General features: G+C 42.5%; 2 protein-coding genes across 4 annotated transcripts in view; both read left to right on the top strand.

Moving 5' to 3' along the window:
• The window catches only part of fgf8a (fibroblast growth factor 8a), a 6,586-nt gene extending 1,197 nt beyond the window's left edge, over nt 1-5,389 (top strand). Inside the window, exons 3-5 of one of the 2 annotated variants that reach the window (XM_071481660.1) lie at nt 199-346; nt 2,343-2,449; nt 4,189-5,389. In XM_071481660.1, coding sequence (XP_071337761.1) covers nt 199-346; nt 2,343-2,449; nt 4,189-4,473 — 540 coding nt within the window. In that variant the 3' untranslated portion in view covers nt 4,474-5,389. Of the gene's footprint in view, nt 1-165; nt 347-2,342; nt 2,450-4,188 lie in introns of both variants that reach the window. The other variant, XM_071481659.1, reaches the window with a different exon arrangement.
• Nucleotides 5,390-17,810: 12,421 nt separating this feature from the next.
• fbxw4 (F-box and WD repeat domain containing 4) lies at nt 17,811-69,210 on the top strand. Of its 2 annotated transcripts, XM_071481657.1 has the most exons (9): nt 17,811-18,169; nt 19,927-20,022; nt 20,207-20,392; nt 21,742-21,874; nt 21,996-22,081; nt 44,261-44,326; nt 61,676-61,816; nt 67,417-67,558; nt 67,672-69,210. In XM_071481657.1, the coding sequence occupies exons 1-9, from the start codon at nt 17,985-17,987 to the stop codon at nt 67,804-67,806; spliced, it is 1,170 nt and encodes a 389-aa protein (XP_071337758.1). In that variant the 5' UTR covers nt 17,811-17,984; the 3' UTR covers nt 67,807-69,210. The 2 variants fall into 2 exon arrangements, with proteins under 2 accessions (XP_071337758.1, XP_071337759.1); XM_071481658.1 differs by lacking the exon at nt 44,261-44,326 and having other exon boundaries at nt 17,827-18,169; nt 67,672-69,179.
• Nucleotides 69,211-72,089: the final 2,879 nt, after the last annotated feature.

The following is a 72,089-nucleotide window of genomic DNA, read 5'->3' as shown; positions in this document are numbered from 1 at the left end:
ATCTTTCCCTCTTCGGTGTTTAGGTGCTTCAGTCGTTTCCTACACAAACCTGAAGACACACAGTCGGCCTCTCTCTCACTATCTGAAGTTTAATAGAAAAAAAATCACACAAACAAAAAGACAAATGTACACGCACTGATGATGATGACATCTAATTTCTGACAGGTAACCAATCAGTCCCCGCCTAATTTCACGCAGCATGTAAGCGAGCAGAGCAAAGTGACGGACAGTGTGAGCCGCAGGTTGATCCGGGTCTACCAGCTGTACAGCCGGACCAGCGGCAAGCACGTCCAGGTCCTGCCCAGCAAGAAGATCAACGCCATGGCCGACGACGGAGACGTGCACGGTAAGAGAAGCCCCGCACTTCACACTCCCTCTGTAAATGTCCTCCTGGAAAGTTTGATTCTTTTTTTTAAAATTCATTTTTAGTTTTCAAATATTTCAGCGCAGAGTGACCTGGATTTATTTCACCACATGTTCATTTACCTGAGGAGAAACACTGCGCCTCGATGTTCCTGCAGCTTCAGTTTAAATTTCGCTGTGCAATTAAAAAAAAATCTGTCCCGGTTGATCTGAAAATGTATATTATCCCATTTTTATATATTTTAAAATATCCTATTATTCTATTAATTTTTACCATTTAGTTTCCTGGATTCATTTCTAGTCGACTGCGAGTTTTATTTTTTGTTCTCTAATTCGCGGCAATTTTTTTATTCTATGGCTTAAGGCCAATATTTTAATGCCGTTAAAATAGTAAAATAGGGGCCTGGAGTATTTAAAGAGCACAAATAAAAGGGGCGTGTTAAATCTGAATGCCTTCATTTCTTGTCTAAATCAGCTGGTGTAATCAGAGACGGGTTATTTCTAAAGCAGAGCAGCTTCTGCAGAATTTGTTGAATGAAGTCTTGTTCATTTCCGCGGTTTCAAAATGCTGGAATCTCCGGATAGAAGTGGAGTTGGAGCTTTGTTTTTTTCCTCTTCACGGGCAGCTGACGGGTGGAGAGAGTCGTCCTCTGCACCGTCTGTAGCTGTAGTTAGTGGTGGAGGGAAAGAAAGAGGCTCGAATCTCAGAGAAAGCGTCCGGCGGGTTGTAGATGGTGCTGGGGTGATCCTCCAGAGATCCCCGCCGGTCTGGAAGAGCCATTAGAAGTCATCTTACTTCTGCCTGCCGAACATTTCCTGCATAGCTCCTAATTCTCTCCCCTCCACCCCCACCTCCAACCCCACTCCGTCCAGCCTCAGAACCATCAGCGAGGCCTCGTCCGCAGCTCCTCTGCTCTGCAGTCTTTGTTGAATTCAGACCAAACTGAACATCATCCAAAATATGTGGAGACAACCAGTGTTTGCTGCAGTGTGGTTGTTGCAGGTTGTAATTATTATGTGCACGTGTCAACCCAAGTGTGCAAGATATTCACCTGAAGTCATTTTGTGTGAAATTCTGAGAAAGTGTGTGTGTGTGTGACTCAGCCCCTTATTTTATAACTGCTGATTTCTGAACCACAACTGCAGCTTTCAGTTGTGTGGTGGTTAGTCAGTGGGTGGGTGGAGAAGGTCCCGGCCATCATCAGTGACCCCACTGACCCTGCGGCCATCGCCATGGAACCATTTTTATGAGACAATGTGGAGTTAAATGGAATTTATAGAGCGTCATCTGCTATTGGCTTCTAATGCTCTGAATCAGTATCAATGAGGATCTAAAGAAAATCACTGCAGCGCAAACACACAGTATGCAGCAGACTGGAGGTGACCTTCAACATACAGCTACCGTCTGTCGTTGAGCAGAAGTTCTGACATAATTAAATCCACCCTCATCGACTTGTTTTTCATCTTGTTGTAAAACCCAAAAAATGCACAAAGCTCCATAAAGCTGCGCTCAGTGAACGGTGCGTGTTTCCTGTGTCTCTCACTACTTCTCGGGGTACGGAGATGAATGTGGAGCTTTATGTGTGAGGTCAATGCAGATTTATTTGAAAAGGAATTCTTGATGGGCCTGCCAGGATCGCCTCTTTAGCTTTCAAAGAATCAAGAGACACGTGGTTTTATCATTTTGCAAGAATTTCAGCGAGCATGAATCCCCAGGAATGGTCCCACAGGTTTTAGTGTGTGTGCGTGTGTGTGTGAGAGAGAGAGAATGAGAGAGGAGAGTATGCATGCTTGGAAACACACTCAAGCATTTGCGTGTGTTGTTGATGCTTTTATGTCCATGTGTGCCCTGTTAAGTCATTCGTTTAGACACACTAAAAAAGACATCTCTTACTAAAATCCCATCAAGTATTTTTTTTCCAGCCGTCCTGCTCTCAGCTGTGGTGGCTAACAAAACCATTTCTGTTTGTTTTCTTCAGCCAAGCTCATTGTGGAGACGGACACATTCGGGAGCCGAGTGCGTATCAAGGGGGCCGAGACGGGCTTCTACATCTGCATGAACAAGAGGGGGAAGCTCATCGGCAAGGTGAGAAGAAAAAATTTGTTTGTTAATTCATTTGTGAAAAGTGAAAAAAAAGTAAAGTAATGTGGAATGATTTGCAGCTAGGGCAGGTCAAACTAGCTGGGACTACTTTCCCTAAGACTATATGAATCATAGAAGTGGTGGATGATGAGACTGTGTACAGCTAAATATCACCGCACCACACATGGATACATGACTCCTCATCTAAAACAGTTTCAGGAAGAACCCAAGGTACAAACATTATTATTATCTGATGTCAACAAATTCCATAAAAAGACCAAAACCTACAGTGAACTGACCCCACAAACACGTGTCTGCAAACCCTGATGTAGCTCATTCCTCTTAGCAAATGTGTATTAGTCCATAGCTGAAAATAGTCCCCAACAAATTCACTGTTTCCTCCTGTTTGTGTAACATATGATAAAAACATTTTTAAAAAACCTACAGTTTGAATTAGTGAGCCTTCATTAGATTGAAACAATATATTTGTGAGGTGTTTTTAAAGATTAAGTCTTCAATAGGAACTAATGGGCTCGGAGCTGCAGAGCATGTTTTCAGATCCACTAGTGGCTCTGATTGTGCAGGATAGTTGTAGCCTATTATACTATAATCTATTAGCATTAGCAAGTTGCACCGGTTTACCCTCGCAGGTGTGTGTGTGTGTGTGTGAAAGAAGATGACCAGCTGGATAATATGAGGTGATTTCTCACAGTGTTTGTGTGAATTATAGCTACAGTGTATATAAGCTAATAAATGACTGTGTAGGTGAGTGTATCAGGCTGAGGCTATGTCAGTGCCCCTCTCTCACTATGATGGCTAATAAAAAGCTGGTACACCCCCCACCCCTCCACATACACACATGTACCAAACAGACACACATACACACTCCACTCCACCCACCCAGCACCCTGCCTCGTACACCATCTGCCCTGAGCTACCGGCCCAGTTACAGCCTGCCCCAGCCCCAGTGTCTGTGTGTGTGTGTGTGTGTGTTGAAAGGAGAGAGAGAATGAACAGAAAGTGTGTCTTTTGGATGTATGTGAGCACTTGGGTGTATCATGACTATTTTTAACACCCTCTTTTGTTGTCCAAGAAGGTGGCAGCGTGTTACAGTAGGCTGGCACTGAGTGTCCAGGTCCAGTCACTGCTGTTTCAGCTGACCTTACTGTACATCTCCTCACTCATGGAAACTGTTTCTTACTTGATGATATCACAGACCAGGGGTCACATTTCACCCACCTTGTTATTTAGCGTCTCGTCCCTGAGCTGCTTTGTTGTCTGAAGTCAAACTGATCTGACGGGGCCTCACCTGAACACAGCAGTGGACTAGTGACCTGTTTTCAGGCATCTATCGACTGTTATTCACTTCACTCAGACCTGGTTGGTTAAATTTAGGCACAAATGCAACAGGAAATCAAAGCAGGGGTGAAAGTGACCCTCGGGGGTTGATTAAGGCTTTATGGCTGGAGGATCCGTCCTGCAGCTACTGACCCACGAGGGCTGCTGGATGTTTGCTGAAGGGGGATAAGAGTCATCGCTTACTGTCATCCCCCTCTCTCTGATCTGTAATGACTGTAGCATATGCTGCATGTATGTGGGGAGGGCTGTTTGAGTGTGTGTGCGTGCAGGGGACAGGCTGCTCAGGGAAGCCTTTATACATCTGATATTTCCCATCTGTAAATCTTCATCGAGGACTCTTCTCTGAACCTTCCCACTGACTGTTTTTCTCCGTGCTTCTGCAGAAAAACGGACAAGGCCGCGACTGCATCTTCACTGAGATTGTCCTGGAGAACAACTACACCGCGCTGAGGAACGCCCGCTACGAGGGCTGGTACATGGCCTTCACCCGTCGTGGGCGGCCACGGAAAGGCTCGCGGACTCGCCAGCACCAGCGAGAAGTTCATTTCATGAAGAGGTTGCCGAAGGGACAGCAGCCCGCCCACGCGAGCCACCACCGGCCTTTCGACTTCATCCACTACCCCTTCAGTCAAAGGACTAAACGCACACGATACTCGTCGGAGCGCTGAGGAGAAGGAGGATAGAAAAGACAGAGAGAAAGAGGAGAAACTGACAGACTGACCGAACAGCAGCTGACACTCTCCTCTGCTCTCCACACAAAACCTCTAGAGACATTTTTTATACTGAGCATTACTATATCTTAATATGTAGTTTGTTTTCTATTTTTCCCAAAGTAAAAAAAAAAAAGCTGTACATAGACAAAAAGTGACAAATCTATTTTTGTACTCCAGACTTTTAGTACTGACCTGTGTTTAAAAAAAAAAAGGGAAAAAAAAGTAAAGTTTGTTTTTAGATGCACATAACTCATTGTCTGACTTATCGGGGATATCTTAGTAGAGTGCGTTGTGTTGTTTTGTTTTTTATGTCATTTTGACCAGTGGAGTCATTTTTTTGGACTCTCGCCTGCTGCTCAAGGAGACTTGAAGGGCCCTGATTAACCGCACTGCCAGGGAACGCTGCGTTCAGAGACACACACTGTCACACACTGCGTTGGAGAGCGCCAGGGTCAGTAAACGTTGCACAAGCGTGCGGTGATGGCACTGCAGTGTTGAAGCTTTGTGCGATGTGCTGCGTCCTGTCTGGCCTCGTTCTGTATTTTTCTCACACAGTTGAAGCCAACAGAGCTTTAACGACGTCCGATGGAACAATGTGGCAGCTACATTTGATAATCACAGGTTTCCTGTTCTGTTCTGACTGTAATGTTGACGTGTACAAAATGCATTGAAGTGTAAGGAACCCCCTCGACACACCCGCGACCCCCCTGTCCACTTGTGTTCTTGTTGTCCCCTGAATGTCTGTTTTTATACATATATAAATATATTTTTATTTGAGGATGTGTAAAATAATTTTAAGGATGGAATATTTATTTAAAATGTGTAATAAATGTACATTAGAATACTGATATTAAACTCTTGTTTGGTACATGTTTGCTTTGGATCCGTCTGTGAACACCTCTCTACGCGTACGTACTCAGTTGTGTGTAGATACGTTTTAGCTCAGTGTCAGTCTGATAGACGTCGTAGAGGAAATGAGAAACTCATTTGTGCACACAGTTTATATATATATATATATATATATATATATGTATGTGCAAAACACTGCATGAACTAACACTGTTGTGATTTTATCAACATATCTAAGGGATGTCAAAGATAACACAACATTTGTATCAGTAAAATTTGACATGAACACTGACAGTTGTTGAACAATCTCATCTGAATGAGCTGTTTTTTAAAATGTTTTTAATACAGGTGTAATTTTCTATTCATTTGTGTGCACATGAGTGATTCACAGGTACAAATCAGACATCTATGCACACTAATTATTAAATGGAGAGAAATTTTGTGTGCACACATTATTATTATTATTATTATTAGTAGTAGTAGTAGCAGTAGTAGTTTTCTAGTGGTTTTTATGGCTTTTCAGAAAATTTACTTTTAATGTAAAATGTGTCAATGGGCTTTTTCTGAAACAGAGACTCATGACTGTTCACAACATTCACAACAACTGTTGAGTAAAGTTGGAAAGTACATATTATATCACATGTATGTTCCAGTTACTTTACCATTCCTCGACCAACAACATCCATCCACACACATGCAGCGTCTCCAGCTCGGTGGAAGCAGCTGCAACAGTTTTCATTAACGTTTTCAGGACCACAGCCTTTAACTGAATTAAAAGTGGAAACTGAGGCCAATCATCAGAATTTCATTTAACTTGACTTACAGCAGGGACTCGACTTGATTGTCACCACAGTAACTTGAGACTTGAAGGCCAAGACTTGCTTGTGATTTGCACATGTGTGACTCACTCCCACCTCTGGCTGTTAGTAATGTTAACTAGGTTTGGCTGGTAACACCTGCAAATCTGACAGAACTCTGGTTGCTGTCATTTTGTCAAATGTGTATCATTAATTTAGTGTTTCTGTACTGTCAGTGTGTCTGTATGTGATCAGTCCTTCTCTGTCCTCCACTGAAGCTGTGATGGAGGACGGTGGCACTGGCTGTATGTGCTGATAATTACAGGGCATTTGTCCTCAGCCTATAACTGTTGTAGCTGGAAGTGAAGTAGACACAGCCGACCAGCAACAAGTGCAGCCAAACAGACCCACAGTGACCCACGAGCAGAAACTGTGGTTGTTCACACTCTTCCTCCAGTTCGACTGAAGACAGAGTCGAACACTTGCTCTGTGCTTGTTCACTTGGAAAACCTTTAATTAAAGGTTGGCTCCACATTTGTTCCCTCCTCCCTCTGGTGATATCGCTCTGTGCAGATGGTTCAAGTTTTGTTTGTCCAGGTTTGGTGATATCTGTTAGTACAGTGGAGGTGAACAGAATCTCATCTTCAGTGCTCATATTGAAGTATTTATAAAATTCAACAGTGACAGTTCCCATTAATCTGGATCAGTGTGCAAGGTCTTGGTGGATCTGACCCCCTGATAAACACTGAACACCCCAGAACCCTCAAAATCAAATTCAGTGGGAGTCTGATAAACGAAGCTTTAATTCCCACGGCTATTGTGTGTCTGTATAACATGGCACAACAGGCTGTGAGCTTGTTTCATTACAGACTGGGCTGTGGCTGTTACATTATCCAATCAGGTCTTAAACACTGACTCAGACAGAAGCCTAATTTAATCCAGTGGCTCGTTTCTAGTGCTGAGCTCTGGGGGTTTCAGGGCTGAAGGTTCCAGGACTCTGGTTGGGCTTTAAATTAGTTTTCAGTGCCATTTCCTACTTTTTTCTACTTTTTCATCGCTTATGGATTTTAATGATAGGGTGTTGTTGTACTGCTACTTGACGTGTGAGTGCATCCACATTAAGACATTCATAAACACACTGTTCACTAAAACAGCATTTTCCTCCTCTCAAAACTAAGCATTTCTGAAACAGCCTCCAGAGGTTTTTCAAAATGATGACATAAGCTGCTCAGTGAGGCAGTGGAGCTCACAAAACCACCTTTAATCATTTCTACCTGTCTCTGTGATCCATCTCTTTAAATGTTGATATACCTGAACACACGGCACAGCTGTTGCCATTAACCTGGATTTATGTTGATTTTGTCAGACAACACCACAACATCTGAAAATACAGATGTTTACTAGCCAGCTGTCTGTCTCAGTCCTCACCAGATGTTGGTTGTGATGCAGTTTTGAAGAGGAGATGAACTGTTCTTCTGTTGTTCAGGTGTTTTACTGGGGAAGGAGGCCTCGACTAAAACCACCTGGAGAATCTGTCAGAGTGGACCGATCCTCTGAGAGGCTCATAGAAGCTTTGGTGATCCTTTCCACGTCCCTGTGGCCACATGTGGGTCCACATGTAGCCATGTGGACTGTACACAGTGAAGAGCACGAGTTAGCATGTCTACTCATGGGACCTACTCTGCAGCATGGAACCCGGCTGTCATACGGTATTAAACTACTTCTACAGTAGGAAGTAGATCCAATAAAATGTTGACTACAGGTCTGAGGAATATTTCTCAGATATATTTTTTTTCAATTCTGAGAGGACTACAAACCAAACTCCATTCACCTCCAATGCACCGGGTGGAGGCTGAAATCTCAGACAAATATTTCCAAACCTGCTTTTTTGCTACATTTCCACCTGCTGTCCACACACCACTCTGGTGTTTTCGAGCCCCAAAACAGAGAATTTCAGAAACACTGCTGGACTCATTTTAGTTTTTAACTCCAGGGTTGTGTTGTAGTCTGGATCTTTGGAAACGACCCACAGTCGCTCTCTGATTGGGTCTCATCAGCCTCGACTACCTATGGTGAAAGCAACATGGATAACGAATTACAAGCGTTACTGACTTTGATGTCTTTGTTCGCAGCTGCAGTTAAATTCTGCATTTTAACTCTACAACTGTTCATCATTTATGTATGTGAATGGTCATGTGATATGTGTTTTCAGGTGTGTTTGGATGGACACAGATAGTTTTAGATACGGAGCTTTTTCATTCGTTTTCATTTTAAAATGGAAAACGTAGTAGTGTGGACGCAGCCCAACACGAGGTTGTTGGGGTTTTATGGTTAAGAACTCAGTACTTGGAAACAAACCATTGTGTTTGTGAACATTTGTAACTTGCCAAATACATAAGTTAGTAACACAATTTCATTATGTTCACAGAAACCATAATCCTGTCATAGTTCAGTTTACTTTAAAACTTATTTGCTGTTGCAGATTAGTTGTATATAAGCACAACTTCCAGGAGACAGGGCTGGCCTTTACAGGTGAATTCATGGCTCTGCAATGCAACAGCATCATTTAGGTACTTATGTTCGTAAAGACATAAAAAGGGACCATAACTGTTCATAAAAAGGTCTGTAGTGAAATAGTCTGGAGCTGCCTCATTCAGGGAAGAGCTGAGTAGCTGCCTCCATTTCAAACCAGTCACTAATTTGTTGTGTTTAGCCTGAGGACGGAGCAGGTGCTGCTCATGTCAGACATATCTCCAACCAAAACTTGTGCACAGACTCAGAACAGTAGAAGTTCAAGTCTGAACCTGACCCACCTTACTGATACCACGACCCAATGTCTCATTTGCCGAGTGCATTGCTGAAAAGATCTTTTTGACTTTTCTCTTATTTCTTTTCTTGGAGGTTTGTTGAGAGAAAAACTTTCTTCTTCTCTTCTCGTGTTGGCTTTAACCTTCTTACACCAGCAGCTCTTAACTGAACAGAAAGGAAACGCTGTGGCCGCTGTGGTTTCTCCCCACATGAAACCTGACCAGGGAAAGCTAACAGGGAGGGTATTCTTAGACAGATCCCAACAGGGATAACAAGGTCATTTGAAGTCATGAAGATCCCCCCCACCCCTCCTTCCTTTTTAGCAGATAGCAGCATGTCAGTGTCGGAGAGCTGATGATACCGCTGTGTTTGTTTTTAGGCTTTAGCTTCCTTCAGGTTCTGTAACTCTCAGTATCTCCACTGTTATTCTTTCATCTCCCGCCTTTTAACACCCCAACATTTCATATGATTAGACAATTCCAACATGCACCAGTGTGTGTGTGTGTGTGTGTGTGTGTGTGTGTGTGCGTGTGTGTGCCTTTGCAGGTATGTTTGTGTGAAAGAGAGTTGGATCTCTATGTTGGTTTGTCCACCTCCAGCATGACAGTACGATACAGTTTGGTACAGTCATACTTGAACCTGAGCTAAATAATAGTCAATCCAAGAAATGCCAGCTCTGTTGAGGAAAACCTCTGCTGAATCTCTGTGTATATGTGTTTGTCACTTGTGTATGAGTGGGTCAGTTTCTCTGTTTTAGTTTGTGTGTTTGTTTGCCAGCAGGAGAGCAAATAGTTCCAGCACTGCTGACTGAAAGTTGGCCATAAAGCTCCTTCCACAGGACATTTGTTCTGAGGAGCTGGAGCCTGGAAACTCATGCTATCAACTGCACGAAGATGTTCCCATTGAATGACAACCTTTCAAAACTTTTAAAACTATTAGTTGAGTTAAGGTTTGTTTAGATCAGTGCATCAGTTTTCAGTAAACTGATTTTACTGCAGTGAAGGTTCACAGATCTACACTGACTAGTCTGTTGAGTTGAATCAAGATTTTGATAAGGTGTTATTATACACTACTTGTTTGTGTTCACGTTGTAACTACCTCGATAATACTGCATTGGTCGGAACCATTGGTTGTGCATGTTTCCAGTAATGATGGCTACATTCAGTGGCAGCATTTAACTTTTTTTTTTTTATTGTATTAAAATTTTTGTTTTATGAATCTGTGCATGGCAGCTACGTAAAGATCATTTTAATGCAAATAAACTATTGTTAAGTGTGAAGTTTAGTTTTAAGTTGGTTGGTTGGATACACTTGGTTATGGATGAAGTGGTTAAAGATACGCTTTTCTGGTCTCCTTCAGCTTCACTGAATGAAAGTCACTCTTCTTCCGGACAGCAAATGTTAGCCAAGTGGCAGCCTCCAGGTACCAAGAGCTGCAGTTCCTCTAATGACCACTAGAGTCTGGCTCCAACAGTGAGTCAGTCCCCATAGACTCCCATGTTTAAATGTCCAACTTTACAGTAGAAATAAACATGTTTAGAGCCTAGTATAAAAACTGTTTTGGTCTCTAGAGCTAATTTCCTCCTTCAGGACAACTGTACGGGCTGAATTTGTATATAACTCACCTGTTCATATTTTATTAAGGCTTAAAGTTCTGCATAATTGCGGGCATGGCCCATTGGAGTGACAACTGAGTGAGCGTATGATTGCCACAAACCATCACGAGGTCTCAGCTCCAAACACACCCCACCTCTTTGCTTATTTTTGGATTAGCCTCGAGTGAGGTAGAGTCATGCGCTGCCAAGATGGCAAAGGCGGAGCAGCTTCAAAACTGCTTTTCAGAAACCTATGGGCAACGTCACGGCGGCTTCGTTCATCTTTATTTACAGTTGATGATGTTAGCACTGGGCATAAACGGCAAACTGCAGAGTCAAAATGAATTGAATATTTTTCTGCAGCAGACTCTGAACAATCAACAATAAAAATGGTGGAAAGTTACATGGGGAATCTATAGATTTTTTTTCTGCCATAATTGCATTAACAACATATTAACCAGGTCCAGTGTTGTAATGTATTTTATGCAAAACTGGACGTTCGTGATGAAGATGTTTTTACTATTCTTAATGTGAACCCTGAAAGCAAATTTTTCATCCAATAAATTTGTCTGTGAGAGCAATTTTGTTGTCTGTGGTTGGGTATTGAAGTGCAAACATTTGATGACCCACAAACAAGCTGCTGCACATCAGCACTAGTTTTAAAACCAGTCTCAGTGATCCTGGGAGCTGTGTTGTTGGGGGCATTAACCTCTGATTCCAGTAGAGGCCAGACAGACTGAGTGATTCTTGATATATCATGATACTCACAAGCCCCCGGCTGAGTGCGACTGGAAGTCGCTAAGGAGAAGGCTCTGACTGCTGTCTGTGCACCTAACAGCAGTTCAGAGTATCCAGATGTCCAGTAACTCCAGAGAAAGAAAACTTCCACCCACATGAATATTAACGAATGATGTTTCATCATGATAAAAAAAATACAAAACAGGTTTTCTGGGAATGTGTGTCACACAGGAGGCATGCAGAAGAGTAATGAGTTGAACGTCACCCATGTTTCAGGAACATTCAGATCTCAAATACACATATTACATAAACAGAGGAAAATAGACTTGAAGTGCTGCTGAAATGTTTTCACACCCTGAGAAGACGCAGCTGAAAAACTGAGTTCTTTCACTAATTAATCCTGACCTAGGAAAGGTTGTCTGACCTATAGCACTGAATTAAATGCTCTTGACAATACTTGACATTAATCTGTTTAACTCCTTCCACATTGGATTAACAGAGGGATTTGTCCCTGAGGACTTCCCATAGAAGCTCACAGACACCAGATCAATCAATTAAAGTCAGTGCTTTGTGTTAACTCAGTGATGTAACCTGACAGCAAGAGAAAAATATGATGAAATGCAGTTGTGATCGGTGTTGCTTCTCAGATCCAGGATTTGCAGACACTGTGGAGCACCAGCAGACTATGTGAAGGAATTAGGGTCCTAGTTTGCCCTCTCCATTACAGCCCCCACCACTGCCTCTAGTGTCTGCAAAGGGAACCCCAGAGAAGAACTGGCTTGTGGGAAAAGTCACACCTTCTGTGTCGCCAATGCTGCCATGCAAATGTGGAGCAATTCCAGTGCAGAAAAAACGGGGGGGAACATCACTTTCATCCATTTTATTGAGCCACAACCATCATCCTTAACCCAAGATAAACAAACAGAGCTACCATCTTCATTTGCTTAGGGAGCAATTTAACCCCTGCCTCCACCCCCCCGTGGAGGCTGTAGAATAGCAGGGGTGACCAGAGAACGCGACCCTTCCTCCCTAAGCAGCCCAGAATGCCACAAGCCGACACAGAAGCTGCCCCCATCAAAAAGCACTTACAACCTCCAGCCACTTGTATTTGCTCTGAAGCACTGTGTAAGATGAGGGCTGACATCCATGTGGTGCAGGCTGGGAGGAAAGTGGAAGATGGTGGGACACTCGTATAACTTCAGTTATCTGAAGGTTCTCTCCGAACTTTTGTCAAAAATATAATTTGCCAGTTCATCAGGTAGATACCTAGACATCAGCTGTTTTTAGTATATTTGGAATTAATGTATATTATATTCTTTCTGCAAATATTTGTAGATGAAAAAATGACCCACTGAATTGGAGTATTTTGAACATTTTTTGAATGTTGGGGGAAAAAATCTGAATTATTGAAGTATAAACATACTTTAAATTTCAAAAGAGAGAATTCAAACCACACAAATTCATACATATGGTTTTGAAAGTAAAATATGGGCAAGTTTCAAAATGAGGTATGTTTCCTTTCTCTTTTTCTTTTCTCCTTCTTATTTTTTCTGTTCTTATTAGTGAGTTGGTCTTAGTGTGTGTGAGTCTTCTATACGTCTGGTTTTCTGCCATTGACTGTGCTGTATGACTTCTTATCATATACACTTATAGTGTGTGTAAAATGTAAAGATGTATGTGTGTAGCCATTGTTGGTCATTTGCAAATCAAGCATTTGATCATAACAAAGTAATAAATAAATATCTGTATATGTTCTCAGCTGTGTTCAGAGGTTTCCTCATGCAGCACAGTGTTATCTTGCTGGCATGTGAATAATGTGGGTGTTGATAACAACACAACCCCTGAGTTTCAGTCCAGTACTTTTTTTGATACATTATATTTACTCATTTAGCAGAAACTTTTATTCACACTTCAGACCTACAGAGCCCAACATCACTTTTAAAACTCCTCTTAAAAGACATTTTTTTCTCTTAGCCTTTGTAATGTTTGATACATGTTTTATTTATATTTTTTTAGCCCCAATTATTGTTTTCACATATTCTATTGCCTCTTTTCACTTACTCTGTTTTAGCATAATGTTAATAGATGAGATGTTTTTATTAATGCTGTTCTACTCTTTTTATTATGCTCAGGTTCTCCGGCCTTTTCTTTTGTGTGGTTTTACTTTTCTGTAACTTTGTTAAGAAAAGTGCGATATAAATAAAGCTATTATTATTATTCTTATTATTATCACCTGTAAGTAAATACCTCAGTATGGAAAATATAAAAGTACACCAAAGTCATTTCATTTGAATTGTTCATGGGCTTTTGAGGTTTTAATAACCTGCAGCAGCATACAAATTACACACAATGTTTTTTTAGGCAAATAATATTAAAATAAAAAAACAAATCTCATGAGACCATCGTGCAGAGAGGTTAGACGTACAAGCTTTTGGCCCTTGTCCTGGCCTCAGCATTTCTAAAATCCTGAATCAGATAAGATTATTTATTGTCCCCACAGGGAAATTAATATTGGAGTCTATGTTTCTACCCCCGACAAAACCATCACCAACAATTCAGACAATTTGGGGGACACTTCAACAGAACACATTCAGAACAACCAGGAGAAGAGGGAAAGAGGTAAAGAGACACATTTCAGCTTGCACTCGCCACAGTCAGCCCCAGTGTTTTGAAGTGGCAGTTGTCAGGATTCATGCAGAGACATTGTTCAAAGAGGTTAGCCTTATATGGTTCTTATAGGTTCATGTCCACCTCTACATCATCCGGCACAGTGCTGGGTTGGTCACATACACTCAGGCTTGGACTTCCCAGATGATGTTTCACTGTGTGTGAAGCAACACAAACCACCAACGCATCCCCCTGCATTGTTTTAACTCAGGGCAAACGTCTGTCTGAATGTGGCCAAACACTTGGATGTTCAGATGTACTGAGTGCAGAGGCAGTAAGGTGGATGGATTCTCTATCAAAAATGACAGGCGGCCCATTAAATCCAAGCCCCCATTCAGCAGTGTGAACAAAGCCGGCAGCCGAAGCAGGCTGGATAATTGAAACGCAAACAACTGATCAAAGTGAAGCTCCAGCTCGACAGTTTCATTGTGTATGTACGGGCCTTATGCGAGACCTGTTGACTTTTCCAATTGGAGCTGTAAACTTTTGTTTGTCTGTGCATTTCCAAGACTGATTGTCAGTCTGATCTGAACAATTACCAGCTAAATGTGTTTGCCAGCTCAGGCAGAGCCCCCCTCCCTCTTTGCTGCCCTAAAAAGATCAAAAGGGAAGACCCCCTCCCTCCTCCCTCTTGAAACACCCCCACCACAACCCCAAAATGTCCCCTCCACTCCCCATATCCCTCCTCCCAACCTCTTCATTTCCTTTTTGCCATGACAGTTCAGCTGGAAAACCAACCATAAATGATGTTTTTGGACGGCCCAGTGTTAGGGACATGGCCTTTTTAGAGCACACGGCTTTCAACGAGGGGACATGTCTTTAAGAAAGAAAAACGATCTGCATATTTCAATTATGTGCGGTTGTGCTCAGACGATCAAAGAGCTGCAGGGATGCCACTCGTAACTGAAGGCTTCAGGGCCCTCGTGATGTGAATGAGCACAAATTGATGCTACTGATGCTAAACGGTTAAGCGCCTCATAAAATGTCATAAGGTCAATCAACTTTTGGTAGTCATTTGACCATGACACAACCTTGACAGTTTTTAGTGGCTAAACAGGCCTCAGGCTGCGCTGGGCCAGTTTCCACTTTCATTCTGTTGCACAATGTCTGCAGGTATGCAGCGATGCATGTGTGTGTGACAGTAACAGCGTTTGGATCAAACAAAACCTGGTGTCATTGTCTGATGACAGTGATTCACTGGATTATCACACGCCGTGGCCTAAAACATCAGACTGGACTTCAGTGACAGAAACCCACACTTCTCAGAAACTGAATGTGAATAGAAAAGTTTTGTTAATTTAAAGGTCCAGCTACTCACTTTTTCTGGACCTCTTGACCATAACTCATGGTCCTCTTCAGAGGATGAAGTTTACTAAGGTGATTAGCAATACTGTCAATTATTTATTGCCACTGAGCAAGACCATATGAGATGTTTTTATTTTTTTCTGTTCTACTCTTTATTCTGCTCAGGCTTTTTCTTTTCTGTTGTTTTACTTTTTTTTTTTAACTTTGTTGAGAAAAGATGATGTTTTTGTTTGTTGCACTCAGTGATAGAACAGTCCTTTAATCTGGGTGCTGAGGGTTGCTTCTGATAGCTAAATGAATAATGCTTTCTATGAAGAAGATATATCTGATTCTGTTCCTAAACACACACCTCAGATTGAACAAATCATCAGTATATTAGCTCTGGTATAGAAATGGTGTGTTGTTGTAGAGCCACCACTGTGTGTAAAATGGAGGGGACTGGCTTATAACCTTACTTTAGATTGTGTTGTGCACTGATGAGGGTGGTAATTTTTAAAAAAGTGCATAATTGTTTATGTTTATTCAGCAATCACCATTTCTCATAAGTCCTAGACCATGATGAGTTAAACAATCCAGTTTCACAGAATGAAGTGAGTGCATGGCTAACTTGAGCGTATAATTATTATAACTAATCTAGTTATGGATGTAAAACCAGCAGGACAGATAGGACTGTACTGTGTAGGAATTTTTAGGCTACATCCACACTACAACTTTTGCTATGTTTACTCTTGCTCTAGCCCGTTTTAGTTTAATTTCAGAACAAACAGACACCTTTGTAAATGATAACAGGGGCACCCACAGTTGCCTCCTGATTGGGTCTAATCGGTCATGACTACCAGTGGTGAATATAACATGCAGTAACAAATGACAAGCATTTCCGACCTTGTTGTCTTGACTAGCAGCAAAATTCTGCATTTTCACCCTACGACTGTGTTTTCTGCAACTAGCCAACTGGTATATCCAAGTGGTATGTGAATGGGATATGCATTTTCAGGAATGTATTATGGACAGAGTTCATTTCTGAAATGCTCGTCTGGACGAAGAATGTTTGTGTTTTAAAAAACTGTTTTAAAAGTGTGGATGTAGCCTTAGACAGGAGAGATTACAACTAGGTAGTTGGAAAGACAATTAGAAAAGAGCCCTGATGAACATTATGGATCTGGAAGAAACCAAGGTATGAAGACATGTGTTGGTTATGTGTACAGCCACTGTTTGTTTGTTTTTTTTCTGCTTTTTTTTGGTTGTTGTTTTTGTTTTGTTTTGTTGCAAAATTGAAATTGTGAAGATCATCAGGATTTTATCTTTCTAATATCAATGCATACAAATACTTATTTACCTTAGAACCTTAGAACAAATGGATAGAAAACCTCACAAACATTCTATGAGAGATACTCTAAACCATCATTTTCTTATTCAGCAAATAACATGAAAAGACCCAAACCAACAGTATTTTCTGACTCCCCCACTCTCTGTGACTCTCAGCTATAAACCCATGGTTCCTACTCTAGATGTAAACCTCACAAATATATAGTTTCATTAAAAAAAAAAAAAACACCCAGGGAATCCCTAAAACAGCTGCTGACTGTAGTTTTTACTAAACAAACAGGAGGAAACTGTGCATTTACTGGGCACTATTTTCATCAGAGGATTAATAACCACCTTTGGTGGTCTGGTTGTTGTTTGAGACAGCAGTGCAGGACTTAGTCGAAATAAACTACATTGAGTGAACACGGTGAAAAATTATTTAAATTTTTTCTCTCTTTGAATGACAAAAATCACGAAGTGTAATTTATATAGCTGAAATCTTTCCAATATTTCTTTGACAGGGTAAATTTGATGTCATATCTTGAAGGATACTTTACTACTACTACAGTGTTCATGATGCTGCCTTTTCTATTGTGTATCACCCAGAACTGAGGACTTACCATGCACTTTCTGTGCCCCCTGTACCTGATCTCCTTCCATTTATTGACAAGATGTAGAACTTAGTAATATCACCAAGGTGTCCTTAGTGTTTGCCTTCACTTGTAAGTCATTATGGATAAAAACGTATGCCAGATAAATGAATGTACAATGTAAATCTAAGACCATAAGCTTTTTTCTGAAGGAAATGTAACTTTTAGATTACGCTGCATTCAAAATGTAGCAGCAGTGAACCAGTGGGAACTGCAGCACAAGCAGCAGCATGTTCTTTTGGTGTGACTGCTACACCAAATGAAATAATTTTTTTGTTTACCAACAGAATGAGCGATAAAACAATGGTTTGTTTTTGTATAATATACCTTTATTAATCCTGATAATAAGGGCATATTATACAGTCTGATATTTAAGTCCAGGCTGAAGGAGCTTGTCCGTTGGTTGATTGGGTTTTTTACACAGAGTAAAAAAAATTAATAATAATAATGCTGTGAGTTTAGATATATTTTCATCATTGTAATAATTTAGGAATATTATTCAATATATTACAGTTATTTTTGAGCAGCCTATAATTCATCGTTACACCATACGTCATCGCGCCCAGTGACGTGTCGCCGCCGTCATCAGCTGTCAGCAGGAATAGCTTCCTGTTTCCTCTGCGCCGCTGCTCTCTGAAACATGGTGCCCAGTTTATGTGGTGTAACTCCCGTTTTCACCGAGGAGCACCTGCGGGACAGTAACACACACCGACACCCGGCCACGGAGCGTGTGGTGCCGGCAGCGGCCTCACCATGCTCCTACTGCAGCTGCCAGAGGATGTCCTCTATCACATCCTGTCCTATCTGGACTACAGGTCTCTCAGTCGTCTCTCTCAAGTGTGCAGAAGCTTGTGTCGCTTCGTGAACCGGGACGCTGTGTGGAGGAGGATCGCCAGAGAGTTTCTGAACACGGGGATCGGTCGGGACGGGACGGACATGTAAGACGGCGGTGCTGAGAGAGCGGCTGTGTGCGTTAGCTCAGCGTTAGCCGCTCAGCGTTAGCCTGTCAGCGGCCACTCACAGGCTCTGCCCCCGCCGGCTGCACCTGCAGCTCGGTCCTGAATGTGTTGTACTGGCGGGAGAACCAGGCTCCCAGGAGCAGGGCTGGATTCACTCCCCAAGGGCCCCGGGTTAAGGATTTGTTGTCGGGCCCCTGTTGGCCCCCACTGTTCCATTATCTCCTCACCCAGAAACCAACCAGCTCTCTACAGCGGAAATTATTATTCTATTAATTGATTAGACAATTGAAAGAAAATTAATTAGCAATTATTTTAACTGACAGACAGATGTGGGCTTCAGGAAACAATGAAGAACAATGACCAACCAAATTCAAGTGATTATTACAGAAATGAACTGTCAGCTGTGTTGATAATGAAAGCAGTAGCTGGTTGTCCCTGTGATAGACCTCACCTGAGGTTTTCTGTCTGTTCATTTCTGACACAGAAAACATTCAAGTCATTTGATAAAACACCAGTTTACAAAAATCAAAGAACCACAATATAAACTAAAACGGTTCAGGTTGTAAAACTACATGTTGACACTTCCTACAAGACGGCAGTCACAAGGTGGAGGAACCATCATTGTTGGTAATGTACATCTAACAGATGTGTATACACCCAAAATATACAGAGTAAACTAGGGGCTTTTGGGGCCCCGAGGATTGTGGGGCCCCTGGGCGGTCACCCCAGGTTATTCAAAGTTATTAGGAAGAGAAAATGGGGGTGAACAGTGAAATGATTACCCATAAATCCTGATGACTCTTGTAAACAGACACATTTCATCTGACCTCCAAATAAAGTCAGGCTTTCAAGCTTTTTTGAAGACGTGTCCAATGTCCTCAAACAGATTTTCTGTCTCTACAACAAAGATACTCTTTGTTGCATAGTGAATATAAATTTGATACTGTTTCATCAGGTGTGTCTGTATCTCATGATCCAAACAACTTGACAACAGAAAATGATAATTACAGCTGCTAGTTTGTCCCATAGCCACCGTTGTGTGGGTCAAAGGGCACAGAGAGGTCAAGGCTTGTATAAAAAAAACCACCTTTTCTCTGTAGTGGAAAGAGTCATGCAGATTTATTTTGGCTTGCTTGTTCAGGTTTTTGAGGTTTCTGCCTCCATCCCCCCACATTAGAGGTGAATCTCATTTTGTTTGCAGAAATTAAACTGGATATGAGTCATTCGCATAAGGAAGATTCCAATGGTTCAGGTTTATTGTCATTTATAGGCATATATATATATATATATATATATAGTGTATAATGTAAGTATGGTATTTTAAGTGTATTTATGGTACCCTGATAGCTGATAAGCTGATAAGCTAATTAATCCTGTGAGCTATTCCATTCATGTTTTTCTTTTTTCCCATCCTTTCTTTTATTTTCTTTCCTCTTCTGAGGAAATCTGATGAGTAAAATATTTGGATGAATGTGTGTGTGTGTGGTTGTTTGTTTGTGTGTGTGTGTGTGTGTGTGTGTGTGTGTGTGTGTGTGTGTGTGTGTGTGTGTGTGTGTGTGTTGTTAGGAGTCAACAAATACTGAGAAAGAATTGAACAGTCCCACTATATCCTCTACTATTGAACACAATGGATGGTTTCAAACAGTCACATAAGCCTTTTCATGATAATTTGCCTTTAAAGTCAGCAGTGGTGAAAGCACAGTACTGTTCAGTAATGTCCTCTGTATCTGTTGCAGATATCCTCACATCCCACTGAAGGAGCGAGTGAAGATCGCTCAGAACTGGAGTGATGGGGTCTGCAAAAGGTCAATTCCTCTCAAATGGAAAACAAAGTGAGAGTCATTTGACTACACACTGGAACACTTTGACCTTTTTTACTCCTTCGGGGCCATTCCCCATGCTTCCAGTCTGTGTGCTCAGCTAGGCTGACCACTAACATCCTGGCACTAGCTCCGCACTGACATCAGATTGATATCCACCTTCTTGTTGTAATTGTCTCTTATGTCTTGTCGTCAGATTGTTGCCATGGTTGCAGCTGGACGGGGATGTACTGTTTCTGTCTCAGGCTGCTGATATTGGGGCGTACCATTTGCGCCAAGACTCTGGGAGGCTCCAGCGTCACCCGTTTGAAATCTACTCAGGCCACAGCGGTGACGTGTGTCACTTTGTCCTGACGGACTCTCACCTGATCAGCGGTGGAAGGTAACTCATGTTCTCCCTGTTCTCCTGACTTTATCTGGTGTAGACAACATGCATTAGTCCTCATGTGATAATCATTTGTTTCTTCATATTAAGGAATGTTTTTGGTCAGTGATGCACAGCAACTTTAGAGGTTTAAAGAGTTTACATTTGCTGTTTTAAACACATATACACAAGCCCTTGTTTACATGGCACATGACAAGTAACTGGAAACCTGGGTTATTAGTGACTCAGATCTTTCACTCAAGTAGAAGTTGCAATACCACAGTGAAGAAATACTCTATTACAAGTAAAAGTTTATTTTAGTCAAAGTACTCATTATGCAGCCTGTCGTAATGACAGAATTATGTGTTGTGTTGTATAACTGGATTGGATTTATTGATGCATTCATGTGTTCATCACTCTAATGTTGCAGTGGGACTGATTTTAATGCTTTCATCTTATAAACTCCCCCCATGGAGATCAATAACATCTGATCTTAACCTATCATAATAAATCATAATTTATTTGTTGATGATTATTGAACTTCTGTCACGTGAAAACAGTTGCCAATGAAGGCCATGAAATGTGGTCAAAAGTTCTGGAACAGGCTAGAAAGGACCTTGAGTTAAGCTTATTTTGGCCGATGTTTACTGCACAGTAACAGACCAGTTTCGGATGAGAGACCTGATGACCAACAACATCATGTGACCCAAAACCATGAAGTGACGCAGACACAGCTGTGGAGGGAGAAGGGAGGGGAGGCTGCTGAAGGACAGTTTCACTGACAAATCTGACGCCATGGCAACACGACACGAGGTGTCTATCCCAGCAGAAATTTGGCAGCTGACAGGTGTTTCCAGATGTGCTGTCTAAGAAGCACAGCGGTCAGCAGCAGACGAAAGACAAAGCACACTGACGTCTGGTAAAATAGGAAGATGTCCAGCAGCACCGTCACAGCTGTCAGACACCATCAGTCCGGAGAAAGCTGCTCAGAACTGGTCTTTATGGGAGACTTTCAGCCAATGAAAATATTCCTCTGACATCATGGAGTCAGTCTGGGACCAAATGAAGAAACAGTGACACTGAGACAGACTCAATCTACAGAAGAACTCAGACAGACACTGGAACAACCGACTGTACCTGCCAAGTATCTGAAAACATGTGCTCAGGTGTAGGAGAAGTGGCGAAGGGGGGGTCACAGCAAATAGTTTTGCCTTTTTCTTATTGTTGCAATTTGTATGACGTTAACTGATAATAAAATCCATTCAGGCATTATTCATGAAAGCATCCTTACTGTTACTTCCTAAAACGTTGGCACAGCTCTGTACATGTCATATTAAGATCAGACTGGTGTCCCCTCTGTCTGTCAGTGATGGAAAGATCCTGGTCCACAGCAGGACCAGGGACGTGTCCACGCAGTTATCAGGTCATAACCAGGAGGTCAACTGCCTGGACTCTAAAGACGGACTCATCATCAGCGGATCCAGAGACCGAACAACCCGGGTCAGAACACCTCTACCATTCAGATTTAGTCACCTGCTCATCACGAGCTTCACTGATGTTTCAGCAGTATGTGTCATGTATGTGTCTTCTGTGCATTTAGATTGTACTTTTATTTCACCAGATTTGGACTTTGACTTCCAGCTGCCCCAGAGACACGATCCCCATGTACGACAGAGTGTGGTCTGTTGCTATCAGTCCCACGCTGAGGTAAGTGTTGGTTCAGGATCACTCACAGGAAATTGGTTAACAGTTGGCGACAAATGTGGCTGTGGTTGGTCACACAGTGTTTCCCCTCAGTAAGACTGTGGAGGTGGTCAGATGGTGGTCAGGTAGAGGATCTTTTTATCAGTCACTGATGTTAATGACACAGACTCCTGACGGCAGCTCATGGTCTAGCAAGTCACCGTCTACAACTTGATACAGACCAGATTAGGTTCATTAAACATGGGTCCAGATGTTTTCAGGTGTGATAGTATGGACGGAGATTATTTCTGATACAGCGCTAAAATGGTCGGAGATCGTTTCCTTTTGAAAATGCTGTTTTAAAATGAAATTTTAATCGTGTTGACGTAGCCTCAAGTTAGGTGGAGGGGAAGATAAAGGGAAGCACAAAATGATGGAGAAATAAACACACGTCTCTTGCTGAACGCTGATTGGTCGAGCTGTCTGTAGACACTCAGGTGTCTTCTGTTCTAACACTGTGTCATGCTGCTCTGACCAGTGCTGCAGGACCAGTGTGCGATGTGATCTATCAGACACTGAGTCTAACAGATCTCATCTCGTGAACAATGATGATGATGGTGTATATACTTCTCTGCTTGATTCAGCAGCTCTTCTCTTTGTCTCTCAGGGTTGTTATAGTTCATAATAAAATCCTCTGATGTTTGCAGGCGTGTCTTCATTTGTGACCTCACTGCTCATTCTGGCTGCTAGGATATTTAAAAGATGGCAAATTAAATTTCATTTAATTTACTTTTATATTTTCACAATTATGATTCACCCAAATGTTGTAGTTAATGTACTGAAACCTACAGTGGCCCTGAGAGCTCAACACACAGAAACTTAAGGAAACACACATTGAAATAGACAAAACACAAGGAAATGCAGGAAACATCTCCATCAATATGTGTTTCACATACTCACAACACAACCAGAACGTGCTGCAAGTAGCACAGACGACAACACAAGTGTTTCCAGGGGACACTAAGAAGTGATGAACCCGGCTGGGATGCAGTTGATGTTGTTCAAGGCTTTTAACTTGAAAAGTCACAAAGCACTGAACAACATGTGGCGACAACAACTCCCATAATCCCACATTATTTCACGCCGTCACCCAACGTTGTCTTTCGTTATTGTTCTGAATGACAGTGAGTGGACCTGAGTGTCACCAGTGTTGCTCTGGGAATGACTTGGCGTGAATGCTGGTTAACATATCGTCTTTATATGGGCTGCGTTTCAGTCACTATGAAATACTTGTTCCGTTGTCATGACAACAGGAACAGAAAGAGGAGAACAGCTTCATTGTGAATTCAGCTGCATTAAAATACTGTGTATGTGAGGACAGAATGGAGGAGAGAAGCAAACAGATGAAGATGACGTCATGAATATGCTAATTAGCACAGTATGTTATTTAGCAACATTTAGCAGCTATTTACAACTACGTCCTTATTTCACACACTGACCATACATGTACTGGGTTTTCACTTATATTAGTTTTATACATTTTTTATTTATTGTTTACTCCAGTTTGTAACAGAGCATTCCTGGACCACCTGGTAGAAGGTGAAACCATATAATAAGACTTTATACTATTTAAAGTTGAGTTCACATTAATAGACAATAGTGGAGATCAGAATACCCATGAAGGGACTGACTGAAACGGGCTGAGAGAGCGGAACCAGGTTCTTTGTAGTGGTGGTTGAGATGTGCCTTTGATTTCTCAGCCATGTTTACACTCAGACACTTAATAAGACACTTACACGCCCTCGCTCACAGCATTGATGACATGCAGGCAGACAGATGCAGAGCACTGTAACACTATCCTGACTTCAACACCTGCCCGTCCTGCAGAGGGGCAGGTGATCGTCCATCTGGCTGCAGAGTGGAAACATCACAGGTCCGAGGGGGTTTCCCATCTCACTCAATAACCGCCCACTCTGAACGCAGCTTCAAGATTTATTAAAAACTTTAAGTACAGTAGTTATTGTTAGCTCCTTTGGTTTCTGGATAGGAGGACACTGCTTCTGTTCCTTTATTTTTTAGTGCAGTTTGTGAGTTTACCATCTACTGACATCTTTCCATGGTGAAACAGGTTGCTCTTTTCATTACCTGCTTTATACTGCTACAGTACTTTTGCACCAAATACTGAATAACACAGACAACTGTGTTTAATATTAGAATGGCTGACTGCAGATGCTTGTTTTTGCAGTAAGTATCCACTTTTCTGACATTTCTCGCACTTTAAAGCATATTGAAAACAATACTTATTACAAAACTTATTATCTGTGCTGTTTAGTTAAGGTTAGGGAAAGTTCATGGTTATCGTAATAGGTTGAAGTATGGACAGGGTTGGTACTTTCTCTTTCTCTTTGTGAATTTCCCCACTGTGGGACTAATAGAGGCTATCTTATCTTATACTCCACTTCCTGCAGTTGTTCAGTAAGGACAGGATTACTGTTACTGTAGGCTCCTTTCAAATGGGTACATATTAACATACAAGGTTCTAAAAAACTTTTACTAGCATTCATTCCTAAAACCATTTTATTAAATGAACTCTAACACTTTTTGAAAGCCCAGGCTTAGTCCAGTCATAACTTGGTCCTTAAACCCTGTAAATAAGTGAGGAGCAGATAAATAAACTCTTTTTTTGTCTAAAACTGTGGCTGTTGCCCACCAGGAAATAAGGAATCCAGTATATCAGTATACATGCGTGACCTTGTGTGTCTGGTCCGGGCCTCGGAGCGTCTCTCAGATCTAAGAGGAACAGGCAGATTATCCACATCATTAATTCTCCAATTTGCTGGCTGAAATAGCAGACTGTGCCTCAGCCCGCTGCCCCCTCATAATGGAAACCTGCTCGCTACCTCTCACTGACCAGCGGCCTGGTTAATTAAAACTCCTCTGGAAACCAGGTGTCAACTCACTGATATACCTATTAAACCCACGTCTGCTCTGCACACCCAGTAACCCAGCCCTCCAGCTGGTTCCTGAGGGTTTTTCACCTCGGTTGTTTAAGCAGAAGCCGAAAGTCACAGAGGATATGAGAGAACAAACCAGACTGGAGAAGACAGTAGAGACAGTGCTGTACAGCAGTGACTGACAGCCCTGCAGCGCATAGGTAGGTCTGAACTAAAGCAGTGGGTGTAGACCGTTGTTCTGTGGTATATAATGATGCAGTTAGAGTCATGACATGATCAGTATAGATCTGATCAATACTCATGTGACATTTACTGTGTGTGGTCTGTAAATGTTGTTGTTGTGTTTCATATAGTATCAGTTTCCACACTGAGCCACGGCAGGCTGAACGTGAAGTGTAAGGTCCTCATCCCTGGCACGCGTGTGTGTGAGCCACAGTACAACACACACACACAGCTAGTTCAAGTTCAGGTTACATGCAAACACAGTTACTGTACACAGTAATGAAACATTAAAACAACAGTGATGAGAACAACATGAACATCTTTGTATTTTTTTCAAGCTAGTAAACAGTGTGTGTTCAGCATCCTGTCTGTGTGTAAGTCTGCAGCATACACACCTTCACCTGCTGGTCTCAGCCTGTGTCTACACACCTCTGTTTAATGCCTAGTAACTTCTCATGGAAACACCACAGACCCATGGTTAATGGCTTTATAAGCATGATTTATTTATGTATCTGTATAAGAATATATATAACACTGAATACATTTTAAAATTTTCAATTCATGCTTATATTGTTTTGTTTTACAGTGAACCTAAAATATGAATTTCATTTCCTGGTTCCCACACTTGAAGTCGTAATGTTTTACTTACAGACATCAGTGAGTTAACAGTGAGTAAAGAGTGTACATCCACAAAAGGAGGAGAAGGGAGGTTCAGTTTGGTAAGGAAAGAGGAGAAGTTGATGTGTGTTTAAAACATATCCAAAACATCTCCAAATAACAATATAAAGCCTGAACTGTCATTTGTCCCATGATCTAAACATTCAGCGTCTCACCAATTTTGCAAATGTGACGCACGCGGTTACCAAAAAACTAGACAGGGAAAAGACCTGTTGATAGTCACACTGACATCATACCAGCAACATTACATAAAATTGGCACCTTTCACTATATATAGGCTGAAACGCAGACATGAAAAAATATAATATTTTTTAACCATTTTAGCAGCTTCATGTGGAGACAGTAGCGTTTTAGTGACATTTCCTGTCAAAAATAACAAAGAAATTATTTATAATGAAGAGAAATCCAACATTGCATTCCATTGAGCAGACTCTATGTGGAGAGATAGAGCCGGCCGAAGCAGCAATGCAGCAGACTCACAGTCAGTGTGAAGCAAGCAGCAGCAGTTCAGTGACACAGACGTCATGCACACACAACACAGGCAGTGTGTGGTCAATATTAGTTGAACCCAGGTCTCTGGCTGCGCTGGTCTCAGGTCAGGAGACTGATACTCTTCCCAGATGTTTGACTCAAGATGTCATAATTCACTCTCTAACAGCTTGTGGCATTTGCTTGTGCCATGTGTCACTGTGACAGATGTTGTGAGATGTTCAAAGGTTTGCTCAGAGTGAATGAGCTGCGTCCTCAGAACAGGAGAAAGCGAGGGAGGGACTATGACGGTGGATCCTGCGTTTACCATGACGCAGCTTGACAGTGTCTTTCATTACACAGGCTTTCTCTTTTAAATTTGTCGCCTCCACGCCCAAGCTGAGAACCCTGATTACATCACTACGACTTCACAAGGGTTCTTTTTTTCAAATATAAGCTCTGCCAGAGCCGAAGGAGCGTTGATGTGCATTTGCTCTTCAGAAAAGCAACATCACATCAGTCCCCACATGGACTGCTTCTTCCGTCAGTTCAGTGCATCCAGTTTATGCTGCAGGAAACTGATGCTCATCAAATGCCATTAAATATATACAGTATATCATCATCCAACTGGAGGGAAATCAGTTTGTGTTTTAACACTACTTGATCCACCACACCCATACTGTTCACACACATCTCATCCCACCTCTGTTTCCATCCCTTTGTTTCTGTTCTTCCTCTGGACATCATCTCAAGGTCTGTTAGTGAGCACTATTGTGGCTGCGGTGAAATGCCAAGGCTAGTGCAAGACGGCCGCCCCCGTCCACGCTCCCTGCCGCCTTGGAAAAGAGATCGATCCCATCAGTGGCCATGGACCTTGGCTGTTTTTTTTTTTTTCTCCCTATTCAGATTGCTTTCCTCACTCATATTCCTTTTTCCACACCATATTGTGTGCTCACACTGTGGGCCCTGTGATGGAGCTCATACTGGACAGGGTCAGTGAAATATGACGAGGCACTACAGGAGGTAGCAGGGGTAAAATATCCCCACCGTACATGGTTTTCGTTTGGTTTCCTTGACCATGCAGTGATTTCTTTTTTTTCAGATTCTTGGCTATTTTTGCATTAAGATACTTTGTTTCAGTTTCTGTTACCAGTCACTACTATTCCTCAATTAAATAAACCAAAATTAGTCTGGAAATCGTTTACCATAATGGAAATAACTGCAGTGTACCACATCTTGATTGGCTACATCCACACTACTATATTTTTGTTTTAGAACGCATAACTTTTGCCACGTTTCCATGAGCCCCTGAAACAGGGACTTTTGGAAACGCCGCTGGCCCCGATTTAGTTTGAAAACTGTAGGGTTGTGTTGGAGTAGAAATGGAAACAATGACGTAGACACCCGCAGTCACTCCCTTAATGCGTCTTATCAACCACGACTACCAGTGATGAAAGCAAGACATATAACAAATTACAAGTGTTACCGACCTTGTTGACTTTGTTAGCAGTTAAATTCTGTATTTTAATGCTACATCTCTCTTTGCTGTTCATCGTTCATAGTATTTTCTGCATATAACCAACTGCACAGACAATGCGACAATCTGCTTCTTGTTCACATGCTCAGTGTGCATGAATGGTCATGTGATATGTGTTTTCAGGTGTGGTAGTATGGACAGAGATTATTTCTGATATGGAGCTAAAACTGACGTTTGGACGTAGCCTAAGCCTAAATCATCAGATAAAGATCATACAACTATTCACATTAATGTCCTTCATGTTTACCTGTTGCCCTGGTACATTCAGTATAATGTACATTTCCACAGCACTAATTCATCAGTACAACAGAGTTGCATCATGCTCACTGCTCTGATAGAAACACTTTCTCTTTCCTATACAAATACTGTTTTTATTCATTAATTACTTCCAATCACTTCCACGCTGACATTTTTAGATCAGTGAATGACCTGCTGACGCGTCTGGACACATTCTCAGTGATCTTTTTGGAATCATGGTGTGTTTCAGCTCTTTCGACATCTAACACCTTCCTTCAGGCAACGCAAGCTGAGCCAACCGCTTGTGTTCAGAAGGCTAGCTAGCTACTTGCCCCATGATTCTCCTCCTGTATACCAGAGTTATCTCAATGCTCTCCCTGTGGATGGCTCCTCTCCTCCTTTCTGATTGGATGCCCAGTGTAGTATAGGCTCTGGCCAAGGATCACGCTGCCGAAGGCCCTACATCCAGCTTCATTCTCCAGCCACATTGCCCATATTCTCCCTTCATACTGGGTGAGCTTCTTCTTGAAGGCATCGTCTGAGCAATCTTTCCAGGGGACTATAAGCATGAAGTACTTGCCTTGACGATTCAGACATAAGTCCCTTGCAGAGGCCAAGAGTCCTGCAGATGTCCTCGGTGACTTTCTGCAATATCCTTTAAGACTTGATCATGTTGTCAGTGCTATCACCCCTTACCTACAGCACTCAGGAAGTCCTAAGGGCTTCCATGTTTGGAGCACAGGAAGCTTGCCTCTTGTGTAGAGATTTGACAGGTTGGGAAGCATGTCATACATCATACACTAACGTGTCCAGACAGCTTACACCAGTTTCCTTCCCTTTGGCCATCTCCACTCTCAAATCACACCAATTCACTTTGGCGTGCCCTCGACTCTGCTTGTTGAATGGCTTCCACTGCATGCTGTTTTCTCCCGGCCCTCATCGTGATCCCAGCTTTGGCTACCTTCAGGTCAGCTGACTGCAAACCTCACTAATCCACAGGATTCCTTTTCCAATGATCTGAGTGGCAGTTGCAGCTCATTGTTATGTCCAAAGCCTGCGATGCTGCTCAGACTCGAAGGCATCTACTGAGGTGAGAATTTTGTTTCCTCTCCAAGGCCTCATGGCAGAATGCTATGATCAGTCTAACCCTCGCCTTGCCAAAGCCCTTCACCGGCTTTTCTGTGGTAAGTATGACATGACTCTTGTTGTACTGATGGAATTAGTGCCATGAGAGCCATTACAGTCACCACTGCCCAAGTCTACCTGGCCTTTATGTGTTCGTGGTTGCTACTATTTGAGACTCGACCATGATTTGGATCAGCTTTCAGAATTTGCAGCATGTTATATTAGTGATGAGTCTCCTGGTTGTTTTTACTTCTCGTGCTCTCTCTCTCTTGCTGTGTTCCTTGTGTGTGCGGGTCTAAGCAATAGGAAGTGGGGCAGGTGGTTAGCTAATAATTGACTGAGGTGTTTCCTGCAGACACTGCTCTCATTCAAACAAGACCCAACAGGCTAAGGTGTGGGCTGGGGAACTGCAGATGTGCAGCGGCAGGCCACGGCTGATAAGTTTTCTTGGACGAGCTCACCACTTGGCTGGTCGCTCATAGTTATCTTCTGCGGACGTCTGGGTTTGGATTAGATCTGTCATGAACTTTTTCCTCCAGATTGCCAGTCTGCACATATGGTGCAGCAAGCTGCTGCTGAGTATAACAGTGGCGGAGATTCATTTTTCACTGCACTGAGATATGCTGCAGACGTTTTCATCTTAATGAAGCGGAAACAAGTATTTGCATGTTTAAGTAGCTTTAATGGTCCTTCAACATCCCTCATCAGCAAAGTAGCCAAGTCCTCCAGTTTTGAGACATAACCTGGATTCTCTTGTGTGCAGGACATGGTGTTTACATGGAACATATGGAAACCTGATTATTCATATCCTTGTGTCTGTGATCATGACAGTATCCAGGTTTCTGCTCATCTACGTGCAGGTTCATTTCTCTACTGTTTTCTAAAGCACCGGGTAAAAGGGGGAGTGTGTTTTTTTTCCATAACAGTGCATTATATCAACTTAGTAACACTAACAGTTGAGGATGGATCACTCATGGACTTGATCATCATCATATTGTTCATCATTCAGTACACAGAGAGATTAAATACATATCTTGTTCTGCCTTTAATGAGCATCACTGTAATAAAATAACTGTGACTCAACCATCAGTTATCATCTGATTCACAAAACACAGTTTACAGTAAAGTGCTGATTTAACAGTCTTTGAAAACATGTTCCATTACAAGAAAAATCCTGCATTCAGACCTGCTCTGAGGTCAATGTATCACCAGAAAAAAGTAAAAAATGGCAAGTGAATGAATGTGGTGTTTGATGATTGATTGCTAATGCATTAGGATTTTGATACCGGTCATCAGGGAGGTGATTTAAACAAAAAAACATATATACATGTGGGGAATTCAGTCTATAAAGATGCTACATTTTACAAACTGCTCATATGTTTTGTCAAATCCTGGCCTGTAATTGACTTCTGTAACTACAGCTGTCAGATAAGTGTTGTGGAGTAAATATATAACAGTATAAAACTGAAACAGTGAACGTGTTTCAGTATTTCTGAAAGTGAGTGGTAGTTGTGTAAAACACAGAAATATCTTTTGAAACAAACGGTTGGATTTATGGTCAACACAAAGAGCTACAGTGTAAGTAGCTCTTTGTACTATACTTTCCTAGTTGATTGTTAAAGCACCACTGCAATACTAAACCATCCACTCATGACTGGACACCAGGAAATCGTCTTTACATCGTCCCTTTGCAAGTTGGTGCAGCAGAAGGGTCGTGCTAGGAAACACTTTGTCAGAAAGAACAGCTTTGTCTTCTGTTACTAAGGAAAAAAGACAACAGTGTTAGAGGAGGAGACGGTGTGTGAGACCAGTGAATGTCCCAAAGCAGACTGAAGGGGGATACACTGTGCTTATTTGCCTGAAAACTGGAAACACATGGGAAGTAAACAGCCCATATCCAATCACAGCTCCTGCGGTCTTCATGTGTCGACGCCGTAGCCTCCACAAATCGTTATATTTTGTACCAGGCGCACAACGGCTACACCGTAACCTGCAAGCCTGCTCAAGTAGCCACTGTGTGCTAAGTGAATAGCCCTTAACACAGACTGGCCCAAGGACACTTTGGCACGTGGACAGAAGGAGCTGGGAATCAAACAACCAACCCTGCAGTCAGTGGACAGCCCACACTACCACCTCCATACTACCACCTCATTGAGCCTAGCTGCGTTTTGTTCATCTTGTTAAATAGCATCTGTCCTGTTAGTGTGTTTTTTTTCATGTCTCAGGGGAAGTTTTCAGCTCAACACAAGGATCAGGGATCGACTGAGCTCGGAAAAATCAGTGACTTTCACAAAGCCGGAATTCTGCTGTTGATTTGACTTTGACGGCTGCTCGTGCCAAGTAGCACTGAGCCAGTAATGTTTGCCCGGCACCAATTTCCTGCCAGACTAGGTGGGTATCCTGACGTGGAGCTGGGGTGGGGCTTGGCGTCGGGGGTATGCTACACTGACCAGTAGTGTAGAGAAGGGGGGGGCTGGGCAGAAGCCAGTGAAGGGAGAAGCTACCCTGAAGAGAGGTGAGAACAGGGAGGGGTGAGAATTGTTTTGTCTAGAATTCCTCAAGCACAACTACAAAGATGTTGCAGGGGCCAAAAGCGCTTTTGAAAGTTTCCAAAAGAAGAACATGATTGTTGGATAAACCATCCCCAATTCGCCGCTTTCTCACCACCGCCGGGGGAGGACGACCTTTGACCTCCAGTATGAAAGTACAGGGTGACGCCACAGCAGCCACCCAGCCAGCCAGAGCCAGTCCTCTCTGACTGCGCTCCCACCACCACCGCCACCACCACCCAACCTCACACACTCCAATTTCACCCCCACTGCTCTGCCCCACTCAACCGCAAGAAAAAACCCGAAATTCATGTCTTTCTCTTTGGTCTCTCCCGAGCCGTCCCTGTGGCTCAGGAGTCAAGAATTCAATTAGTTAAAAAAAGAGAAGAAAAGAGTGAGGCTGCAACAATGCAGCGATAAGGGGCAGAATGTGCGTTCCCACACGCTAAATACAGGGCGCTTTCCCTGGGGCCCACAGAGCCAGAGGACCCGCACCACAGGAGGCGAGAATAATCACAGCTCCCTCTGAACCCCCTCATTACACACACACACACACTCACACACACATACACACACACACACCTTACATTCTTCACACACACAGATAGCTTCATGCAGACACGCATTACAGGCAGACATTCCCTTGAAGAGAGACACACCTTGCAGACACACAGCCCCATGCTACACACATAAACACACACACACACACACACAGAAACTTCCAGCATGCACACACACACATACACACACACACACAGAGCACATAAAGACCTCTCATTACGCGCTGGCCTCATACAGGTGTTCTCAGGTCTCAGGTTTACCCAGGAAGAGTGTTTTCATGGATTCACTTTGACACCCTTCGCCTGATGTCAGACAAACAAAACTGCAGACAAACAACTGTCCAAGTCTGTTTCCAAACGTTCACAACTACTAAAAGCAGCAGAAGTATTTTGTCCTGGGCTGTGCACATACAGCGTGCCACATAGAAATACACAGATAACATGGAAATAGCTGGGTTCTCAGCTTGTTAAACTAAGGTAACGATTAGTTGACACTTTCTGTTATTAATGTTCCTCAGTGGTGCTCATTAAACTCTTCATTAATTTAGTAGACCTGTAACTAATTGACCATTATCAGTTAATCTGCCGAGGATTTTTTTTTTTCGCTTTCTTTCACCTTCTGTGAAACTGTGATATTTTGACATTTTCTTGACCACATGATTAACTGATTAATCATAACAGTAACTGGATTGATTTCATTCTCAGTTACTCCAGTAACTGAGAATGAAATCAATCATTAGCTGCAGCACTAAACACAATATTAATGTGAATAATTTTTCAGTCTCAGTATATAAAATGATGTGGCAACAGTAAGTAAAATCATATGTAAAATAATCAAGTGGATATTTAATGCTGCAAAAATGTTGCACTGTTGTTTAATATAATAATGTAATGTAATCTTACCCTGTAATTTCGTGCTATACAAATAAAACTGAATTGAATTGAATTATTTATTTAATGAGACAAAACTTTTCTAATATGTAAAAAAAAAAAAAAATCCATTAGTAGCAGATTATAATATATTTTTAAATAGTCATGTGTTTATTATTATATTTGTGGAGGCTGGTGATTAAAGATAATGAATGACAGCATAATAAAATACAGCTGTAGTAATAAAATATGCCTTAATACATTTTAATAGGTACTGTACATTAATCAACACTCAAACATGTCCTTAAAAATGCTACATTGTATATAGTGTGTTATAAACCAGATATTAAATTGTTTGCTTATATTTATAAATACAACATAGATGGTAAACTTAAAGTGGGACCATATTTTATTACAATTTAATTGAGCTCACACATTTTTATAACATTACATGTTTATTTATGGTGTTATTGTCACAGTTTTTCAGAGTCTCATCTTTAGATCATTTGTTCAAGATGTTGAGTTTGTTGATGCTGCAGCTGATTGGTTACCTTCTACCTACTGATACACCTCCTCCATTCTTAATATGTATATTTAGTAGAGGTTTTTCATTCTGAAAGATGAATTATACCCAGAGTGTTAAGGTGAACATGTGAGGAGCGATCCAGGCACCGTGGAGCCCTAACAGCGTGGGAGTGTGTGCTGTGTACTGGCGGCAGTGTTATTCATACAGCACATTATCCTAATGAGCGTCACTCCCACCACATTTCAGCAGGAGAAAGCTCTGTGATCACTGAAGCTCTGCTTCTAGTGGATCCCAATTTAAAACTTGTCAGTCGCGCTCCTCGCCGACCCCGACTACACACACACTTGTCACAGAGACCTCCTTTCACTGGCTCCCACCAAAATGTCACCAAATTATTGTGGATTGGTTTAAAAAGGCTGTTTTCTCATTTTCATTGTTTTGGATGGTCTTTGTGTTTTTTGTTGTTTTTTTTTTGCCTCCATGTATTGAATTGCTTGTTGAAAAGGGGAAACTCCACATGGTTCTGCTGTCCTCTGGTCTTCATGGGGAAATAGCTCAGTGCAGTGAAGTGTGTCACCTCCTGACGAAGGTCTTAACACGGACACAATGTTTGTTACAAGTCATCTCTAGGTGTCCATTAATCAGGATACATTCATCCATCAGTCAATCTAAGTGTTCACTTATCCATCATGTGATTAATGACATGTTCACATTATTTATTCAATTAGTTACCATTTGACATAATCAAGTAAAAAGATCAAAGATGTACAGACGAAGTCTTCAAAACTGCAAAACCCTTCAACACTGAAAGGTAAAAACCCCTAAGATAAAACACAATAAATTATATAATAAATAAATGTTGATTTAAAAAAAACATTTAAATACATAGAAATGGTTTTACCATGATTATATTTTGATAGCCACCGATGCAGAAGTATAATAATTACAGTATTACAGACATCAGACTCTTTCTGTCATCAATGTATGTGGAGCCTCTAATTAAAGTTTCTACAATTCGGTATTGATGTCAATTTCAAATATTATCACTTTAATTAAGACCAGTCAAATGTTTCCAGTTCACCTCTGACTTCTTGATGTCTTTAATGAGGCAGGGAGAGATATACTGAGGTGATATTTGATCAGTGATAAATGCTCCATCAGCCTGGTGTAGCTCTGTGTTAAGCCTCACAGCATCTGATGATATAAGTTGATAAAAAATGTAATTTAGTGTCATTTAAGTGTTGAAGGTGAGAAGTTACCAGATAATCTGAAATAAATTAGACGCTGTCTATTCTCTAATGCAGTTAGTTTATGACAATGACACTTAAGATAATGAGGGTTAGAGTTTGTAGAGGTTAGATCAGATTAGATGGTCTGAGCTCAGTCAATCCAGACTTTAGGTGGAAACTGGATCCACAGTGGAACGAGGTATTAGACCCCAACTCTCTTCAGCCCACGGCTGCTGCAGCCACACTTGGTCTGATGTCACCTTCAGTTTATGGTGGTTAATGTTAGCAAACTTTAGATGCTGCTGTGTAACTGACTAATTGAACCCTGGCTCCTCCTAAAACTGACTTTTCTATACAACCAAACTGCAACAGCCAAAACGTTTTGTAGGAAACATAATTTCTGATCATGTTCAGCTGCAGTATATATATATATATATATATATATATATATATATATATATGTTTGTATGTATGTATTGAATGAATGAAGAGCTCCATTTATTAAGAGCAGCAGAGGAACCAGGAGCTAGTTGTGGTGGATGGTGGATGTAGAAACTACACGATTGTCACACCAGGACCTGGTTCACATCCACAGTCCTGTCTGTGGGTTAGACAACAAAAGCACTTTGACTAAATTTAGTGAAAGATGGTGGTTTTGGTTAAATGTAAATAAACAGGTTGTGTCTGAGGTCACTATGAAATTTTTCAGTATTGAACCAGATGAGGACCTGAACCAAGTTCTGTGAGTCTGAACATAATCACAGAGGAGTTTAATAAAGCTGGAGTCACTACAGGTGGAGACTGTGCTGCAGGATCAGATATTTTACGACATTACGTTACCTACAAAATGTATTTGCTGTTGTAGTTCAGTTGTACAGACACATGATTTCTCTGGGACAGGCCTGTAATCACACTGTTTCGGTAACATGTGTAACACCACTTACAGGGACACATGACTGTTTAAAAGGCGTCACTGAGACCAAACGTGAATCCAGAATCAGCTAGCATACGTTAGCATGTTGTTGCATCTGGTGTGTGTCCAGTGGGGACGGTTGTGTTGGGTCCCGGCCTGTTCCAGGCGGCTGAACAGAGCCGAGGGGCCGGCTGAGGAATGTCCTGGTGACCCTCCACACAGGAGACACAAACAGAAGCCAAAAGGGCTACGAGGGGGGTGGGGATGGGAGAACTGGGTCCAGGCGTGTGAGTGTGTGTGTGTGTGTGTGAGTGTGTGTTCATGCATAGCAGTGTGAATTTGAGAGAGAAAGTGCATGTTTGTGTGCATGCATATGTTTGCCCATGCATATCAGTGTATAAGAAAAGACTTGAGGGAGCAAGGGAGAGGAGGCTGGGAGTGAAAGAGAGGGAGAGGGATTGTGTGTGTGTGTGTGTGTGTGTGTGTGTGTGTGTGTGTGTGTGTGTGTGTGTGTGTGTGTGTGTGTGTCAGCGGGGATCAGCACTTGCACCCTTTGGCCATTGTCTCCCTCCCTGACCGATATAAAAGCATCATAACCCTTTGAGCTCAGACATATTTAGAAAGCAGATAAAAGCACTTTTTACAAACTAGATACACGTCAGACACAAAGCCTGGGGTCAAGCGCAACAAATTAACAACCCTCTTTCTGACGGGAGTTAGGGGTGGTGGAGGGGGTGACAGGGCAAAGCTGAACCGCCCCTGGTGTCCAGAGCCAAATGCCTTCACATTCCCAGAGCAGGGATGTGGGCTGTTCTCTCCCATTTATATGTAATTGGTCCTTGGGTCAGAGAGTAAATATTAAGATATATTTAGATAAAGATTAGATTACATCAAGATAAATACTGACTTACAGTTTGTGTTTGTATTAATAGAAGGTTTGTTTAGAATAATCTAATTCTAAATAATAATTTTTAAAAACTGCTATTATGAAAGGCAAGCAATTAAATGATTTGACACTCCATCCATACTAATACGCTTTAGTTTTAAAACACATTACGCATTGAAACTTGAGTTGTGATGCACGTAAAGCAGAGACTGTTGGAAACGCTGATGGACCCATTTTAGATTGAAAACTCTTTGGCTGCATTGTTGTTTGAACAGACAGAACCAGAGACCTTTGGAAAAGATGACATAAACACCCACATTTGCTCCCTGATTGCTTCTTATCAGCCTGACCTATCAGTGGTGAAAGCAACACAAATAATGAATTACAAGTGTTACTGACCTTGTTGTAGTTGCTATCAGCAAATTTTGAATTTTAACGCTACAAATGTCTTTTCTGTCTGTTCTTGTGCAACTAACTAAATCCAGAGTAATCTGCTCCCTGTTTACACCAGCACATTCGTGCAGATCGTTTTTGTTTTAAAATGAAAACATGTCAGCGTGGACGCAGCCTCAGGCTCACTATTGCCATCACAGTCAGAGAGCTCAACCTTTTAAAATGTTGGGCCGTTTAAGGAATCTTTTTGGCAACTATATTCAAATAATTATAATAAGAAACAAACACAGTTTGACTGTTACACCAACTTCATGAATTCATCATCACAGAGCCACAGATTGGGCCACATCCACAGGATAAATCTATGAAAGCATGAACAGGCTTCTGATTTTTTTCTCTCTCGTTAACATGGGTTCCACCTCATGTTGACACAATGAGTTAATTAGTTTCATTAAGTAGTCCATCAGTCAGAAAAAAATTATTTTAATTAGTGGTCATTTTAAATTTTTCAAGCAAAAATACCAAATGTTTCTGTTGGTAATCCTCAACATCTCCAGTGTTGCTCCATCACTGTAAAGAAAAAAAACTTTTTGAGCTGTTATTGACATAAATCGAGCAGTTTGCCACTCTGCAAACTCTGATCCACATTTATTACTATTTTCTAACGCTTTAGATATTACACAGTTAAACAGTTAATTGAAAAAATACATACGTCTGTGAGGATGTATAGTTACCTCACTCTAATATTACAGACATGGTATTTGTTTCAGTAAACCAAACACACAGTTCTTGTTCTGTTGCCAGACAAACTGCATCAGTATAAAATATTAATCATAAACTCGAGCCAGGCTACCGGATGCTGTTCTGAATACCTTAAAGGCCCCATCTGCACTTCAGCTTGTTTTCATGTTCATTCATATGGATCTGTGTAAAATGCTAGCTTAATGTAAAATGCTAGCGTAGTGTAAAATGCTAGCTTAGTGTTAATGAGCAATTGCTCAAAAAGATGCATTTCCAACTGTGTGCTAAATCACGTAGGAAGAAGACAGAGATCTGGTCATAAAACTGGGATGCATTCAACAGGTGGTTCACCCAAAGCTAAAAAGGCTTCATACCTCAGCCTGAGTAGTATCCACCACTGCAGATAGTTCTGCTTTCTTATATATCTCCAACTCTGAAACATCCCCCAACCCCAAAACAGTGGAGATAAATTACTACTAATTTGCACACATGAAAACTTAAAAAATTACAGTGGAGTCCATTCAAGTGAATGAGAAATTGGTCTCAGATGTTTGGACTTCATTGTATATTTGACAGCACTTCTTTCTGAAAAGCGCCCTTGTTACTCTGCGTCGTCCACATCGTCCCTGCGACATCACTGTTGACAGTTGTCATGGGAACCTCAGCATAAAATAGTTTTCATTTCCATGGTGCAAATTTCTGTTTAGACATTTTAGAATTTTTTTTCATCCTCTTTTTTGGTGTGTTTTTGGTCAGAGCAGCTGAGAGGGGCTGTGTGCAGATATGGTGACAGTGAGGCTGAGCAGGTGAGAGGATTTGAATGGGCTTTGGTTACAGGTAGTTTACACATGCAACAGAGCAGCACAACTCAATGCTCCACACTCGGCCTGCTACTTTAACTGCACATGTTATGAGGTCCTCCTGTGTGCAGTTTGCGTGGGTGATTGTTCCAGTGTGTCTCACACAGCTGACCTGTGCATAAAACTAGTACACAAATTAATTGATTTCCCATTTATGATATAAGGCACTCAGTGCTGCATTAGTGTTGTACTATCAGGACACGCACCAGCTGCATTTGACTGGTTGCATCACAGCTCCGTGATGATAAAACAACTCCAGTGATGGAGGAGCCACGACTGTTGATCATTTACTCCTGCTGAGCAAATTTCTTACAAATCTGAGGTTAATCAAATTATGTAGACCCAAATAATATGGATATGAACTATGGGGGTTTTTGGGTTGTTGGTAATCCAGGTTTGGCCCTAGTTGTGTATGATCCTGCGTTTGAAAAGCCACCATGCATCTCTCTCCAGTGTAATGTTTTTCCTACAGGTCTGTGTAGTGAGGGTTCCTGTCATGTGGAAGATGTTGTTGGTGTGTTGTTGGTGTGTTGTTGGTGTGTACTGACTGGTGCAGACCAGGGACTGGTGACAGTCTGGACAGCAGCAGTGTGCTGGTGGTGGTCTTGGGAAAGCGTGGTGCTCCCTGTGCGGTCACAGTGTTGATTTGGAGCTAACAATGTTGGTACTGTTGGACTCAACTCCCAGCAGGGGCTCTCACACTTTGTATGTGTGTGTGTCTGTGTGTTGTTGTTGTTGTGGCTGCCCATGTCCATGCTTCTGAATGTGTGTTTGCACGCATGAGGGAGTGTTGTGAATGTGTGTAGATGTGTTTTTTTCATATCTGTGTGTGTGTGTGTGTGTGTGTGTGTGTGTGTGTGTGTGTGTGTGTGTGGGGCTGGGTTCCCACTGAGGACTCAGTTAGTTTGTGTGACCCTGCCACATAGGCCCTTAGATGATACAGCCAGCTGATGAGGTTACCCAAACGGCAGCGGAGGCCCAGCATGCTGCTAATGATGAGCGGCGGAGTGAGGGGGGAGGCACAGATCAGGAGAGAGGAGGGTGACTCTGTTTGGTCAGAGATATGGCTGTGTGTGTGTGTGTATGTATGTGTGTGTGTGTGTGTGTGTTTAGGGGGGACATCTGCCCCACATTAGGCGAGAGAGGCTCTGACCTTAGCAGCTATAATATCAGTGCAAGCTCTGACCCCAGATCAGGCCTGGTTGGCGCTTCAGAAGGGTGAGAGAGCTGGGGGAGACAAGGGGGTAGCCGTTCTTTCATTGTATGGCCGGTGTCCCCCGCCCTGCCTCCGCCAGCGCCACGGCCCAGTGAGGGGTGAGTAATGTGAGTAATGGAGAGTAATAGGGTCCAGATAGTGAGTGTGACCGTAACCCTATTGTATCCTGTGTCAACGGGTCAGAGGTCACCCACCACGCATACTGGTCCTGGCCCTGCCCGACCCATTTGGGCCATAAATGAGTTTACCCAACACTAATTACTGGGGGCCTGCCAATGGGCTGCACTGCTTAACAGGCCTGACAGCTGCTTCTATGCCTCACTTAGACGTCCTCGACCCCCCACCCCCACCCTCCACCCCCGCCAGCTCTGTCCTGTCCTGCCACCCTTTTAACCCCCCAACACACACATACACACACATCCCATCACCACTCCTCTTGGCAGGACATGTGTGTGTTGATGCCAGCAGCATCCCTCAGTCACAGCTCTGTCTGGTTCTGTCTGGACGGCTGCGCGGCTGTTTACGTAACAGTCCTTCCTCCCTCACAGAGAACTCATCCTCATCCTCAGCCCCGCTGGATGAGTTTGATGTGAATTTACAGTCCTCTGTTAATGTCTTATTAACGATTATGGTGGGGTGTTACGTAATAATAAACCCCAAAAGTGGTATTTTGGCACAAAAGTGTGTGCAAAACATGACACCTAACTTTTGCTCCAGAGGGCCGTGAATGGAGTCCACAGTCCAGTCTGCATCTCCAGACCACTATGGTCGACAAAGGTTTTGTTTTAGACAAGGTTGGACATGATGATGGTTCTAGTTTGTGCATTTATCTAGAAAATAACACGTTATTATGACATTGGTTTTTGGGTTTATGGCGCCTCAGTGGCCAGGTGGTGGTTTAAAGTGATGACCCTGCTCTGGGTCTGGTCTGGGACCTTTGCTGCTCTCCTCTCTCGTTTCCTGTCAGCTCTCTACTGTCAACTGTCCAATAAAGACATTATCATGTCAATGCAGCATCTGTAATTAGAATCATGTGCGGTTTCATTGATAGAGACCCTGTAATAGATGGAGTGTTTGCCCTCTCTTTCAATCCTTGCATCTGTTTAGAGGAACAGCAAATGGAGATGGACAGACAATTAAATGATTTCATGCAGCACTTTTTTCAGCCCTGAGTTTTGTCAGTAGATCTTCATTTTAGGCCCCGACAGCCTTTATCAGTCAAGAGGAATCTTGGTGGCCCAACTCTCTTCAGCCTGTCTGTCTGTTTCTCTCTTCCTTTCTCTCTAACAAAGGCATAAAAATAACCCCAAAAAGTAAAAATGTAATTAAACAAAACCTTTACCAATCAGAGCTTGTGGGCGGCTGTATGTAGCTGAACCTGGAACGAATCATAATAATAATGATCACATTATTTACACAGGGCTTTTTAACAACAGGTTCCATACTGGTTGAGAAAAACAATCTCACCACAAGCTCCATTAAGAACTTGCTCTGGAACTTTGGATCCTTCCAGATCCTGTAAGACTGTAGGTTTTTGAAACCTTATTTTACATTCTGATGAAGTAAATCATCATCATCATCATCATCATCATCATCATCATCATCATCATCATCATCATCATCATGGTGCTCTGAACTAAATGGAAAGCGTCTGCGATTCAGATCCTTTACCAAAATTAGCAGAATCTGCTTTTGTTACATTTGAATATTGTTACTTTTGAAACCTTGTAATGAACTTCAGTGTCAGTGTTTGGCTTCATCTCAGTTTCCACTCACACAGAGAAGAGAAAGTGCGCTGTGACAACAGGACAGGGCAGCAGTGGATGTCTTGTTTGACAAGTCACATGAAGGCACAGACTCGTGTCGCTTTTTGACGGAGTTCCTAACCTCTGCTCCACCACAGCTGGAGCTAATCGCTTCCTTCCCTTCACTGTGGTTTACAGGCGGGGAGTTAACCTCGGGGTCAACATAAATGTGGTTTCTGGTTTGTATATACATACAGTCAGTCCCTGAAACTATCCCTGGAATTTTCTTATACCCATGCACGTCTACAGGAGAACATCTGGTCTATCTGCAAAATGATTTGTTAGCATTGTTGTCAGTTTGTCTTTGATACCCTGAAGAGTAACTACATGATTTATCCTTTACAGATAAATACACCACAACCACACAGGACAATAAAATGATGCTTAGGTTTGATGCCAAGTATCTAAAAGAAAATCTTCACTACATGTTGAGAACAGACGATGAGCGAGGTGTTTTCTGCCCCTGCAGCTTCACCCAGGTCTTTGTGTGTTCATGTTGAAATGATGTCAGTTGATGGTTTAGCTGGATATCAAAAATGAAAGCAGTGATAATTCTGATAATTGATCGAGTAATTTGATAATTTGAATAATTTGAACTCTTTAGTCTCTTTTGTTTTTAATTGATCATCAGTGTTTTCTTGATACATTAGTTAATTCATTTACAGAGAAAATAATTTATAATCAAATGAGTTGCAGCCCTAATCTGTCAGTCTGTTTCTTATCTAATGTGGATTGCATTGGCATAAATAGAAAGAGTCACTGTCATTGTATGAATTTTCATTGTGGTGTCAGTTAGACTCCAACACATGGGGCTGATGGAACCTCATCTGTCTGTGCTGGAAGTTACATTTGGTGTGTTGAGTGGCTCCAGAGGTTTTCCTGAGAGCTGCCTGACCACCTGCAGGAGCTCAGCGAGTGCAGATGATGTGAGCGATGAGGGAATCACACTGGAGGTTTGAAGACTTTGAATATCAGGACATGATATTCATCAAACTGCATTTCAGCCTGTATCTTTGAGGGGGACCATTTCCCTCCTCCACCCACTCCATGATAATGCATCAGTTTCTGTGTCTCCATCTACAGTCCTCTCATCCAGCCAGCAGCATTTGTCAGTAACTACCTCCGTGTTTGTAAAAGGTGGGCCCTCCCCCCTGTCCATCAACCCTGTAGGAGAGCACTAAGCCCTGAGACTCAGGCCCTACCCAACAGAAGCCCCCTACCACCAGCACCCCTGGTCACCACCCCACCCTCTACATAGCTTCTAACAGCCAAACACACCCCATCAGCCCTCTCCCACAGCGCTCCTCCCCTCTCCTTTCACCACTCCCACACCTCTCCACATGCGTGGCATTCACTGTGCATACCTAGGCTGCTAATTCCAACCTGCCACTCCAATCAAAGGATCATGAGTGTTGTACTTCTCCTCTCTTTTCTTCTGCTGGGAAACAATGTGTGGTGGATGGAGGCAGGGACGAGGGTTTGTGAATGCTGCTGTGTGACAGCCAGGAGGATCCCTGCGGGATCGCTCTTTTCTCACAACACTTATTTGTCATTTGTCTTTATAAACTATTTTAAGAGACGAACAGGCTGCAGCCCCACTCTGCTGTGGTTTTACTGTCCACAGGTTGATGAGGTCAGGACACTGAATACATGGTGGGTCTTGATAAATCAAAAAATGAAGAAAAAAAAACAGTAAAAAATACATTTTATTACAGCAGATATATGAAGTCTGAAGCTGTTAGTGTTTTGAAAATAGGTCAGCATCATGTTAGACCTGAGTCCTGAGTGGAGTATTTTAGGTGTTGGACTCTTATTCAGACCAAATCACCTTTGGCTTGTGTTGTGATTGGCATTTTTCACTTTTATTTTGGAAACTTTCTAGACCAAATGACAAATCTATTGAAAAAAAACCCATAATTAATAATATATAATGTAATTAATAATATAATTGACAGAATAATCATATAGTTATTAAATACAAATCATTATTTCTTGCAGCCCCTGTGTGTAGTGGTCCTAAGATATAACGTAGACATTTGGCCAAGATGGTAAAACAACCACAGGCAGGTGATGTTTTACTGAGTGATGGTAAATGTGGCAGTTAAAACCAAAAGCAGCACCTCTGTCTGTTTCTGTTTCTGTATTTATGAACATGTCATATCTGATTTTACTCTTGAATGACACCCTGTTTGTTCTCTGAGGTATAAATGATGACACATTAATTCTGCTGCTTTAGGTTTCACTGGAGAATTTTATTTCATCTACTTGAAACTGTTTTTGTGAGACATTTCACCGCGTCTCTCTTTCTGTCTCTCTGTCCCTCTCTGTCTGTCTGTCTGTCTGTCTGTCTGTCTCTCTGTCTCTCTCTGTCTCTCTCTGTCTCTCTGTCTCTCTCTCTCTCTCTCTCTCTCTCTCTCTGTCTCTCTGTGTATAGCTCCTTTGTAACAGGAACAGCATGCTGCGAGAACTTCTCCCCTCTTCGCATCTGGGATGTTGAACGGTGAGTCAGGAAGCTGCTCTGACGTGCTGCAGCACTACTGTACGTTGTAACAGCTGATCAGAATATTGTTTGCTCTACATGCCCCCAATGAGTGGGAAGAAGTTCTGTACACACCGTGCGCACACACACACACACACACACACACACACACACACACACACACAGGTCAGGTTCAGTGGGGCTTTCTTTGAATAACTTTAAAGTGATAGTTTGGCCCGTGTTACTAATTTAACAACATCCTCACTGCTACAAGAAAAAGTCTTTGACTCTTACCACTGTTTCCTAATGTTTTTTACCCGGCAACAAGCTGTGATCAGCATCTAATCCACTGTGAACTACAGTGACGGAGCTCCACCCTCCTGCTGGCAGAGCACTGACCTGGTTCATCCACATGACAGGAGCACAAGTTGTTCCTTGTAGGAGATGGCAGGTGATAAACTGGTAGGGAATAAATGGGACATGATTACATGCATAATTTTGACAATAATAATTTTTAAAGGTTAAGAATAAGATTCCAGATTGAAAGATTCATCCGTCACAGACTGATGTAGCTCATACAAGCTGTGAAATGTGAGAGTGGTGCAGTGTAGGGGAAGTGCTACAAGACTGATGTACAATAACAATAACTAGAGTAAGAATGAAAAAACAGAATGAACAAATAAAGGATCAAATTTAAAAGGTTAAAATAATAAATATATGTAAACTAAGGATTGAAAAGTTAAACTCAGACCTCAGTCAATAGTCTCTGTGTTGGATCAGAGCAGCTGGAGTGCTCTGTTGGTGGGTCTCTAGGACCCTCAGGGAGACTCTGAACAACCCTAAGCTGTGTGAGGTGGTAAAGACATTGCCTTGCCTTTCTCACCATGTCTGTGGACCAGTTCATGCTCTCAGTGATGGGGTTTGATAGCACATAACTGAATCTGAATCCAGTTTAGAACCTGCTTACCCATTAATTAAAGGACAGCAGGGACATGTACCTACAAGATCAAGGGGCTGATCCTGAGTGTTACTGGTCAGAAGCTTCAGCTCGCTGCAGCTCTGACAGGGCTGGTAGTCTGGACACTGTGATGCAGTTAGTGTTGCACTTTAAACACTGCAGAATTAAAACGTCTCTTTTCTGGAGTTAACATCAGTCAACTGATGTAATATTTAAAGATGTAACTTATGACTGACTGACTTTAGCAGCACCAGTAGTAGACACCAAACCGGACACAAACCCTTGCTGTAAACCCTTGCGTGGAGAAACCAAAAATGCAGTTCTTCTTCTGGGTTTTTTTTGTGGTTGACAGCGTTTTGGTTCACTACTACCACCTCCTGGTGTTTGAGCATTGTTGCCGTTCTTTAGTTGCAAACAGATGCGTTCAGTTCCTTGTTCACGGCGCTCAGTTAGCGCATTCATGCATAAACGCTGAGTTCGATGCTGGCAGGGCGTGGGTGCACAGTGTGACTGCTGGTTTGTATTGAGATGATGTATGAGATGAGTCGGAGTCAGACAGAATTATGAGTGAGAGCTTGTGATATTTGAAAATCCTTTTGGGTGCATGTACATTCAGATATTTCATGTCCTGTGCCCCAGTTGTGCTGAGTGCAGTGCATTGTGGGTTAAACACACTGTGATCATCAGTTATGGACAAGTTCCACTGCCAAACAATGTCCTCTTGTAACCTAATTTACTAGATTAATGTTCCCACATGGCTTTTGTTCTGCATCAGTGCATGAAGACAGCAACAGTGTGGCCCTTTATCTGTCCAAAGAGCAAATGAAGCACACAACACACTGGTCTTGAGCAAGGAGCAGTTCAGAATGAGGGGGCCTCTGAAAATTCCTGTCTTTGAAAGGCGAGGCTTAAACCTGATACATCTTTGACAAGGCTGCTGTAATTCCCAGCTTTACCTGAGCCAATTAAAACAGGCCGACACGACACAACACAAAGCTGCTTCCTGCTTCCAAATGGCCTGGAAATCTGAGGAGGGGAGACGGCCGGGAGGAGAGGGACGGGATGAGTGGGCAGGTTATTCTGGAGTTTGCAGGTGTTGAGGGGAACTGATGTGGTTACAAGGTGTAGTGGACCTGGATAATGCATGTGTCCTCTAAAGCCCAAGGGATTCTATTTTCTCCCTGGGCAGACATGAAAAACTGCCTCTGTCTCACATGGAAACATATTTCTGAAGTGAAGAATATGAAATGTTGTTGTTACCACAGCAAATACCTGAAGGCCAGCTGAAGAGAGTTCAGCAGATCCGCCTGTAAATATTTGCCTCACCAGTCTGGCTCCTCAAAGTCAGGAGCATTAAATACAGAAAAAGTAAACGTGTCACCTGGGACTTTTTCAATATTTACCCAATAAGTGTTTTTCACAATGATTTAAAAAAAAATGTAATGTTAATATGTTGAGAATAAAACATGAACAAATGCCATTAAAACATCAGGATGTATTACATAAATCAGCAGCATTTAAAGTTATAATCTTTTCCACATTTAAATATCTAAAAACAACTAGACCTGTGCTTTCCATCAATTCTCAAACCAGATTTTATTCATGGTAACAGTCCATTTCATTTGGTCAGTTCAGCTCCCAGCTCCTCTGAGACGTCCTGTGTCCGATGAGGAGCGTCAGTGAGTCACTGATTTTTTACGTGAAGCAGCTTTATTTGTTGTTTCTACTGGTTTTAATCCCCGGGTCGGTTTGTTATTGAGAGGAGGAGACTTCTGTGGATCATTCAGCTGCTGGTGAAAACCTCCTGAACGTCTTTCAGAAAACAGGATTGACACTTCACTCAGCATTCTGTAAAATGTTATTTAAAAGTGCTTTTTTAAAACAGATTCATAAGATTTGGATTTGTGTGTACACAGCTTTTGGTTGTGAATCTGTGCAGAGTAACTCTTCAACAGCAATGTCAGTCTTTAAGTCCTTCAGAGGTGAGGACGCTCTTCTTCCTCTATACTCTGTTCTGCTCTCCCTCATTGGACCAGCTGACTAATACGGTGCCAGCGCTGTGGCGTGTTCCTGCAACGGTCTGGTCACATCTGAGTAAAGACAAAATGACAACACACACACCTCCATCTGAATGGCAACAAGACTCTTCTGTGAACAGTGTTACAGGTTCTTTGTCTGAAGGGCTCATGTTGACAGTCCAGCAGCCGAGCTCTGGATCAGCTGAGACCTGTCAATCATCCATCACAGCAGCCTAACCTGTGACAAGTGAAAGCATCATTTAACACGACCCCTAATGTGACTGAGTGTACGTAATGAGACAGGTTTTATTATCACTGATATCTTTGTGAGTCAAAGTGAAGATGATTTTTACTTTTCATCTTTCATTTAATTTGACTCTGAGCAGTGTGGTAAATATGGGTCCTGGTCTCTGGCCCACCCTCAGAGTGTGTGCTCTTATCGCCCTCACATAGGTTGGTAAATACAGGCACCTTCAGAGTGTCTCACACAGACATGCACTCAGTCCCCTGCTGCGATTTCCCATCTGATAAACAGCTGAGAGCAGCATACCAGGCTGAGCGTGGCTGCACAGGCAGGTGGGTGCAGGGTGGGTGAGGGTGCTCAGGGCGCATTGTTCATGTTTACTGATACCGTACACACTGATCAGCCACAACATCACAACCTGTTACTTTAGAAACAGCTGCTGTCTTTAATGTCACGGCTGATGTGTGAACAGCCTGCACGCTGCTGTCACATCCAATCAGCATCTTTCTAAAACCTGGATCATATGTTTTTAATGTGCAGATTCATTGTCTTCCATCTTTATTCCTCTTTCCCCCTCTGGTTCCAGTCCCTCCAGCAGAGGTTGAAGCTGCTGCAAGGGATTTGCTCCCATTCAGACACCAGAGCAGCAGTGAGGCCCAACACTGATGCTCGGTGATGAGGTCTGGCTCACAGGTGCTGGATGGGTTGAGGTCAGGGATCTGTGCAGGCCAGGCCACTTCTTCCAAACCAAAGTGAGAAATCCAAGACAAGTTGAATCAAGGGCAACTGGACTTGGTTTTAGAAACTTGAAGTCGTTTCTCTTCTTATCCAAGAGGCTTCTTCAGGTCTGACTGAGGGGTGAGGAGAGCCAGGTATTTAACCTCTGGCGTTATCAAGGCCGTTGATGTCACTTGGTTCGTTAGTGTTAGAATATCTACATGACCATTCAGGTACACTGAGCATGTGCCAGCCAGTGTAAACAGGAAGCAGATTGTCTACTTGCGTGATTAGTATGGCAGCAGTGTTAAAATGCAGAATTTAACTGCACAGCAGCTGCTGGCAAAGATGACGAGGTCAGTAACAAAAACTCATTATCCATGTTGCTTTACCTCTGGTCGTCGAGGCTGATGAGATCCAGTCAGGGAGACTGTGGGCCTCTACGCCATCATTTCCAAACATCACAACCCTGCACAGAAACTGGTCCGGCAGCGTTTCCAAAAGTCTCTGTTTAGGAGTAAAGTGATGTGTTTTAAAACTAAAACATATCAGTGTGGACGTAGCCACAGTGACAAAGCATTTCTTTATGGAGCTGCTTTATTGTCAGGCTGAAACAGAAAAGGACCAAACACAACCTGCTGACACAAAGTTGGAAGAAATATCGTTGCTGTAGCATTAAGATTTCTCTTCATTTGAAGTGAAGAACCAGATCCAGCTCTGCTAATGTCTTTTAATTTGAAATGAATATTTCAAATGAATGAATGTTAATGTCTCAGATGTGAGGAATAATAACATGTATGTACTTGTAAACACACTGCCCCCCCACCCACCCACACACACACACACACACACACACACACACACACACACCACCCCCCTCATTCCAGTAATCCTTTCACACACTGCAGAGAGCTTCTCCTCCCACACACACAGACACACACGCCACTGTCTGCCCCCACTCACCAGCATCAGCTTCAAACCCTGTGCATTAGCACAACCGCACATCCCTTTGATTCATGACCCGTCTGAGCCAAAACATCATCATCATCAACAACAAGACACTGTTACACCTGCGGCACCAAACAACGGTCAGATCACAGAGAGGAGACCGCAGGCTTCCAGGAAGGATTCCAGCAGTCACTTCCTCTCTGTGGAAAATAGTGGTGTCACTGTCAGACATATTTACAGCTGGAGGGACAAACAGAGGTCACTGTTCTCTCATAAGTCTTCATTTTAGTCAAATCAGATCAAAGGAGGAGAGCTCATTGTGACCTGCTGAATTTGTTTTGCAATTATCAGATCAGGAGAGAAGCTGTAACTGTGGTAACAAGAAGTGCAATAAGTTTCAGACAAAGACCATTGACCTCACCTGCTGTAAGAACAACTTTATGTTTTGTTGTCTTTACTTTAGGTGTCTTAGTAACACTGCTCTGTGTGACCTACAGTGAAGCCTGGTGGTGGCAGCATCATGTTGTGGGGGTGTTTCTCTGGTCAGGACTGAAGAGAAGATAGTGCTGTACAAACAGATCTTCGAGGAAAACACTGTTAGACACCTGAAGGTGGTTCACCTCTCAGCTTAATAAGAAGGTGAATGTCTGAGTGACCAAGCCAGAGCCTTGACCTAACTCTGATCTAATCCGTGGATGGACAGAAGAGAGGAACAACTCTGCAGAGAAGAAGAATCAGCAAATATTCCCAGTGTAGGACTACAAAGCTCCACACACACACTGATGGAACAGACTAATGTAATTACTACTGCAGAAGGTTCAACAAACATCTAGTTTTTCATTTCTTATTAACTTTCAGAATTGTTGTCTGTGTAGATGACCTGATTTTGGTGGTTAGATACAATTTCCTGTATTTTCATACAAATTTAATCATATCACAGTATAAATATACTGCAAATATGTTAAACACAAAAAAGACAGGAGAAATAAATGAGGCAAAATGAGTAAATGAAGCTGGAAAGAGATTTTTTTTTTCTCAATAGGTTTTGATTTCAGACTGAAAAACAAAAGGCGTGACCATGTAACAGGTGTGGGATGATTTTCTATCTGTATCTGCATCGACAGTCTGCAGGAGAGTGTGTGAGCTCTGTCAGTGCTGGTCAGTCTTATTGAAAAATGATCAGTGTTTACTTCTCACCTTGACCTGAAGCTACCTGTAGCCCTAACCCCATCAGCCATGTCTGCAATGTCTCCCCTAAGACCTAGCTCCATCCGTAGAGCACGGCACCACAGGTAACATACAGGGACGCACTATTTGAAGGGGAATCACATAAATTCAAATGCTGTTCTTCAAACAAGGCCCAAACAGCACAGTGTTTTTTTATGTTATTTAAATAACCTTAGTGTAAGTCAAGATTGGTCCATAAAAGTGCAATTAGATGTTTTTATTCTCCATGATTCTTCTACATTTGCTGAATCATTTTCTTTTACTCCATCAGACAGTTAAAAGACTCGTATGGCAACACCTAAAAAGAACGGGGGAGGGGACGGGGGCGCAGGCTCCCATTGAGCTTTTGGGGGTTTGATTTTAATTTTATTTAACACTTTCTCTTTTTCCCTCCATTGCGATTAATTCTGTCTTTTTTTTTTTTTTTTTTTTTCTCATCTCGGTGGCACAAAGGGGTCTTATGATCAGCCATATAGAGGGGGATCCCACACAAGTGGCGCCATCAGAGCAGCACCCCAACTTTTCACACTGTCTCCGCTCATGGCTAAACACAGAGGGGGGAAAAAAGCATCAAAGAGAAAGGACCCTGACCATCACTCCCAACTCCCAAGATTCCCCTCTGTTCCTTCAGAAAGGGAGCCCTCCTTTTTTTACAATCAAATGGCCGGGCGAGGATTCCTGACATTCCTGACACTGAAAGGAGCAGGGTTAAATGTCTGCATTGGGCTGGACGCTCTGTTATACAAATTGCAGCTGCATTGTCTTTGTAGTGCACGCGTGTATGTGACATTTTGAAGGTGGTCATTGTTGAAGGGTCCCGGCAGCCAGTGCCCCTCCTCTCCACTGTGTCTGCCAGGAAGGCTCACATTCCTGATGCAGTTGTGCTGCAGTGGGCTCCGAGGTGTGGGGTGAAGCGGGTGGATGTGCAGCAGGTTGCGTGGCTCCCCTCTGTTTGTTTTAGCCAGTAAAAACCTCAGCAGGGGTCCTTTTCTCTACCTGTCTGATGGCTTTTGACGAGAGGGCCCGTTTCCCAGTGCGTCCCCAGGCTCCTGTTTAGAGCTTAGTCTTAACTTTACAAGAGCCTCCAACCACTTGTGTCACAAAAACACACACACTGCTTTTCTTTGGCTGTCCCCACACTAAAGGATAATGCCCTTAGCTTCTTCTATTTTTTTTTTTTTTTTTCAACATTGTCAATTCATTAATGATTCCTTTCACAACTTGTGTGTGTGTGGCCCCTAAAGCCAACCTGACTCCTGCAGTGAGACCAGACAGGCTTAAATCAGGACTTAGACCCTGTGTGTCACACAGCCAGTGGCCCCTCATAACAATCACTAAGTCTGTGCCCCCTAGGACCACCAGTCTACCCACCTCACAAAGTAGCTGCCATGCTGCGGCTCAGACTGCTTCGTTCTCAGGCAGCAAAATTATTTCTGTCCAAAACCAAAACCAATGATTTCCATTTGAATCTTTGTCATTTTAATGGAAGTTTTTACATGAGGCTCAAAGAGTTGTGGTCATTAGGGTTGGGGTCAGGGTTACAACCTGGATTCTATTTTTGTAGTTTATTCAAGTCTGTCGACATTAAATGCAGTGCACAAAAAAACTGGGCGTGTCCCTGTGCAACATCACTAAAATGTAAAATGATTCAAAGTTGTACCATCGTACAGTTATGACTTTATGTTAAAGTGTCAAGTATTTGAAAACAAACAGGTTAGATAGATGCTGAGAATACAGGCCCAACAGTCCAACCTCAATGCAACACAAGTCAGTTTACCTGTGACCACATGTGATCACACCTGTGATTTCCAGTTAAGACTAACTGCATCAACACGGTTAGAAAAGACCCTGTCAACCACAGCTTCCTCAGTTCTGGCCTGGGTTGTGTCTTATGAGATGTGGGAAGTTAGAGACCAGGCTGTGAGACTGGAGGACGGAGGGTACAAGAGCATCAGAGAGCAACAGACAGCAAGGTGCCTCTGACCTGGCACAAGGTTTATCTGTGGAAACTGGTGTTTCACTGACTGATCAGACAGTGTGACGGACACCACATGAAGTCAGCCTCTATGGACGGTGTCCAAGGAGAAAACCACCGCTCACGAAACAGCACAAAACTGCAAGAATACACTTTGACAAAGAGCATGAAAGGAAGCCTGATGGATGTTGGCAGCACATTGTTTGGTCAGATGAAGTCCAGCATGTCTGCTGTGGACCTGGTCAGGTGACTGTAACAGGTGACTGTAACAGTGCCCATATTTAAACACAGAGGTGGGAGTGTGCTGAGTGCACAAGGTGTGAGAAAGATGACATTTATGAATGCAAGTCTGTTTACAGCAACACAAGCAAAAACCAGCTGGAAAGAAACATCTTTGAAGAATGTCAGAACATCTGTCCACAGATGTGTACAAGACTGGTATCATCCATGACCAGGAGGATCCAATCTGTCTCCAAAAATAAAAACACACAGAATATAGAACAGATGAAAGGTTGGAATCTCACTGATGAAGGTTGAAGTGACTTTTGTTGCAGTTGGTTCTTTAATATGAACGAAGGCTGCACAATTCATCAAAAATATAATCGAAATTGCAATGTGGTCAAGTGCAGTATCCAAATCACAGGGGCTGCAATTTTTTGATAATGGTAAAATGTGTCATAATGTGTTATTGTTGTAATACAAATCATCATGTTAAAATATTTATGTGAAAACAAAATGCAAAAGCGATCATTCCAACTGTAATCACATATCGCAATTGCAATATCAGCCAAAAATAATTGCAGTATGATTTTTCTTTTTTTTTCTTTTGCGTGTCATGCAGTCCCAAGTATATACCTTTCATTATAGTTTAATTAGACAAACATTTCTGTTTCTCTAATGAATTCATTCTTATTTGACTTCGCTGAAATAAATAAACCTGTGTTAAATGGACAGGATTTGTAGTTACTTTACATTTTAGTCATAATTTTAGTCATAATGACCAAACCTGCTTCAAATTGCCAAACATTTTGTCTGTCTTGTCTTCATCAGGCTGGTATCTGACTTTGTTTGCACTTTTTTAGTTGATCAATTACATTTGTATTGTATATCTATATTGATTTATAAGTCCCATGACCAACACTCTCCAAGGTAATTGACACGTAACGCACATGAACAACAACGGACACGTAAAGAACATGAGACACGAGCAGTCAGATGAGCAGACATGTTGGAAACAAAGCAGCAGTTTACAGGTTAAGGGAGAGAGTCTGAAATGTTACTAATAGTCGCTCGTTGCTCAGGAAAACTGTGCACACGTATGGGGGAAATGCAGTAGGTCAAAGTTGAGGCATGAAGCCGGTCTTTAAACTGTGAGGGACATTTAGGAACAGTTTGGCTGCAGACACTCCCTCCTCAGTAGAGAGGCAGTCCAGGTCCTCACCCAGGTGCTTGTCATCTCCCACCCGGACCAGCGTCCTCCTCTCCAGGGCCCCTAAATCTGCCTCTGGATGTCTGCAGCCCGTCCTGGGTGGTTTTGCACACCACTCCTCTTCTCTAGTCACTTTACTGGATCCTTGTTGTTACTCTCATCCTGGGATCTGTCTTCACTGAGCCTAACATCAGCTGTCCTGACAACCTGGATCCTGAAGCTGGAGACAGGAGGAGAGAAGTGGTTCAGGTCTGATGGGCTCTGTGAGTCAGAAGTGTTGCATTTACAATCACAGGAAATATTGAACATTGTGTGTGGATTATTTTTCTGCTAAAAGACAACAGAGTCTCCTCCTCTGATCTGATTGCTCTGTAGTCGGGCTGTTATCAGGTGAATGTTTTTAGATCAGCATAAAGCTTGGTTCTGACTGACAGGAGTTGCAGGAAGTTAGTCAGTGTTTGAAAATGACTCACAGCAGACAGCTGGTTCAAACAGGGTAGCATGATGTAGAGTAAGGCTCTATCATCAGTGCATTTTAAATATTAATTTAAGTCTCAGATTTACATTATTGAAATAAAGTTTAGATATCTTTAAATCTAAAACGATGCACTTGTACAAGTCCTGTTTTTGGAAAGTGGGAAAAATGGGAATCGAAATTGTATCAAGCAATGATTTTGCAGGAACAAACAAATGTGCGTATTCCTCATGGTCTCTGTGAGGATCTCAGCTTGTCTCTCTGACAGATCCACATGGATGAAGGAACCTTCAACTAAACCTCTCAGGCTGTGAAGTCTTGGCCAGTCTCTCCAACATGATATCAATATCAGTATCACCTCTTCATCTCTCATCCCAACCAATGTCGTAAAACCCTGGGTGTCACGTGTAGTGATCAACAATCCTTTTATTGCATCCGTCTCCTGGACTTAGCACAATACAACATTAGAAAAATTAGGTCTTACCTGGTTCAGTACACCCCCCCTCTTGGTCCAGATCATGGTATCTGACACAAGCCACCCTGTGATTGTTTACAGCTTACAGTCTGTTATGGTCATGACTCAGCCAGTCAGCTATGTTTCAGAGCTTCCCATGTGACACCTTCAGTCAGGCATTCTCGAGGCCAGACTCAGGTATTTAACATTATGGACCCAGACAAGCAGTGGAAGGGCTGGTCAGATCAGAACATTGTGCCGCTGCTCACTAACAGATACAGTCATTTTGACAGATTATACGCTTACACCGCCATCCTGTAATCACACGCCGCCCATAAAAGCCAGTGACCTACCAATTTGAGAATCCCTGCTGTTTCGCACTGTGCACCAGCTCATCGCATGGTGCTATTACTGCCTTTAAGATCCCTGCGCAGATGTCAGGTCAGTTTTATGGATGCTCAGCTTTTATTTTCCTCTCACATTTGGCTGTTTGTAACCGTTTTTTTTTTTTTTTTAAACCAGCGTTTTATAATTGCCTTGTTTGAAGGATTTTGGGGGGCCAGGGTTATGAATTGATGATCTCCTTTCAGTTAGAGTGGTAGTGCTGTGATGGAGACATCATTATTTAGTTATGAATGAACAGGCTCGCATCCCTTTGGCTTGAATGAGTTTCTTTTTGTGTGGCATGTGCTGAGCTCCTTGGTTTTAGTAGTAAGGGGAAAATGAGGGGTCACTACCCCACACAGACACAAACTCAGCCTCATCACAGACTCCCCATTGGCCCGGGCTTAGTCATGAGATCCTGGCAATGAGAGAGCTCTCACCCAATAAGGCGCCCTGTGGGGAAAGCCCTAGTCCAATAAGAAGGACCCCTGGGGTAAGGCTGGGGGATTACCAGCCTGAGTCTGCGGATTGAGCTCCAGGGCGAGGGAGGGGGCACGAGTCGAAGCACAGGGCTGCTCTGTCGCCAAGGGCAGCGGCCTCCTTTAAATGGTTGCTACGGGGCAGGTATCAAACGTGCGAGAGTCGCACAGAGTCACGGTCATAGAGGGTATTAAATGGCAACAAAGAGACAGTTATTCTGCAATAATCCGCCCTGCTGAGTGCAAGTTATTCTCCAATAATCAAGAGGCGAGGAGCAAGCGGCACAGAGCTGTGATCACAAGAGCATGGTGCTGCATGGAGCTGCACACACACACACACACACACACACACACAGGTCACACCACATCAACCCAGGCAAACTTTATTTATCACTTGTACATACACACAGTTCATATGTGTCCCCGTCCCACACTCAGAGACATCTTCACATATTCTACACAGACAAAACTGAAATGCTCTGACTAAAAAACAATCATGACAGTAATGGTGATAATAATAATATGACACAATGATACTTCTCAGGGCATGTAAAATTATATATATATAATAGGATTTATATTTTCAAGTATTTGATCGGATGTGTCTGGACATCTCCACCCAGTGTGTGGTGGGACAGGCTGCAGCCTCTGTGTGCCCGAGCAGGAGGAAGCATGTCATGGTAACAGGCAGGCCTGCAGGAATTTGAGCGATTTGACAACACAGTATATAATGTGACACAATGTGAATTTGTATCAGTGTAGTTCAATTCAATTCAATTCAATTTTATTTGTATAGCGCCAAATCATAATCTACATTATCTCAAGGCACTTTACAGGGTCAGGTCAAGACCTTACTTTGTTACAGAATAAACCCAACAGTTCCCACAAAGAGCAAGCGCTTGGCGACAGGGGGGAGGAAAAACTCCCTTTTAACAGGAAGAAACCTCCAACAGAACCGGGCTCAGGGTGGGGGGGTCTGCCTCGACCGGTTGGGTTTAGGAGAAGATAGAAAGAGGGGGAGGGGGAGGAGAGGGGAGAGAAGAGAGAGAGAGAGAGACCAGGAACAGCTGTGTCGGTAATGGTGTTATCAATAATAATGACAGGTAACAGTGGTTAATAGTAAAGATGAGTGGTGGTGGATCTGGATCCTGCTGCTCCCGGGGCAGAGAGACCTGCAGAATGAGGACAGAGAGAGGGAGAGAGAGGAGAAGCACAAACTACAGGAGAGAAAAAATACAAAGTTAATGGCATGAAGTTATCGAGAGAGAGAGGGGGAGAGAGACAGAAATAGAGACTGTAGTGTAGTAAAGTTATATGTCAATTATTAGAAAAAAACAGACATTTCCATTTCATTCAGAAACAGTTTCCCATTTGATTTTCCAGTAAATATGTATATATATATATATATATATATATATATATATATAACAATAAATAGATAGTAGGATATGAAATTGAACCAGTCCTACATGAATATCTGTTCAAATTAGTGTATGTTGATTAATTCCCTTCATTCATTTTTTCACAGTTAAAAGACAAAGTAGTAATTTTCAGTCAAACAATAACATGAGCTGTTTATACTTGACACAGTGGGGCAGTGGGAGTCCCACGGTTTCAGCCTTCATTTATTACAGTACTAGAAGGCTGATCAGATGAATGGAATTCAAACAGGTTTTCAGTGGGTGTCGGCCTCCGTCAACATTTCTGTTTGTGACAGGATCTCAAGTCACCGCTGGGGGGTGGAGAGTGTCCAGTTTGGAGACCTCAGAAATGATGCTCTGCTCTTTGCAGATGATGTGGTTCTGTTGGCTTCATCAGAACGTGACCATCAGTCTGTCCAGGGTCAGAGTCAGCATCTCCAACTCTGGGGTCATCATTCTCTGCTGGAAAACTAATTTGCTTCATCTGAAGTGAGTCACTGCTGCAAGTGGAGAAGTTCAAGTATGTTGGGGTCTTGCTCCAACCAGTCGTCCAACCTGAACAACAGCCCTCTGACAGGAGAGTCTCCTGAAATAGCGCCCCTATGGCAGCAGGCCATGGTTAGGATAATAAACACTCAGAGTGCATCAACAGCTGTGTATCTACGCTCGTGACCATGGTTACAATAAGAAACAGTCATGGCTTGGTTAGGTTTAGGCACGAAAACTACTTGGTTAGGTTTTGGAATGGACCGTGGTTTGGGTTAAATTAACTACTTCCTCACCATTTGACGATCTTTGTTGTCATGGTTACAAGAATAACAGCATGGTCAACTTTGTTGAACAGTCATGGATAATAGAAACAACATAAACTGCTACCTTCACATGGGAATCAGACACGGCTCTCCTGTGTTATATTCTTGTGTTTTCTTGGCCCATCCATCCACCCCAACCTCATCCTTACGTGGCTCTACTACTACTACTACTAGTACTCCTGCTACCTGTCATAATTACTGCGACCACTAGATGTCACTTAAGAACAAAACTTAACTATGTGTGTCTCAAAGGAGTTTTGAATCGAAAGCAACTGGACTTGGTTATTTGTCTAGGAAGACGTTTCACCTCTCATCCAAGAGGCTTCATCAGTTCTTTCTCGCACCTGACCAGGCTGGGACTGGTCCAACTATCTGGTGTGGAGACCCAGGTATTTAACCTCTGGGAGGGGTTTCACAAGGCTGATGATGTCATTGGTTCCCTTTGTGCTCCATGTGCCAACGACAGTCGTTAGAGTGACTGTCTTGGTGGAGAGTTGGTTTCCACTTCGTTAGAGCCCTATTGTGTTATAACCACAGTCGTTGGAGTCACATGCCACTTGTGAACAGTTGTTTTTCTTAGAGGTTAAATTGTTGAATCTCCTGGGAAGGGATGAAAGGGCAGCATTGTAAATTGGAGATAGGTGGTGTCTGAATCCTCCTGCCCTGTTGAGGGATGGTTTCTCTACTTTCACATAGATGGCTTCTTTCACTCCTCTTTCGAACCACCTGTCCTCCCTGTCCAGGATGTGAACCTTGCTGTCCTCAAAGGAGTGGGCTTTCTCCTTAAGATGTAAGTGGACAGCAGAGTCCAAGCCTGAGGAGTTAGCTCTCCTGTGTTGGGCCATGCGTTAATGCACTGGTTGTTTCATTTCTCCAATGTAGAGGTCTTTGCATTCCTCATTGCATTGGACTGCATACACCAGGTTGCTTTTTTGGGTGTGTGGTGTTCTGTCCTTGGGGTGTACCAGTCTCTGTCTGAGTGTGTTGCTGGGTTTGAAATACACAGGGATACGGTGTTTGTTGAAGATCCTCCTGAGTTTTTCTGATATCCCAGACACATATGGGATGACTATGCTGTTTCTCTTGTTTGGTTTTTCTTTCTCAACCATATTGCTACTTTTCTTTCTGGAAGCAGAAGCAGTTTTCACAAAGGTGCAGTTGGGGTAACCACAAGTTGTGAGGGCGCCTCTCAGGTGCTTGTGTTCTACCCTTTGGGCCTGTGAGCTGGTGGGTACGTTATCAGCTCTGTGTTGCAGGGTTCTGATAACACCAAGCTTGTGTTCCAGAGGGTGGTGTGAGTCGAAAAGTAGATATTGGTCTGTGTGTGTGGGTTTTCTGTATACCCCAACGTGGAGGCTCCTGTCCTTTTTCATATGGACGTCACAATCTAAGAAGGGCAGACTATTGTCCTTGACATCCTCTCTGGTGAACTTGATGTTTTTGTCCACTGAGTTAATGTGTTCGGTAAAAGCTTGCACCTCTTTGGTTTTGATTTTAACCCATGTGTCGTCCACATATCTGAACCAGTGGCTCGGTGTAATTCCTTCAAAGGAGTTCAAAGCCCTGTTCTCTACCTCCTCCATGTATAGATTTGCCACAATGGGGGATACTGGAGAACCCATGGCACAGCCATGTTTTGTCTGTAAAATTTACCGTCAAACTGGAAATATGTAGTGTTTAGGCATAAATCCAGAAGCTGGCAAATGTGTCCGGGTTTGAGATTTGTTCGGTGTTGCAGGGAGTTGTCCTGTGTGAGTCGTTCTCTTACTGTGGCCGAAGCCTCCACGGTTGGAATGCAGGTGAAAAGAGAAGTCACATCATAGGAAACCATGGTTTCATCTGGCTCCATTTTTAAGTTCCGGACTTTACTCACAAAGTCTGTGGAGTTTTGGATGTGGTGTGGGGTGTTGCCCACCAAAGGTGCCAGGATATTGGCTATGTGTTTGGCTATGTTGTATGTGACCGAGTTTATGCTGCTGATACATTATAACACAATAGGGCTCTAACGAAGTCGAAACCAACTCTCCACCAAGACAGTCACTCTAACGACTGTCGTTGGCACATGGAGCACAAAGGGAACCAATGACATCATCAGCCTTGTGAAAACCCCTCCCAGAGGTTAAATACCTGGGTCTCCACACCAGATAGTTGGACCAGTCCCAGCCTGGTCAGGTGCGAGAAAGAACTGATGAAGCCTCTTGGATGAGAGGTGAAACGTCTTCCTAGACAAATAACCAAGTCCAGTTGCTTAAAACTCCTTTAAGACACTATGACCTGGACAAATGAGAATATTCACAGGCTTAACTATGTGTGATAATAGCCTGCTGCACAGACAACCTATGGCAGTTGCCGCCAGTAGCAATAATATCTGGCCCGCCAGATTATTTTGATAATCAGATTTTTTAAATCCTACAGTATGGACCTGACAGTGTCACATTCAGCTGTAGCTAATGTAGAAACAGAGAGTCTCCTCCCACCTGAAGATGCTTATTATACTTTTATCCACGTTGAGAGTGAATGACAGACACAACCTGTCACTTCAGGAGCAGCGCACAGCTCCTGGTTCTACAATAGATCTCTGTCATAGCAGTAACACTTACCCACAGATTCACTTCCTCTTTAGTGATTTTTATCTACAAAATAAAAGCACAAGAATTTTTTTTCTGCAATTCTATAATTAAAACAAGCTTTTAGCGTTTATTATGAAAAGGTTCTGTCACTTGCTTGATAGACCTCTGAAATAGCAGGCATATGATGTGATAAAAAATATACCAGCAGTTCAATGAATCAGTCAAACGTATGTATATGTGACTGTGGCCACACAATAAAGTAAATTTAAGTTGCATTTTTATCAATCAGGTTCCTAAAATTAGCCTTTGATTATGTTCTGTCTGCCAGGTAATGTGTTAAGAAAAACTGGCCCGATGCCAAACTAACTTGCTGACCCCTGACCTAAGGGAATGTTTTTTTTACAGGAGGACAGTTTCTCTTGTTAATGAGTGAGCGAAAAATGGAGCCAACAGGTGGACTGGTGCAGGATCAGCAGTAATGTGGGTGTTGTACCAAATCATTGTGGTGAAGAACGAGCTGAACCGGAAGGTCGAGATCTAAATTCATTGGTCAGTCTACATTCCAAGCCTCATCTGTGGTCATGAGCTTTGGGAAGTAACAAATGAATGAGAATAGAGAAACAAATGGCAGAAATGAGTTTCCTCCGTAAGGTGGCCATGCTTGCCCTTGTAGACAGAGTAAGGAGCTCAGTCGCTGCTCTTTCAAGATGGAAGGAGCCAGTTGAGGTAGTTCCTGGCACCTCCATTCTGGACTCAGCCTGCTGACAATACAACCCAACTCCAGACTGTGGTGGGATCAGGTCATATCACAGTAAAATTATATTACCCTAAGGATGTGCACACTCTTTGTAGTTACTGTTACTTTATCTTATTATTGAATATGGGACTATTCTGTGCAGTCGTGATACTCTGTCTGTCAGTCTGTCAGTGATCCTCATCAGTCCATCATTTTACCAAGCATTTGTTTGCACTCTATCATCCACAAAGAGCCTCATCAGTTAAATGGTTAAGATATTTAGGTTTGGGTACAAGATATTCAACAGGTGGGTCAAATGTACTGTAAGACTCTGAAGGTTCATTGATGAGGGAACAGAAAAAACAGTCATCATGAACCCAGCCATTCAGCAGAAAAAAACACTGTCCATTTCTGCTCTCACCATTTCGCATATAGATATATGTGGGTTTTTTGTTTTTTATTTTTTGGACAAATCTATTTCTCCTCTCTTCTCATCTCCCTCCACCCCTCTCTCCTCCGCCAGGTTGGAGTGTGTGTGCAGTCTGGGCTCAGAGTTTCGCCGTGGGGCCGGTGTGTTGGACATGGTGTTTGAGTCTCCGTTCCAGCTCTTTACCTGTGGCTACGATACCTTCATTCGACTGTGGGACCTCCGACTCAACCCACGGTACGCTGCCGTCTCTCTGTAGTCAGTGCAACACTCAGCGCTTTTCCTGTGACACGACCATTAGAACACATTACAGTCTGTAAGTGAGCAGCAGCAATAAAACTACTTTACCCAGTGCTCCTGTTACACTCTCACCTAGTGTTTGTCAGTGAACATTGGATCTTTTGGTTAAATAGTGACACCTACAGTCTTTTCAGACTTGTACCACAGCATGATTGAGACCAGCTGTAGTCTTTGATAGATAAAGACTTATATGTGTTTTCTTATGAAGAATACAGTAAACAGGTATAAATATCTTAAAAGGTTTGCTTGGGATTTCAATTTAAGTTGAAGTAGTTCAAGTATAAGCATTTAGAAGAGGTTGAGGTGTCACTTGAAGTGAAATCAATTCCCCTTTTTCAACCAAAATTTGCAGGTGTACGAGGGTTTTTAAACGCAGGTAAACCAGCTAACAAAAGCCGAGACCTTTTTTCCACCACCAGCCGAGTTTGTCTTTCTGTTCAGACTGAGGACACACACAACTGCAAGGAGTGATGTCATCACATGCACTTAGAGCACACACACAGACTCAGTGGAGAGAGCGAGCTGCTAGCTGCTGTACAAACTGGTAAAATGGATCTGTCTCATCTCATCTCCAGGGTGAAGCTCCTGTAAAAGTGTCGGAGCCTCCGTGTGAGATCGGGGATTGTGTTTTTAAAATGTATTTCGAAGCTGTGCTCTCTCTTTCATCACACAGTGTAGCCATGGTGTTTCTGGTTTAACAGCAGCGTGGTGGACAGGTGACAGGTGTGTCTACAGTGTTTGTGCTCTGAAAGATGTTACAGCAGGAGAGGGGGACTCTGCAGTAGACCCACGTCTACTGCAGAGTCATTTTACCAGGGTGTGAATACTGATCGTAGCCTTCTCCACTGCTGACAAAAGTACGATGTTAGTGGGTCTTAGCAGGTTTTTTGACCAGTGGAAAAGGGGTCCAGCAGACAGTTGAATTAGTCGAAGAGTCGGAGCTGAAAACAGGTTTAGTTACTGAAAGTGGCGAAGTGGAGACATTAAACTGTCAGTTGAATTGTAAAAAATAAAAGTGTGAAAAAGTGAAAGCAGGTGAAGTTCACTGAGGGAGGTATAATATCAAATCCTGTCTGTAACACAGCTTCAGATCACAGTACAGTTAACCTCCAACACACTCAAACATTTATACCCATCACTGTGACTCGCTCAACAAATAGAAGGTTTTCATGAGAACCTCAAGGTCTCTTACCGTGGTGTGTGTGTGGAAAAAAGAGTTGAATGGCTCCTCTGTGTTGAGAGTGAGTTACTGCCCCATGTGAAGAAGTTCAAGTATCTTGGGGTCTTCTTCATGAGGGTAAATTGGAGCCTGAGGGGCGCCTCGGTGGCTCACCTGGTACCATTAAGGCAGCGGCCCTGTGTTCGAATCCGACCCACGGCCCTTTGCTGCATGTCATCCCTTCTCCCTCCCTGACTTTCCTGTCACTCTCTCACTGACCTATCCAATAAAGGCACTAAAAGGCCAAAAAAATAACTTTAAAAAAATAAATAAATAAATAAACAGGTCAACAGCTGGACAGGTGGGTGTTGTACTGTGGTGAAGAGAGAGCAGGGCGCGACCCTCATCTGTGGTCATGAGCTTCAGGTAGTGAGGAATAAATGAGATCACAGATACAAGTGGCTGAAATGAGTTTCCTCTGTAAGGCGGCTGGATTCACCCTGGTAGACAGGGTGAGGAGCTCAGACATCTGCAGGGAGCGTGGGGTAAAGTCACTGCTCCTTCATCTTCAAAGGATCTTTCTGCTGTGGTTTGGACATGTGATCAGGATGCTTCCTGGGCCAACTCTGTTTGGAGGTTTTCAGGGTACATCCAACTGGTGGGAGACCTCGGGGTAGACCCAGATTATACATCTCATCTGACCACAGGATCCTGCAGGAGGAGCAGGAAACATCTGGACTAACCTGCTTAATCTGCTGCCACCACAACCTGGTGTGCAGCATATAAATGTGTAACTCATTTTGTAGCTTGGAATTTAATTACAAATGGCTTTGAATCATGAATTTTTGCCAACATTATGACAATATTCTTCCACTAACAATCAATCAAATATATTGAATTATCACCCAGTCCTACAGCATGTAAATACACTTTTACTGTGGTTATTTTATTATTTCAGGCACAGAAATGACAGAATGTTCAGTCATGAAAATTGATTTAAAGTTATGGAAATCATGTTATTGGTCAACATGTGTATGAACCCTGTCCATAGCTCCCTCAGTGTTGTCTTCATGGTGTAAAACTCCCTCCAAGCTCACTCTTTTCTTTCCAGCAGTGTGAGCACAGGGACTTAACCAGCAGCTCTGCGTGGTGTCCATATTAATGCAGCAGCCCTCACTCCAGTATGTGCCAACGGGGTCCCTAACATGATCGGGGAGGGCAGCATTTATTTGGGACAGCAGGGGTTAGTCGGGTTTCGGACTGTATTTCAGGGGGATCAGTCAAGTAAGACAAATCAGATGTGATTGGCAGATCACTCTGGGGACTTTGAAAGGGGTTGGGTTGGGGTGAAGGTTGGCAGAGGGGGGTCCCTCTTTAGATATCAATAATTCATATGGTCAAACCTAACCAACCTCAAAAGGCTCCCAGGTTCATCCAGGAGGTTCAGGTTGTCTGGAGGTGGGGCTCACCGCCAAAGACTGCGATAGACAAAAAACAAATGTGGATTCTGGTTGGTCCCATGATGCTTAACAGATCTAATGAACGATCAGCTTGATTATCAAGTCTAGTCATCTTTTCAAGGTGAACAGTTAACTAACGGGTGGAGTGAGTGATATGTCGTTTTATATCAGGGTATGAGTAGAATTTGTCCAAGTCTATACACACATATATATATTCACATAAAGTGAGTTTTTCTACACTGGAGGTGTCCAGAGAAGGAGGAGTGACGTGTTCCTCCGCTAAAAGTAAAGCTCAGTGAGGCTGGAAACTGAATCATACTTTGACTGGATGAAGTTATCATGTCCAAACAAATGCTTTGACTCGTGTATCACATTACAGTGCAACACAGTTGAATTATTTTCTATTTATTTTTTGTCATGCAGCTATCATATCAATATATATAGTATATCAGAAAATATCCTTATTAATATCATGAATTGTGTGCGTGTGTGTGTGCACAGTAGGAGGCTGGGTGGAGGAGGTTGGCTGGAGGTGGCTGTGGTTAAGGGTGAGGGGAAGTATTTTGGGGATAAGTATTTTCTGCCAATAGACATCGATCCTCCATTAGAGCAGCCTCATCAATAAGTGATGGAGAGACACCAGGGGCAGACAGTGGGGCAGCAGAGATGTCTGGAGGCTCTCTCTCTCCCACACACACACACATAGATAATACATACAAACATACACTCTAAATTTAGCAAGCCTGTATGGGGGAGGTCACCCATTGTCATTCCATCCTGGAAGAGAAAAATACAAACAGTACAAAGCCACAAAAGTCCTTGCTATTTACACACACAGTTCCCTATAGGGTTTTCCTGTAAAAAAAAAAAAAAAAAAAAAAGAGATAGAGTTTCAGCATTGTCTCCAAACTTCCACAAGAAACTTTGATTTTTCAGTTATTTTCGACCTCAGTTGGATTTTTGATTTGTATATTTTTGGAAATGTCTTTCTCCCAAAGGCCCAAATTCAGACAGACAACTGCAGGTTTTTGTTATTGGTTGGAATCATGACACTCTTGTACAAATAAAATGGAGACAGGGTTCACTTTTTGCATTATAAGCAAATAAGTTCCAAGTAATTACTAATGTAACCTAGTTTCCAAAAATAAATGTGTCTGTTTTTCTACCACTGAACCACCGATGTTGCAGTGTTAAGACGTGACAAAATTATATCAAACACAAACTTACCGACTCACAACAGTCTTTGATGCTTGGGCCAAGAGACTCAATTTAACTGATTGGAAATTCTCTCCACGCCCATGTTCTCACAGGCTGACGACTGAGATGGTTTGGATCATAGATGTAGAAAAATCTCAAGAACTTACTCCATGAACAAAAGTGTTTTAGGCCCGTTCCTTGCCCACGTGTGCGGCCCTCAAGTTGCAACTAATCATAATAAAAATTCATTTTATTTACAATGCACTTTCCACACAACTCAAAGACACTTAACACAAGAAATACCAAATAGTATAAAACACACTGCAAGCATAAGAACACACTAAAAATACATGGGCAGGGGACTTTAAATAAAATATTAAAAGGTTTTGAGTAGTTTTTTCAATGTGTCGATGCAGCCACAAATGTGACTTTCACCTGTAATAAAGAAAGTCCCATCACCCCAGGTCCAGTGCTTGGTCCTGAGTGGTCAGGATAAGAGACTGACATCCAATGAACGGAGACTGCAGGAAGGTGTGTGGGGGTGGAGCAGGTCAGAGAGGTAGGAGGGGCCAGGTTATGGAGGGCTTTGTGAGTAAGTAAGTAGTTTGAATTGGATGCGCTGTGAGACAGGAAGCCAATGAAGGACAGGACTGATGTGGTCATGGGAGCACATCTTGATATTAGCTGTGTCCCAATCCAGGGTCTGCATCCTTCGGAAGGTGTGGTCTATGAAGGTGTGGCCGTCGCAGACTGTGAAGGCCGAACCAAAACTAGACTGTCTGGCCTATGGCGAATTTTCGCTCTGCATCACTGTTGCATCGCAATGCCTGGCTCCTGTTGCTTAGCAACCTTGACAACACGTAACTTTGCTTCACTAAAACTTGACATTTTAAAGCCCTGGGTTTTAACATTACTGTTAGCTGTTGAACAACCATTAGATTTAAAAGTGTAATCCTCTGACTCTCTGTGGGTCTTGTTTACTGCCATATTATTTTCGTTACGGGCATGAAGTGAATCCTGGGATAGGTTGGACCATGAAGGATCCATCTGTAGGATCGGGACAACCCAGTCGCACCGCTGTGAGACAGTCGGTCTTGAAATGCAGCCTCTGAAGGATGTGGCTCCTGAACTGGGACACAGCTTGTTTTTTCTTTTGGAAGAATGACAGACTCAATTTTTCAGATTCTCTGTGTTGCACTTTCACTGTATACTACTTTGGCATCCTCACTTTGCTTTTTATCGTTAGTGTTGGCTGGTTGGTTTTTGTGCTTGACTATTTATGATGTAATTCCATCATGTCCTTTGCCTTGTTTACCTTCAAAATAAAGGTGACAGTCAGCACTTGAACATCAAGTTCACTGCTTCATTTGAAATCCAACTTAAAGAAGCAAAGAGTTAACTGAATTAAAAATGTTTCCCTGTTAAATTAATTCTGATCTGTATGGTACATAAATTACAAAAATCTAGTTTAGTCAGACAAACCCTTAAACCCAGGATAAGATAAGAAGAAAAGAGAAGTAAAAACTCCTGAGGCAGAAGTTTCTCTCCCGTATGTCTGTGAAGATTCCTTCTGGGAAGAAGTTGCCTTCAACTTCTTCCTGTCTGCTCCAAACGTCTTGTAAAGTCAGACATTATGTGTTCCTGCTGCAGCAAAAACCAAACCAAAAACTGCATCTTCTTTATCTCAGCACATGTGTAAACTCTCCCATCCTTCCCAACAGGAAGTGTGCGATGGAGTGGGAGGAGCCACATGACAGCGCTCTTTACTGCATCCAGACAGACGGAAATCACATGATCGCCAGCGGCTCCTCGTACTATGGAGTTGTACGACTCTGGGACAAGCGGCAGAGTGAATGCCTGCAGGTACACACAGTAAATCCACAGGATGAAACAAATGACTACGTCATGTACAGTGTCAGTTAGGGACAATTAAAGACGGGTTTAAAATAGTGATTTGCTGTTTTGTTTTGGTGCAGTTCTTCCAGCTGAGCTCAGACCCAGTGAGCAGCCCGGTCTACTGCCTGAGGTTCAGCAGCGCTCACCTGTACGCAGCCCTGGCCACCGCGCTGCACTCTCTGGACTTCAGACACAACTCTGTCTATATCAGATGATACATACATACAAACACATCTCATATTTATCAGTTCAATGAAGGTGTCTATTTTCATAATAAAAGTTTTCATATTTTAAAAGGAACTGATTTAGTTTTGTCTTGTTTTGTGCATCACTAGAACTGAAACAGAAAATATGTTTAAATGACCACAACAGTGATAGAGTAGTCCGTAAAGTTGGGGGACTCATAAGAGACGGTTGAAATCGAAGCAGTAGACCATGCATTTTGGTCCTTGATGTCAGTTAAGCTCCAAAAACACTGGATCCTACATTTCCCATGTGCAACTGGATAGTATCTTTCACGACATCACGATGACATCAGCACCAGCAAAATAAAGAGACCCAGGGCTGCAGTCGAAAAGTCTTTTTTGTATATGAAGGTAACTGAGTGAAATGGAAGTATCTAAGTGGCAGCCATGATAAGAGCTGGTCCAGAGCTCTACATGATAAGGGAAGGAGCTTCAATGCTTCCTATCTTATCTCCTTTATGAAACACTGGACCTTCCTATGCAAATGGAAATGAGAAAATGTCATCTCACAAAGTTTTGCCGCAACATTTAAAAGGATGCACCAAGTTCCATCATTGCAGACCCACACCACATAAGTGAAGAAACAACAGAACATCTATATGTTTGTGACAAAATCCAAAACTTATGATCTATGGTCAGATCTGTCCATCATCAAAACAAAATGCTACATACAAAAACATCTTTTCACTAAATCCCTTCCCTGTGTGCTAATTTTCTCTACTTAAATGTATAAAAATGTCAGAAGTGCTCCTGCCAGCAAACTATACTATGTATTATATACATATACTTCTACTATATACAATATACTTCTTTCTTAATATCATTTATTCTGATCCCCTTCTCACTTCCTTTTTTTTGTGCCTCCACGCCAGCGACAGCCAAGGTTGTCCCTTCTTCCATCTGTCCATCAGGCCCATTCTCAGGGAATGTGATATCTCAGTAACGCTGTGATACACAACAGCTGCACAGACTAATGCATTTCAGTCCTTGTTCACCTCATTAGTTATCAACACAGGTTTTTTTCATTTGCAGACAACCACACCCAAACGATCATTTGCCGTGAATCACACTTCAAAATTTAATATCAGGCTTTTTTTGCTTTAGAATGAGTCTATTTGCCTTTATCCTTACATTGTTTTAAATGAAATGCACACATTTGAACACATTTTGTTTACTCTTTCGTGTGTTATTTGGCCAAGCCACTACATATGTTACCTTGTGTCTCATTGTGTTAGGTCCGTTTTTCAGATAACACATTGTTTAGTTGGTATCTTGAGTATAGTTATGTTTTGTTGACCTCTTTTATAGATATAGATGGACATTTTGGTTTTGTATTATTTGGGTAAATAAAATAAAAAGATGTACTTTCAAAAATTCCTGTGTTCTTGTTGCCTCACTGCTTGGTCCCCGACAAACACCAAACATTCACCTGGACTCAAGCATGAACTGATTAGATTTTGGTGGTCAAAGGTCAAAGGTCAGGGTCACAGTGACCCGGTTTTGGCCTTGTGAATGCAATATCTTGGGAACTCCAAAGGGAATCCCCTAACATTTTGCATAAATGTTCACTGGGACTCAAGCATGAACTGATTAGGTCAAAGGTCAAGGTCAGTGTGACCACACAAAACACTTTTTAGCCATAACTCAAGACTTCACACAGCAATTATAAAATTTCACACTAATGGTTAATATTTTATATGACTCTGAATAAACAGGGAGGTAATCTGAAACTAGTCTGTGTGGCAGAGGCAGACAACCACGAGGGGGCAATTCTATTGGCTCAACTTCCTCAACTTGTCCTTTCATGTTATCTTATTTCACCATTTTAATCCTGTTTGCTTTGTGTTTGTGGTTAGGAATGGAGGATTATGATCCATGTATTATAAATAAAGTTCATTTTAAAAAGCCTAGTGAAAGTGCAGTCAGATTCTCTGCACAGTGGCTGTCTTTTCCTAAATCCTTCATATCTTCCCTTGACCTGGACGCTTTTTATTGAGGTCAAGGGAAAGTGTTGAGGAAAGGAGATTATTTAGATTTTTCGACCGTGGCTGCAGAGTCCAACTGTCACGTCCATGCTTGTGTAACTTCAGTCAATGTCTCAGTAAGAGTTAAATTCATCTGTTTTTTTGATCCAAGTGTTTACTCCCCATATTCCAGATAAATCCAGACCTTGTATTCCCTGCATTCAAAAACTATGGCTTCAGATTACTTTATTACAAATATCAGTGTGGTAGCTTTTTTTATCTGGGACGATAACAACTGTGGACAGAGAGAAACTGTTAAGACCCTGTGGCAGTGAGCCGGACATGAGAAGCATGCTGAAGCCTGCAGGTAAAGGGCTAATCCGTTAGCTCGAGGCACTGTGAGCACAAATGCTCAACGCTAAGAATCATGTGCACACACTATCTGCAGAGCCTGTGAATGAGTCCCAGTGAGGAACACACAGCTCTTTCGTCCACAACACTGTGGAGTGGGTCTCTAGATCCAGCCGAAGCCTTTGAAGGGATTAAGACACATTAGCCTCTTGACAAACCCATCTCATCACTGTGGAAACACACTGTTTGGGTTTACATACATTTGACCCTTGCACCTGAGATCACACAACAGAGGGGATTGGAGTGTTTGACCGCCCAAATCCACTCCGTACAATGTGAGGATCCACTTGATGGACAGCGATCACATCTACATGATCACACATCTGGATTATCAAGCCACACATACAGTGCACCTGGTGTTTCACTCAAGAACAGGACATGTCTTAGTAGTGTATGGAGTGTGTATGCTGTATGTGTGTGTGTGGTTGGGTGGTCAATTGTACACCATTTGCACCTGGCATTAAGATGCAGTCTGTAGCTGTGTGTTATCTGATGTGTTATGTGGATAAGGGAAAACACGTTTGTGCAGATTGATACTTCACATCTTAAGAGGACAGAAAATACCCTGAAAATAAATTACTCAGTAAGTCTCTGAAGCTTATAAGGATGAAAAGAAAGCCCTTTAATTATTTTCTTTACTTGATTTATTTAAATGAATCTGAAATGAGCCCATGTCCTTTCTCTCTTCTTTCTTTTTTCTTTCTTCCTGTTTATGTTTTACTTTATTTAATGTGCTTATGCTCAACCTCTGTTAGTTATATTTTTTGTGAACAAGGAAAAACGCCTTGTTTGTTTGTATCTTAATATGTTAAAAAAAAACAAAACATACCCACCCCTTTTTTTATGTAGGGGCTGCGTTGGGCTGTACAAATGTCTACGATGTGGTCATGTGGACTCTTTAGTGTTCATGTGTCTAAGATCCAACTGTGGGAGGATCAGGTATTTTTTAATTTCTTTTTAAGGCCAAATCATACAGATTGAGTGAGAGAGCTGAGCTGCAGATTCAGCTGATAACTCTCATCACTGTCAGAGACTCATTTCACACTATTGTCACATTGGTATAAAAACACTGAGTCATCTTAAACCTGTCTATAAAACATTTACCTTTGTAGGCGGTATTAAGACCACCTACAAGACAGTCTTGAAGAATAGAATAAATGATCACTATTTAGATTTCCACTAAATTAAACAGCGATCATTGAGTGCAACAGTGTCCACGTCTGAGCTGCTGAATGACCTGGAGGTGTGGGCAGTGATCCAGAGATCAGGATCCAGGCTGATCAGGAACATAGCAACATATCTGAACATAATATAGGTGACGAAGGTTATGAATCTGAAACACTTGACAGTTTCCAATACTCAGAGATATTGACTAATTTGGTCTATACCAAAATTGTACTGAGGTTCAACACCAGCCCTGCTGAATATAATAATATAGACATTTGTTACATTAGTAGGCAAGAGGTTTAATTACAGCTTTGGTACATTCTGTCTTATCTCCAGGAACATTGCAGGCTATTCGACAATAACATGGTCAGTTAAATGCTGAGATCTGGGAGCAGTGACATCACTATCAGACAGGACTGTGAACAGTCAGAGCATCAGATCAGGTTACAGATCCACTTCTGCTCCTGCTTCAACTGTCTCGGTATGAGATGAGAGATGCTCACTCAGTTTGACCTCCACTTGTTTAAATAATCTGAATAAACTGATGGTTTGTTTCAAACATATCTGATGATCTGAGTCATTTCCAGCAGAGTATAAATCACACTGAACAGCTTAAGCAGGAGAGACAGACAGAGACAACACAGTGGAGCTGTGTGTGGGTTTGTGTGTGTGTGTTCTCTCTACCAGCCACACACGTCCCTGGGTGTCCAC

Source organism: Trachinotus anak, unplaced genomic scaffold (assembly GCF_046630095.1).
Source record: "Trachinotus anak isolate AG129_WGS33_773 ecotype Australia unplaced genomic scaffold, CSIRO_AGI_Tana_v1 ptg000007l, whole genome shotgun sequence".
NCBI lineage: Eukaryota > Metazoa > Chordata > Actinopteri > Carangiformes > Carangidae > Trachinotus > Trachinotus anak.
The sequence above is the reverse complement of the archived record's forward strand: the minus strand, read 5'-3'. Positions and strand labels throughout refer to the sequence as shown.

What these genes read in the sequence shown, in the direction of transcription:
- fbxw4 (XM_071481657.1), top strand. Translation starts at nt 17,985, where the DNA reads ATGCTCCTACTGCAGCTGCCAGAGGATGTCCTCTATCACATCCTGTCC. An exon ending in GACCTCCGACTCAACCCACG is followed by an intron (nt 61,817 to 67,416) that starts GTACGCTGCCGT and finishes CCTTCCCAACAG; the next exon opens with GAAGTGTGCGATGGAGTGGG. An exon ending in GGCAGAGTGAATGCCTGCAG is followed by an intron (nt 67,559 to 67,671) that starts GTACACACAGTA and finishes GTTTTGGTGCAG; the next exon opens with TTCTTCCAGCTGAGCTCAGA.